The following is a 71,532-nucleotide window of genomic DNA, read 5'->3' as shown; positions in this document are numbered from 1 at the left end:
TCTCTTTGCGAAGTCCCAAATGAGAAGGTATCTGAGATCTCTTTGCTAAGGAAGACATTTCTCAAAACTACTTAATGAGGACACTGAGGCAGCCTAAATCCAGGTAGTCCTGCTCTTTCCAGATCAAACCAGCTCGTATCAAAGATGTCTTTCACTGCCGCAGAAGAGATGCCCTGGTTGTACATGCAGTGTACACTTTAGAGACGGCACAACTGTTGGAGGAACAGTGACTTACTGCAGCAGCAAAGCTGCATAATACAGAGTGTCTCCAATTTATTATATTTATGGAGCAACTTTACTTTTAATAAGGTTTTCTTCTAATTTATGGAACTCTCTCATCACATCAGCAGTTGTCTGCTTGGCTAAATGTTCAAAAATACTAATAAAGGGAAAATTCCAGATGCTAATTTTCTTTCATATTTATCGTGTATGCACCCACAGTATAATACATGAGTGTAGATGCCTTGCTCTTAATGTCTTCATATGATTTATGACTATCAATCTAGATGCCATGCAGCCTTTCTCGGTGCACTAGGCAGCCATGACAAAGTTGTTTAAAACCATCTGTTATCTAAAGCAGCCTTTTTTGTAAAAGCCTTTCTCAGACTTTCCCTCAGAAAGCTTATAGGTCAGTTGTACTAAAACTCCTGAAAACTAAAACTGGAGGAAAATAAGCTACTTTCTGAAAACCCAAGTTGGAAGCTAACAATCCTTCGAGTTCACAGGGGCTACTAGAAAGCAATGCGTGTCTTTGGGTCCCTCTCGTGGTCTGGCAGCAACAAGCTGCCATCATCAACATACACACTTGCATGATCCCAAACACACCAACATGCGGGGAGACACGTATGTTCCCAGAGACAGAGCCAGATCCGGCACAGACAAAGGAAGGACGAAGATGCTGGTAATCTGCATGAGAGCTGATCCAAGCCCATTTCTCATTATTAATACAACTATTAAAATTCCAGGGAAATAGTACATAGAGCCAAATAGCATTACTCCATTTTTGTGTTGAAACCTACTTTATTCCACAGTATTTCATAAAGATAATGAAACTACTGCAGATTACAATCCAGTGTGCAAGTGTGCAGCCAGTTTTCACATAACTTCTAGATACATATCCAAGACTGTATATTCAGGATTTCATATATTCAAAATTTGTATGTTGTATATTTGTATATTCAAGATTTTGAAGACACGCTTCTTCTTAAATAGCCTTTGGAATTCGTACAAAGCAAAGTTTGTTTGGGGCAATGTAAATTTAGTTTTGGAGGGAGTCTTGTTAATGATTGAAATACGGTAAATAACCTTATCCACTCTTTCTGACCTCCAGCCTGTTTACAAGCTAACAACCTCAGAAACAACCTCAGACAAGTAGGCAGTAGCTTGACATTGCAAATTTGAGGAAGACAAGAGGAAAATGAAGGAGTGAGAAAATATCCTTAAAAATGGGTGGCCCTGGCCAAAGCAACAACTCCTTCTGGTACCTGCCTCCATCCAAGCACCAAGAGCTGACACAAGAAAGGTGTGCACCAGCAGATCCTATGGGCAAGGTGTTTCAGAGGAGCCTGAGCAGTGTTGTCTCCTCCCTGCAGCTGCTGCCATTACTACTACAGATCCTCAGCCGGCATGAAATGGGCAAAGAGATATGAAGCAACAGCTGCGCAAAGAGACCAGTGTAACATCTGAAGCCATATAGAACAGCAATGTGTGGGTTTGGAGGAGTGTGTGCTAATGAGGGAGGCTCACCCCAGACAAAAAGGCTGCTTGTTGCAGCCCTGCCTTCACCATCACCCAGTTGCCCACACTGGCTGCGACCACACTCACCTTTGCTAACTAAAGAGGAGTGTGACAACTTCACGTGCTTCCTACTGCTTGAGTGCCTGTCATCACAGGACCTCAGAGATCTCTTACCTCTCCCACACATAACTCTGTGCACCTTTGGCCATGTTCCTTAAAAAATTTTCCCAAAATGTAACTCGTCCCTCCTTCCCCTGCCAACAGCTCCCTGAAACTGCCTGGAGCTCCTCTGAGCCCCCTTCTCCTGCCTCCAACTGATCCCTCCCAATTTCCTTCCCCTACCTGCATCCTTCTCCCCAGCACCAGCTCTACCCCTACCACAAAACCACACTTTTCTGCCCCAAAGAGCTATCTTGCTTTCACCCACAGGGAAGCAAAATTCAGTTTTGCCTATGCTACAGAGAGACCTTAAACTACTCTGAGTTTATTTATAATGTTCGCTCACCATTACTTGCCACAAATGACCTGTTAAAGGCAGAACTGGTTTGCTCCAAAGGGCAAATGTACTAGTACATTTATCAAACAAACCAGCAGTGTTGTGTGTAATCTCTGATTTTTGCAACCAAACTGCCTACAGACTTTCTTGGAAACTGTAAATAACAATATATATCAATATGTCCAGGCAAAACCTCATGGTTTCTTTCCAAATAATCTTCTAATCCACATATCTAATGACCCAACATCAGAAAGACAATCTTAAAGCTTTTGGCTTAAGACTGTCCGCTTTCTTAGTGTCCCCATTTCAGAAATATTTACGTCTTCCTACATTCCTCATATACTCAAGGGGCTTTTTAAACTTGCCTGAATACAAATAACTTGATGCATGTGAAAAGATACTACAAAATGTTTCTAACACTGGATGTTCTGTGAGGTACATTTTGATAGGAATACAAAAAACACAGTAGAATTTGTTTGTCTTTTATGAATAATTGTTGTCCTGTTTCCTTTAGGAGGAAGGCAGACCTTTTCCACACAGAGATAATGTGCCTCCACTGTTTGGAAAACCACCCCATAATGATGCTAACAATTCCTTGAATGCCAGCACTGTGTAGTTAAAGCTGACAGGAGCTAAACCCACATTTCCTCATGTCAGCTGCCCTCTTAAGAATACATAGACTTGCAAGGTAAAACTAGTCCAAAAAATTTACCTTATTCAGGAGTTCTCTTTATTCCTTTTTGTTACTTCCAGAGCTGCTCTTTGACTTCCTCAGCTATGTCCTCTCTTCCAGCCTGAAATCTTTTCTGGGGAGATTTTGGGGACTTTGGATATATACATTAGATTTTCAGGCATCCAACAGCCTCGGCAGAGAGGCAGTGCTTGTTCCAAATGAACACCTGAAAATCCTCCACATGCCCCTCAGGCACAAACATGGCATCCAGCATCCGGCCTCCAACACACTTGCCCCAGAAAGCCTGTCCTTCCCTGCTTATCCAGAGCAGCCAGAGACGGGAGCTACAGCTACAGGGGCACAGAGGACATGCTTCTCCCACCACAGGGGCCAGTGGCACAGGACAAAGCGCAGGTCCTCCCGTGAGCCCGTGGGGACCACTTCCAGAACAGCTCTGTTCACTGATACTGTTCAGAGCTGAATAATTTTCTGGGTCTTGTCCTGCTGTGTAACTGTAGATTTTTAGTGCTCCAAAAGTGGTGTTTGGAGGAAAACAATGGGAAACTCTCCCCAAAAGGAACAATATTACAAAGCCTTATTCTTCTTCATCTGCCCGTAGCTTCTTACTTACAACAACCTATAGTACCAAAGCACAGCCATAACGAGTTTACTTTAAAACATAAGCAAACATTTTCAATTTAAATACCTAAAGATAACAAGCGGGTCTTACATAGCCAGCCTGATTTTTAGAGATACTAAGCACCACCGCTGAAGGCAGGAGAAACTGAAGTGGAGGAAGATCAGTACTTCTGACTACACAGAGTGTACAACTTTGAATTTTTAGCCCCGTTGTTATAGGCAGTCATCTTGAGAAAATCTTGCTGTAAGAGGAACTTTGGTCCATGCTGTTTCCTGAATTTTAGTTATTTTCTATCTTTAAGCTCAATAGAACTACATCAGTTCAAATGAACTGAGTATGTGACCCCCTCTTATTTACACATTCACATATGCACACATATATGTACTTCTACCTGCATGTATGTAGGCTGTATTTAATGAAAGTATTTATTATTTTTACAAAGTAATACTTCTTATAAACAGTAAATTAGGGAAGTCAATACTATATATATACTTTTTACAACAAGAAATGAGCAACTTGTCATGTTCTGTACCTGTAATTTATTATAATGTTCAAAAAATCCGTTAACCTGGGAACTAAAAAACATGTGGGTGTTGTAAAACTATCCACTAATAAAAGACTTACAACATTTTTAGCTAGCTGAGGAACTGGGAATTATGTTGATGGAAGGGATTATTGCTTAATATTTTCCGTAACATCAGCAATCTTGTCAAAATCCCCTGGTTGCTCTGAGAGTAGAAGACATCTGTTTTATGGGGTGAGCACATATCCTGGAATGTCTGCCATGAGACGTTGTCACAACCAGGCTTCATTACCGCTTCACACATTAAGCCTGGTTTACACTTCACAGTGCCATGGAAAAATCACACATTCTGCTTATGCCAGCAAAAGCCTTGTTGTAGACACAGTCCTACAGATTAGAAAGTCCCCTTGCCAGTATCACTTAGTTCCTGGGGGGAATGACTGCAGGCTGTACCAGCACGTCAACCACTTTGCTGTTTACATTGCGCCACAGGTTTGCCATGTAAGCTTCTGCTAGGAGGATTTGCATGCATAGCTGTCTCTCACCTTATAGCTTTTGGGTTGTGATCAGTGGCACAAAGTCCTGTTGGAGGCCAGTTCCTAGTGGTGTGCCCCAAGGGTTGATATTAGGGCCACTACTGTTCAACATTGTCACGAATGACCTATACACTGGTACATGCTCAACAAGTCTGCAGACAGTACAAAACTGGGAGGAGAGGCTGATACGCCAGAGGGTCCTGCACAGGCTGGAGAAATTGGCCCAGAAGAACCTCATGAAGTTCAACAAATGGCAGTGCAAAGTCCTACCCCTGGGGAGAAACAACTCCAGGCACAAGTACATGTTGGGTGCTGAACCGGCTGACAGGCAGCTCTGCAGAGAAGGGCCTGGGGGTCTGGCACACACCAAACTGACCATGAGCCAACAACGTGCTCTTTCACCAAAGAAGGTCAAGAGCTTCCTGGGAAGAACATTGCCAGCAGGTCGAGGGAGGTGATCCTTCCCCTCTACTCAGCACTGATGAGGTATACCTTTAGTGCTAGGCCCAGTTCTGAGCTCCCCAAAACAAAAAAGAAGCGGGCATACTGGAGCAAGTCCAATGAAGGGCCACAAAGATGATGAAGGGAATGCAGGCAGCATCTTTCATAGAAAGAAGAGGGTGAGAGAGCTGTGACTGTTCAGCTGGAGAAGGCTCAAGGAGATCTTCTCAGTGTGTAAAAATACCTGATGGGAGAATGTAGACAAGACAGAGCCAGGCTCCTTTCAGTGGTGCCCACTGACAGGACAAGTGACAGTGAGCACAAATTAAAACATATTAAATTACATCTGATCAAAATAAAACACTTTTTTACTGTGGAGGTGGTCAAGGTCTGGCACAGTTTGCCCAGAGAGGAGGCAGCATCTCCGTCCTTTGAGACACTCAAAACCCAACCAGACTTGGTCCTAGGTACCTTGCTTGAGAGATGTGGGTAGACTAGGTGATCCCAAGAGGTCCCTTCCAACCTCAGACAATCTGTGATTCTGTGACAGTGGTACTGACAAACCTTCCGGAACTGGAATGAAGTTTACAGATCCACATCCCTGGACAGACATCTCTTCTAGCTCCACCTATGCCACCAGAAGGTGTCACCCTTTCCATTTACGAAATTTTTCCTCAGGCCCTTTATTTCTCAAGTTATCAATTTTATAACAGGTATAGGCATGTTGTAAATCTGAGGCAACTGAATCCATTCACAAGAAAAGATCAGATACAGTGGTCATTTAGAGCTTTTCAAGATATGGTGATGGTTAGCTAAACATATTTCACTTGCCTCTCTTTTACAGCCTCTGTGCTTCAGGGCAAAGACAGTATTCAGGTGAAAGTATGTTAGAATAGGAAAGTCTCACAGAGTGGGAACTTATTCTAAAATATTGTCGTATATGCTGTTGACACAGAGAATGTGTGCTTGGATGTGGCACAGGGAGGCACAGGCATGCTAGCTTCAATCTAGTGAGCCTGGGGAATGGTAGAAGCCCCAGCCTGGGAGGGCAGGCAAAGCACAAGTTGTATCGAAACTGTGGCAGAAGACTCTGCTTGCCAGACCAGGCTGAAGCCTGTGCTGCCATTTCCCACTCCCTGTTGTCCTTACTCAGACTAGCTAAATTTTTAATCACATTTTATTATCACACCTTTATTTCGCTGCATAAGCATGTCTTTAACCCTTACTTTCATGGGCAGGTTGAGCTGTAGTTTTTCAGCAATTCTTTTGAATCTGCTGCCATCTAGTGAGCAGAAATGAAGCTGAAATGTATGGGGTTTGCGGCCAGCGGTGGTTTTTTAGCTTCTATGAAATGTCCGGCTCTCCCTCCATGTCAAGGTGCAGCTATGGTAGGGTTTGCATGCATTTCCCCAGTAGGCTCCCAGATATAAAGACATAATTGACATAAGGCCTCCTTTGCCTTATACAGTATACCTTCTCTGGCTACTTCTAAATCACTTCATTTTTAACACCTGGAGATTTTCATTAGATCGCTCTCCACTAATAAATCCATATTTGAACATCTCAACCAAAAAGTTGAGAAGATCCAGGATTTTGACTGGGTGTACTGGATTTAGCTGGGATAGAGTTAATTTACTTCACAGTAGCTTGTATGGGACTATGTTTCGGATTTGTGCTGAAAACAGTGTTGATAATAGAGGGATGCTTTATTTACTGCTGAGCAGGGCTTACACAGAGTCAAGGCCTTTTCTGCTTCTCACCCCACCCCACCAGCCAGTAGGCTGGAAGTGCACAAGAAGTTGGGAGGGGACACAGCCAGGACAGCTGACCCCAACTGACCAAAGGGATATTCCAGACCATACGACGTCATGCTCAGCAATAAAACTAGGGGGAAGGCTGGGGGAGGGCACTGCTCGGGTACTGACTGGGCATCTGTCACTTGGTGGTGAGCAATTGTTTTCATTTCCATTACTTGTCTTTTCTTGGGTTTTATTTTTCTCTGGTTTTTTTTCCCTCTTTTTCTTACTCTTCTTCTTCTTCTTCTATTTCTTCTTCTCCTTCTTCTATTTCTTCTTCTCCTTCTTCCACTTATTCTTCTCCTTCTTCCTATTATTATTATTTATTTCTAATTATTAAACTGTTTTTGTCTCAACCCATGAGTTTTCTTACTTCTACCCTTCTGATTCTCTCCCCCATCCTACCGTGGGGGGAATGAGTGAGCAGCCGTGTGGTGCTTAGTTGCCAGTGGCGGTTAAACCACAACAGTCCTTTTCGGAGCCCAGCATGGGACTTGAAGGGTTTGAGATAATAATAGGTTTGACCAGAGCGTATTAGAAGGGATTTATATGTGTTAACAGTTGCAGGTCATGATATTGATTCATCTGTTCTTGATGCTAGTTTATCTGATCTGTGCAATGCTCTTTTTTTTGCTGTGCATGTTGAAGGTTGGCATTGGCTTTTGCAGTTTGCTGTGGTCTGTAGTGCTTAGTGATGTTTTGCCTGGAGATTTATTATTAAAACACTAGCCTTGGGCTTAATCTGGTATTTGAGCTCTGTGTTGAAGCCATTATTGTACTTCAGGTACCGTCCCATAAAGATAATTAACACTTACCCTTCTTCCTCTGAGAGGTTTATTGTGGAGGAAATACAGAATGGCACCTTCACCACCTTCTTTGTTGTTTTCTACCTCATTACAAAAGCTTTTCAGTATCTTGAACATCCTTAGGTAGTTAAAATTCTTCTATTGGTAGTTCTTAGGAATACTGTTTCGGCTTTTTCTAAGGTTAACAAGCTATTTAGAAATATGACCCAGGCCCTGTGGCAGCGTGGTCATGGGTGGCAAGGCATGTGGGACAATATGGGCAGGTATTCAGAAAACTTTCTCACCTCCAGTGGTCTGGAACTTCACTCCCAAACAAGCGCATGATCCTGATGAAGTGGCAGAATGTTTAAAAAAAAAATGCCCTGGCTATCCCAAAGTGGCACAACTTACTGCACTCTGCTGGGGCCTGGCCAGCACCTACCAAACACTGCTCCATATTATGCAGTACCCTCAAGGAGATGAAAGGGTCCCTGGATCTGAAAACATACCAACAGACACTATGGCTAAACCAGAGACTATATCAGTCACCCCTCTAATTAGAAAGAAACAATGGAAGTGGAAGTCAGCTCGTTTACTAAGCTTCTCTTAAGAGGGAGCGGGAGAACAAATCAGAACAGACAGCCCATTCTGCAGCAAAGCAGTCAGAAGAACAGGAGGATGAAGAAATGGAGATCATAAATGAGACAGAAACCACTTGATCCCTATCCCTCAGTGAGCTGCGAGATATGCAAAAAGATTTTAGCTGTCAACAAAGCAAGAAAATTCTCAGTTTGTTACTCCGATGCTGGAATATTGGAACCAATAGTCAGGAATTAGAGGATGGGATTAGAGGATCCCCCAGCAGCTGGCATCCCTTGCTAAGGATAAGGCCATTGACAAAGGGATTAGAAAAAGGGCAGGAGTCCTCAGTCTTTGGCAGCGACTCCTGTCAAGTGTGAAGGACAAGTATCCCTTCAAGGAAGAACTTGCAAATTCCCAAAGTAAATGGATGACCACTGAAGGAGGTATCCAATATCTGAGGGAATTAGCCATGGTGGAGGTGATCTATAACAACCTGAACAATGACCAAGCATCCAAAGACCCAGATGAAATTCAGTGCATGAAGTCCGTGTGGGGAAATTTTATACAAAGTGCATTGATGTCATACTCCAGCACCCTGGCAATAATGAGCTGGACAGACACGGAGGCACCAGCTACGGATGGATTGGCCAGAGAACTCCCAGAATACAAAGATAATCTTAGTTCTTCCCTACAGGCCTGTGTGTTGGCTGTGAAGGAACTGACCCAAAATTTACCTCAGCAATTTGAGAAGTATAGGTCTTCCTCACCCACTCCAAACAATGTCTCAGCTATTAAGAGTCAGCCTTTTTCTGTTCAAGGGAGAGGGTATCAGTGGCACACACCATGTGCAACCCTGTGGTTCTTCCTGCATGACCAGGGGGAAGACATGAGGAAGTGGGATGGTGAACCTGCCTGGAGACTAGAAGTTCATGTACAGGAACTGCAAAGAAAAACAACAACCAAAAGGCATCCATCCAGGAAGATTACTGCTCTGGTGTCTGTTGGGCAGAGTAGAAGGGCTGATCATACTTTTGACCCTGATGAACGGACTTCTGTTTTGCAGTTACAAAAATCAAGTAATGAAGACTCTGACCAGGAACAGAGGTGCCCTGCCTTCTGCCAGGCAGAGGAAAGGGACAACCAGGTTTACTGGACTGTGAGGGTTCGATGGCCTGACACATCAGCGCCATGCGGGTATAAAGCTCTAGTGGGCACCAGTGCACAGTGTACTCTAACACCATCAGATTACAAAGGGGCAGAATCCATCTGTATTTATGGAGTGATGGGAGGATCCCAAGAACTGTCTGTGTGGGAAGCTGAGGTAAACCAAACTGGCCATGAGTGGCAAAAGCATCCTATTGTGACTGGTCCAGAGCCTCCATGTATCCCTGGCATGGACTACCTCAGGAAAGAGTACTTCAGGGACCCAAAAGGGTACTGGTGAGCTTTTGGTATAGCTGCCATGAGTACAGAGACAATTAAATAGCTGTCTGGCTTTCCTGGTCTTTCAGAGGATCCGTCTGTGGTGGGTTAAAGAACAGCAGGTGCCAATTGCTACCATGACAGTACACTGGCAACAATATCACAGCAATCAAAACTCCCTGGTTTCCATCCATAAGCTGATACAGCAACTGGAGAGCCAAGGAGTGATCAGCGAGGCTCATTCACCCTTTAACAGTCCCATACGGCCAGTGCAAGTCTAATGGAGAGTTGAGGCTAACAGTGAACTAACACGGCCTGGACAAAGTCACACTATTGCTGAGTGCTGCAGTACCAGCCATGCTAGAAGTCCAATGTGAATTGGAGCCAAAGGCCACCAAATGTTATGCAACCACTGATATCACTAATGCATTTTTCTTGATCCCTTTGGCAGCAGATTTCCGGCCACAGTTTGCTTTCATGTGGAGGGGTATCCAGCACACCTGGAATCGACTGCCCCAGGGGTGGAAACACAGTCCTACCATTTGTCATGGATTGATACAGACTGCACTGGAACAGGGTGAAGCTCCTGAACACCTGCAGTGTACTGATGACATCATTGTGTGGGGCAACACAGCAGAGGAAGTGTTTCAGAAGTGGAGAAGAATAATCCAGATTCTTTTGAAGCTAGTTTTGCCATAAAGCAAAGTAAGGTCAAAGGACCTGCGCAGGAGATCTAGTTTTTATGAATAAAATGGCAAGATGGGCATCGTCATCTCCCAATGGATGTGATCAATAAAATAACAGCTATGTCTCCACCAACTAACAAAAAAGAAACAGCAGCTTTCTTAGGTGTCATGGGTTTTTGGAGAATGCATATTCCAGGTTATAGTCTGATCATAAACCCTCTCTATCAAGTGACCTGGAAGAACGACTTTGGAGAGCTAGGCAGCAGCAAGCCCTTGAACAAATTAAACGGGAGATAGTTCATGCAGTAGCACTTGGGCCAGCCTGGACAGGACAAGATCTGAAAAATATGCTTTACACTGCAGCCAGGGATAATGGCCCCACATGGAGCCTCTGGGAGAAAGCACCTGGAGACATTTGAGGTCAACCTCTAAGGTTTTGGAGCCAGGGATATAGAGGATCTAAAGCCCACTACAGTCCAAATGAAAAAGAAATATTAGCAACATATGAAGGAATTCGAGCTGCTTCAGAAGTAGTTGGTACTGAAGCACAGCTCCTTTTGGCACCTTGACTGCCTGTGCTGGGCTGGATGTTCAAAGGGAGGGTCCCCTGTACACATCATGCAACTGACACTCCATGGAGTAAGTAGGTTGCACTGATAATGCAACAAGCTTGAAAGGGAAACCCCGACTACCCAGGAATTCTGGAAGTGATCATGGACTCAGCAGAAGGCCAAAGCTTCGGAGTGTCACCAGAGGAAATGACTTGTGCTGAAGAGGCCCCTCTGTATAATAAAGTACCAGAAAATGAAAAGCAATATGCCCTGTTTACAGACGGATCTTGTCATACTGTGGGAAAACATCAAAGGTGGAAGGCTGATGTGTGGAGTCCTATATGACAAGTTGCAGAAACTGCTGAAGGAAAAGGTAAATCAAGTCAGTCTGCAGAAGTGAAAGCCATCCCGCTTGCTTTAGATATTGCTGCACAATAAAAATGGCCAGTACTTTATCTCTATACTGACTCACGGATGGTGGCAAATGCCCTGTGGGGGTGGTTACAGCAATGGAAGAAGACCAACGGGCAGAGCAGAGGTAAACCCATCTGGGCTGCTGAATTGTGGAACGATATTGCTGCTCAGGCAGAGAACCTGGTTGTAAAAGTACATTATGTAGATGCTTCCATATGCAAGAATTGTGCCACTGAAGAACATCGAAACAATGAGCAGGTGGACCAGGCTGCTAGAATTGAAGTGGCTCAGGTGGATCTGGACTGGGAACATAAGGGTGAGCATTTTAGAGCTCGGTGGGCCCACGACACATTAGGACATCTAGGAAGGGATGCAACATACAAATGGGCTCATGATCAAGGGCAGGACTTGACCATTGATGCCATTGCACAGGTTATCCATGAATGTAAAGCATGCACCACAATCAATCAAGCCAAGCGGCTAAAGCCTTTTTGATATGGAGGACGGTGGCTGAAATATCAATATGGGGATTGATTATATCACACTACCATAAACCCACTATGGCAAGAACCTTGTTCTTACAGTGGTGGAAGTGACTACTGGATGGTTGGAAACATACACTGTGACCCATGCCACTGCCCAGAATACTATCTTGGGCCTTGAAAAGCAAGTTTTAGTGTGACATGGCATTCTTGAAAGAAGGGAATCAGACAACAGGATTCATTTCCGAAGCAACCTCATAAACACCTGGGCCAAGAAGCATGGCGTTGACTAGGTGTATCACATCCCCTATCATGCACCAGCCTCTGAGAAAGTTGAATGATACTGTGGCGGAAAGAGGCTTAACTGCAAGGTTCAAGAAAATTATTTCACTTCACTCACAGATTTAACTGCAAGGTTCAAGCAAACGACTTGAACTTCACTTACAGACTTAACTGCAAGGTTCAAGCAAATGATTTATTTGAACTTCACTTACAGACATTGCAGGTTTTACAGATACAATGGAGGAATGCAGTATTGCAATTTTAAAAGCAAGAGTAGTACACTATTACAAACACAAGTGGTTCGCAGCCAATCACAAGCACACACGTGTTTACAAACTTAAAGCATAAACAATACTCACTTACCCCTCCAGGTAAGGGCTCTCAATCCCAGGGAAGCTACCTTGACTGGTGTCCTGATCGAGGTGGGGAAGGGTCTTCTTCACAAGTCAGCTGTATAGCTGGAGAAGTGACTGCCTGATTTCCAACCTGATTCTTAGGGTTTTAATCCCCTGACTGGCAGAATGATGTGTATGACTATGCCTGCATGGATTATGATATATGCCTGAGTGGGTTGTGTATATCTGAGTGGATTATGATATATGCCTGAGTGGATTACGTATATATGATATATGCATGAGTGGGTTATATATATCTGAGTGGAGTTTCCCCTTATCTTTCTTTCTTTCACTGGTCTGTGACTGTTCGAGTACACAAGGCTGTCGTTTGCAACTGAAGCTAAAACCCTCCAGCTTTTCTTTACCTTGCTTCTTCAGGCAACTGAATAGTGGTTGGATTGAGACTCACAGCATACTATTTGTTAAGGGATTTCAAGGCTCAATTCAGGTTTTGGTTCTCTGAATGGCACAGCCATGGCCCTGTTTAGTTTAGGGCTTATCAGACAACCCAGGGCTAAGCTATCTACACAGCTCCCCATGAATCCTGTCTGCAGAGAAACAGGGCCTCAAGGCAATCCAAGGCTGGGTCGCCTTTGTAACCCTCCATGAGTCGCCTGTGTGCACTAGACATGGTGAAACTTGTTTGTGAACTATGAGCCGGACAATCCATAGAGACACAATGGACTGCTAAAAACTACGCTGAGACCAATGGGGGCTGGAACATTCGAGCACAGATACACATTTAGCAGAAGCCATTTGGCTAGTTAGCACTAGAGGATCTGCCAGCTGACTTGGCCCTGCCCAAGCAAAACCCCAGTGCACTGTGCAAGGAGATAAGATCCCTGTAGTACATGTAAGCAACTGGCTGAGAAAAACAGTCTGGGTCACTGCTTCTTCAGGAAAGGGTAAACCTATTTGTGGGATTGCTTTCGTTCAAGGACCTGGGTGCCATTGATGGGTAATGCAAAAGTATGTGGAAATCCAATGTGTACCTCAAGGTGATTTAATCCTGGGTGAAAATAATCCATGATTTGAATTGTATGATGGCAGTGTTACATGATGCTGTATGTCACCACTGCTATGGCTACCATATATCAAAGGTGTTATAGCAGGAACCTCTCGCTGCTAGTCAAAGTAGAGGCAAGAGGAGGAATTCGTTGCAATGTTAAAACTTATAGCCTAGTCCAAAGGGACCGGGGTGGAGAATGCAATGGATATGCCTTTAAATAGTTGTAAACCATGATTTGAGTTGCATGTTACAAGAAGTACTACAGCAGAAACCACCTGAACCAACAAAGGACAAACCTCACAGGAAGCAGTGCAAGCGCAGCAGTGACCCAACTTGAGCTGGTTTTAATGTCCAGTAACTCCATGCAACACACCACCTCTCCTGTCCTGAGTGAATACCGTAACAGATGAAGCCCAAAGTCATAGACCAAATGAACCCAGTGAACATTTTATGGATATTTATGGACATTTCACAGACATTTTATGGGGAAAGGAGTGGTTAATGAGGATGTATTGCGATAGGGTGGGACCTGAACATGATGTAAATGGTATGGAATAAGGGGTGGAGAATTTACTGGGTTTGGCTGGGATAGAGTTGAATTTCTTCACAGTAGCTTGTATGGGGCTACGTTTTGGATTTGCGCTGAAAACAGTGTTGCTAATAGAGGGATGTTTTAGTTACCACTGAGCAGGGCTTACACAGAGTCAAGGCCTTTCCTGCTTCTCACCCCATTCCACCAGCCAGTAGGCTGGAAGTGCACAAGAAGTTGGGAGGGGACAGGACACTGGGCTAAGTTCTTTTCAGATGTAAATGAGTCAGCTCCATTGTCTTCAGGAAAATCTCACTGTAAAATATCTGGCAAACAGGTTTTCTGACTTACCTGCAAGCGATGCAATCTTCCACTGAGGTAGACAAGCAGCAACATTTCCAATACTTCATAGTAGCCTTCCAAGCTGGACAGTGTCGCAACAGTGAGATGCTGAGGTGACAAAGACAGCAGGTATGGGGTGAGGCTCCAAGAGATGGCTGAGTCACAGTAAAAACAGGTGCTCCACCTCTGCTTCCCACCATTCCTATGCCTGGGCAATCCCATCCCTATTAGCACCAGTATGGCAGGTTTCTGATCCCCAATTGGCCCAGTTTATCTCACAAAACCACAGAAAACCTCAATCTTTTGTTTTTTTCTCGGTGGGCAAGCTTTCTGAAAGGAAAATGGTATCTGTTGCACAATACACAAAAAAACTATTTAAAAGATGTACCAAATACCTGTTTGAGCTAAGTAGATGTAGTTATGGAGAAACTGGAAATGTAATGACTTGCTTTAAGCTGGAGCAAAAAGTCTGTGGCAGACTCAAGATCAGCGCTCAAGAAATTGCAGAGATTACATCTCTGCAAAAATAAAGTATGATTCTGTGATGCCCAATACTGTGATTTGTCCTTTACGTTCAGTCTTATTATTTATATGTATCTGGCTCATCTTACTCCATTTAGTGAATTGTACTCTTTTAACATTTTTCAATTTCTCTCTCCTGGTTTCTTTTAGGCCAGGTAAATTTAACAAGATCTGCTAATTCTCTTTTCCATTTCAGTGTATTTCTATTCAGTATGCCAAGTTTACTTTTTCTCACAAAAGCTGACTAACTGTATCTTCATGCTACCTATTTAGAAAAAAATCTCAGCTAGTCAAAGTTTGGGTCTTCCGAGCATCATGTGTGTTTAGGACGTATGGCCCTTTTAGCTCACTTCCTCTCGTATTTGTCTGATCATAGAAAATGCTAGTATTTGAGTATACAATTATCCATCTAATTGAAATCTAAAACAGAATCCGTGAGTTTCATAAAAACAACAGGAGTTTTAACTTCATAAAAATGACAGGAACTTGAGACAGCCTTGCATGAGTGCACTAGAGGGGACCTTCCGTAAGACCAAACATTGTTTGACCCACCACAATTAGTATGACATGAAACATAGTGAGCCTGCAGCCACTCAAACAATTTTATGGAAGAAGAAGGCAAGACAGGGCTTAGGAACATTTCTGTGTTTGGCATTCCAGCCAGATCCGCTCACAGGAAGGTTTTGGTAAGTTAAGCTATCCTGCCATGCCAGGCCCTCTCCAGAGAGCATCTTGCCAGGAGACTTTTCTTAGCCTCCTGTGTTGATGCAAAGCACTAGGCTATAAAGCTATAATGTCTTGTCTTTGGAAGGTACCATAAGTAATTTTGGGAAGTCTCTACTATTGACCTCCCTTCAAAGTCTATGTATTTGTACACATTTTGCTAAGGAAGTCTGGATTGGAACGCGAGGGTGAATTCTTATGAGGACCGTCTCATGAGGCGAATTAAGAGCACCTCTTTTCCATAAATTTGGATGCAAAAGAGCACTAGGAAGAGACCCTCCTAAACTGGGCAGTGATTAGGTAGTGAAGAGGGCATGCAGAAAGAGGAGGGGTTGTCTGAAAAGCGGATTCGCTTCCCAGTGTGCAACCACCCAATAATCACACACTAGGGAGAGACATTATTTATTTCATATTTGCTCAAAGATGGGTGCTAGGTGGTAATTCCACAAAGCTAGGACACCACGCCAAAGAAAAACAATGTATTTATTCTGCTACAGGATTAGTAAAAACCCACCTAAATTCACATTCATTGGTTAGTAGTCACCATCTCATCTACCATTGGCTAGTTATATTTAAATTAGCCTCGCTTGCTATGTAGATTAGCATGCATGCTCCTTGCGGGGGTGGGGCAAGACCCTCCAGCCTGGAATTGAGTCGGTGGCCGCGATCTCCCCCTGCCACCTCTCCCTTTCCCCCAGTTCACGCTTCTTTGTCAATCATCCAGCCTTTGGCACCTTCTGGGGCAGGATGTTTCTTTCTATCAGTCACTTCCTACATTTCTTAGGTCCAATTATCCTTGACCTTTCTTTCTCTCTGATGGACCTCGAGTATTCTTGCCAAGTGGGCAAGGCACACGAAGCATCCTCAAAACCTCAAGGCCTAATTGTTCCAGGGTGTCCTTACTCTACGAATGCCAAGCGTGTGCCTTTCTGCCTCCAGCCTTACTTGTTAATTTGATATATACAAAATAGACCTTGCACAAAACAGTCAGACTGTTCTAAAACTCAGAGTTATTCTTCAACAGAGGCAGCTGTAAGAGGAAGGGGCTGATCAAGTGCAAGCAATATTCACAAAATAAACCGAACTCGGTGAGAAGGGTAATTTAGCGATAAAGGAAGTAGAACTTTTTTCTTCCACAGGAGACCAGGTGTACGTCCACTTCCCCACCCGCCCTGCGTCTTCCCACTTCCTGTGCTTCATGCTTCTCTTTCAGGAGCAATCCGCTCCGAACCGTAGCGACTTCGACTGGGGCGGCCGGTCGGATGAGACGCACGGACCCTGCGGGGTTGGGTTCGGTACCCAGCGGCGTGGCGACGTCTCCAGCTCTCCCGCGGACAAGCCAACGACGTTACCCTCAGGGACCATCCCGCGGTAGTCGCTCGCGTCCTGCTGGTTTGGCGATCGCTGACGCCAGCGCGGTCGGCTTACCGTTGCCTTTCCAGGGAGACGACCGCCGAGCGCGCGTAGGCCTCTCCCCTGGAGGCGGGCTCCTCGGAACACCCGCGGCCGCCTCCTCCCCGCCGCCGCCGGGAAGAGCCTCCCGCGCCCGCTCGCGGGCCTCGCGTCGGCGGGGCTGGCCGCGGCCTACCGCCCTCGCCACCGGCAGCCGGCACTCGGCGGGCGGGGCGCCGGGGGCGAAGGGAGGCCCGCGGCCCGCCGCTGGCGGCCCCTCCCGCCCGCCGCCGACGCGCCGACACAAATCCCGCCCTCGCGCCTTTCCCCGGTGCCGCGGCGGGAGGCGGGGCCGGGCTGCCGGAAGACCCGCGCGGATGGGCCGCGCGGAGAGACCGGTGGCTTTTCCGCCGCGGCACAATGGCGGGGCGGCCGTAGCAGGGCGGGCCGTCGGCGGCCGGTGAGTGCTCGTCTCTCGGCGGGTGGTGGCCGGGCGAGGTCTTCCCCGGCAGCGGGCGGCGTCCACCGGCGACCGCTCCGCACCACCCCGGGCCTGGGCCGCCGCCGGCCCCTCCGCCGTCCGGCTGAGGCGGCGGGGCAGGGGCGAGCGGGGCGGGACGGGGCGGGGGGGGCCGCCGCGCCACAAGTCCGCCGCCCCCGCCGCCTGGCTGGCCCCCCGCCTCCGCCAGGCCGTTCCCCGGCCCTTCGGTCGTTCGGGGAGCGGGGGGGGTGGGTTGTGGCCCGGTGGGAGGACTGGAAGGAGGGGTCTGGGAGCTGCCGCGTGGGAGCAAGGGAGCCCCGGCCCGCCCGGCGCGCTTCCTGCCTGGCGGTGACGGACGGAGGTCGGTACCGTCACACCGCCGCCTGGGTCCCGTTGGCAACTTGGCCAGGGCTGCCTGCTGTTTCTGGCCCCGCGGGGAACCGGGTCGTCCCCCCGGCCGCGCTTGCCGCTGACCATGCGGGGCAGCCTACCCAACCACCCCCCCCCCCGCCCCGCCAGGCCGGCACCTCGCGTCGCGGTTGGGAGCCAGAGGCGAGTGTAAACTTGGACTCTCCGCTCCCTTCCAGTGCGGGGAGTATGGCGTCATCCGGCCTGGCGGCCGGGCGTGGGCGTTGCTTCTGGGGATGACTCTAAAACAAGCTGGTTTTAGGTCGCTCTGAAATTCCGGTTTGACAGCAGTTTCTTTCCGAAAATAGGGAGCGAGTTCGCTTTTTGCGTTTGAAACTTTTCTTTAAGCTCTTAGCTGGAATACCTGCGTCTCCACAGTCATGCATAACTGGCTATGAATTCAGGTCTTCGGGACAGGAATCCCACTTGTTTTGTCACTCACGTAAGAGCAAAAAAACCCTCTTTTGCTCTAAGAGGGGGATAAACACTAAAGGCCTCAAGCCTATAGAAAGCAGACACTTGGGGCCTGCAGGACTTAAAAAAGCATTTAAGAAAATCAGGAACCCTACTCCCATATTAAAGGCAACAGAAGGGCCTTTCTACCCTTTTCCTGCTGTTTAAGTGCTTCTTGTAACTGCCCTACAGCCTTTCCTGCATCCATGTCTTTTGAAAGAGAAAACCTTTTTTATCTGGTTGTATGTGGCTATATTTAAATCGTACAATATTCAGTGTCGATGTGACTGCTGGTGCTTATGTGTCTTTAGCCAGTCTCTTCCAGGTAATTCCCCCTTTCACAGCCCACACGGGTTTATGCTAACATTGGACTTACAGCTCCCTGGAAGTCGCTTACAGTAAGAACATGGACATGACCAGGTGCGCAGCGGGGAAGAGCAAATCGGTAGCCCAGATGTTTTAGAGAATACTAAAATAATATGAAATATGAGTGCTTAATACCGAGTAACGTGAGACCTCAGAATGCCAGTATAGGTAAAATGTGCAGAGTGGACTGGGAGTGCAGCATTGTTTCTTAATCATTGTGTCATATTTGCCTGACGGATAGATTGCTACTGAACTTCTACATCTCTTTCTCCTCTGATCACAGTTTTCATTCCTAACACAGTGAACGGTGCCGACTGTGGGGAAAGGGGAATACTCAGATGATATAGAATGGCTTTGGGGCCATCCTTGTTCCTGCCTTCTACGTACTCTACATGCTACGAAGTTCCTTCAGTCATTCTTTCAAAGCTTTCCTGTACTGAGCTGAGACTCTGATGTAGACTCTTAAAAGTAGTCCTAAAGGCATCTAGACCTTAATGCTCAAAAAAACCATAGGCTGTCTCTGCAATTTGTGAACCACTCATAGGTGTTAGACATTTTAAGAGAAGAAACCTAGCTGAGTTTTGAACTGCCTTTTGTTTGGTTGGAGCAAATTTTGCTTTCCACCAAGACTTGCTTGCCTTGATGTTATTACAGAGCCAGGACTTTGACTGTTGAGGTTTTAATAACAAATAATAACCAGTGTTTATTGCTTGATTAATTTTAAAATACAACTTTAACTTTCTAATTTCTAGGTGGGAATCACTAAATTGAACAGCAATAACCATGGGAGATGCTGCAAAACCTTGCTTTGCCAAACAAAATAAGGAACAGGAAATTTTACATCAGGAAGAATTAAAAGGAAGTCCCTTACAGAAAGACTACCGAGTCATGGATGAATATGGAAATGGCCATAGCAATAAAATAGATACCAGCCTGCAAAAGAAAAGGGGAACACCAGGTCATTACAGAAGCAGTCCCAGACGAGGGCCACGTAGTGTTTTCAGTAGCCCAAATTCACTTAAAAACACAACTTACAGTCAAGGGTCAAAGTTAAATGATACCCAAAGAGACCAGATGAAGAAGTGGGTATCTGATGACCACCATGGTACTTCTGACAGCTGGAGAGAGTACAGATCTGTTGCGTGGATTCCTGTGCATAGCAGGGCAAGAAAGGACTCTTTTCATGAAGTTGAAGGTGCTGGAAACAGAAATGTAAGACGACAACTTCAGGAAGACTTAGAAGACGTGGCAGACATGCAGAAAGGAAACTCTGGTAATCAGCACGTTTGTTGCTTTTTACATAGCTATCCAGTAAAGTAGCCCTCTGTGTGTTTTGCTGACAAGTAAAATTTCAAGAATCACTGTTAAAGCAAAAAAATCATCTTTGTTCTGTCATATATTGCAAACTGTTGACTGTACTATACTGTAGCACCTTAAACAAATTGTTACAGCGAATGATACAGAACTTGTTTTATAAATTCTGTTGTCTTTAAGTTAGTGTAGAAGTGGTAGGAGTAAGTAGACTGTGACATCTGTGTAATGTCCCTGTTTGCAGTTTTCCAGGTACAATTTGATTGAATCTGTCAAGGCTAATAAGGGATGTTTCAGTTAAATTGATACAGGGTAGGATTTTGGAGCTACTGGTGAGGTCTGTAACAACATGTCTTAAAGAAGATTGAAAACAATGCCTTGTAGGTGTAGTGAGAACTTAATACTAGCAACAGTAATACAGCAATAACACAGAACTTGCTCTCCATGCATATTCAACTTCTCTATGGGCAGTTGGCACTAATAATGAGAGTACAAACCGTAAGTGTTGAAATCCAAGGAAGAACAGGCTAAGGGCGGGTAAAGTGATCAATATCGTAAGGTCTTCATTGAATGCAAGTACTAGAAGGAAGTGTAAGTAGATCAAAGCAGAAAGAGGAGGCTTTAAAGAAGAGAATATAATTAGATAAAATAAGAAAGACTGAGGCACAAATGAGGTGCTGCTAATATGGAACGACTGCCTGTTAACAAGAGATCTGTCTTCTTTTAAGACTGGGGGCCAAAGTCAATATTGATCTGCCCCCCTGCTGTGAAGGAAAGCTGTTGCTGGTTGGTACTGGGAAGTCAAGGAACTGAATGTCCTTTCCCTTGATATCAGCTGCCACTAAAAGGGTAAACTGTGAGCAGGTGCCCAGTGTCTCTCATTGTTAGAAGTAAATTGCACACTTAAACTCAACCTCAGATGAGGAGAGAGCAGAGTAGAATGCTTTTGCAAGTTTGTTCTCGAATTTGCTGGGTCTAATGAACTTTTTTCTGTGAAACTTCAGGAACTCACTGAAGTAGATTTTTGGAACCACCGGCAATCATACCTGAGAACTTATTCAGAAGTGAGCTACTGGCATATAGGAAAGGGCAAGCGTCTCTTAAAAGTGGAATTAAAAAAATGGTATGCAACTTTAATCTTGGGAATCTGTTCTGGAACAAATAATGTAATCTGCTATAAGTATGTGAAAGGTAACAGAGAGATGAGTAGCAGCAAACATGGATTTGTCAAGAAAAAAGTATGCCAAGTCCTCCTAATTTATTTCTTTAAAATAGTGATCAGTCCCCTGTGGACATGAAAGAAGCAGTAGGTAGATACTGCTAGTACTAGTGCTGTAGTACTTTAGACACTCTTATGTGACAGCTCTGTAAGTAAACTAGAGGAAAATTCTCTAGATGAAATTAATACAAGAGACTTGCAGAGCTAATTACATAACTATACTCAGAAAATACTTACCAAAGATTTTGTCAAAATGATAGGAAGCATTGAGCAAGCATCTGCAAGGATTCTGTTCTGTTCAATATTTATTACACTATTCTGATGATGAATGAAGACAGCATGCTTATTAACTATGTGCTTTTAAATTTGAATATTGTCATGGTTTAACCCCAGCCAGCAACTAAGCACCACACAGCTGCTCACTCATTCCCCCCCACTCAGTGAGATGGGGGAGAAAATCGAGAAAACTCATGGGTTGAGATAAGAATGGTTTAATAGAACAGAAAAGAAGCTAATAATGATAATAACACTAATAAAATGACAGCAGTAATAATAAAAGAATTGTAATATACAAATGATGCACAGTGCAATTGCTTGATGCCCAGTTAATCCCTGAGTGGTGATTCCATCTGCCCCCACTCCCCCCAGTTTATATACTAGATGTGATGTCACATGGTATGGAATACCCCATTGGCCAGTTTGGGTCTGGCTGTGTCCTGTGCCAACTTCTTGTTCCCCTCCAGCTTTCTTGCTGGCTGGGCATGAGAAGCTGAAAAAACCTTGACGTCAGTCTAAACACTACTTAGCAGCAACTGAAAACATCATACTAGGAAGACAATTAACTCTATCCCAGCTGAAACCAGGACAAATATGCTGTGGAGCTGGTAGGAACTGAATGCAGAAAAGCAGGAAGGTCAATTAAAATAATTGCACAATTGGAGAAACGTGCCACATATAGGATGAAATAGAAAAGACATGCAAATGCCATTGTTTCAGTAAGAATGTCAACTCTACAAATAAAGGAGAAAAAGTTACTATAAAGTAGTATTTTTTTCAGAGAAGGATCTGAAATCGTAGTGAATCAGAAGATGATATTGAGTAGTCAGTGTCATGGTGTTGTGAGGCATGAAAACAGACTCACAGCCTGAAGTACTCCTTTTTCTCTAAGTCTGGTAAACTCAGTTGCAGTGCTCTGTCCAGCCTTGGCACCCTATTTGAGTAAGTAAAATGGAAACAGTCCAAAGAAGAGCAAGAAGAGTGCCAGGGTACATAAAAATAGAAACTACACAAACTGTAAACCATCTCAAATCTTTCTGCGAAAGGATAGGGAGGCATGATAATAGTCTTTAGCTGTCTAGAAAGGTATTAAAAAGCTGATGTAGTAATCTGGCTCGCATCTTTCCAATAGATGGGACACAAAGCAATGGGCCTAAAATTGAGCAAGAAGGGTTCAGATGAGGAATAAAGGGGAAGTTTCTAATGGTAAAGCTGGGGAAGTACTGGAGAGATTGTCTGCGCAGCTCATGGAGTATGTACCTGAAGGCCTTTAAAAACAGGTTAGGTGAGCATTGCTCAGGATTGACAAAGTTCACCTCTTGAGGTCCCTTCAGAAGCTTTAATTCTATGTCAAGAAGCAAACAATTACTAAAAGTGTTTCTTTTAGCATTTCCTTTTACTTGAAATCCTTTATGTAGTTGTCCCTTTCCTCTATCTTTATCCCTTTTTACTGTAGCTTATAAGGAAGGAGTTTACCAAATCTCTCGGGCACTGATTTTTCTGTGGAAGCTTTCATTTTATCTTGCCTTTAGTACTTTATTTAGTCTTTAACCTATAATTAGATTATCACTACTGTAACTACCAAATATTAGAAGTATTCATTTACTTTGTAATTTTTTTTTAAGTTACTTAGCGGTTACAGAAATAATTGGTAAGTAGGTAGTTGTCACATGCTTTCCTGCAAAGACATTACTTTAATACCCATTTTTCTCCAGGTTCTGTCTACACTGATCAGTAAAAATGTAGTCAAACAACTGTGGCAGGTCTTAGGAGTTTGAGCAGGAGAGTCAGTATGGGAAATGGAAGGGATGTGTAAAGTTCAGAGACTCAGACTTTTGTTTCTGCTCCTTGGAGCTTCCTTTGGAGTACTGTCCCAGCAATATATTAAGTCTAAGTTCTGTTTGTTCCAGCATAAACTTGTGCTGCTGCTGAGAGAAATATTACCATTCTTGTCCTGGTCCTGTTTACAACACTAGCACATGCGTGCTGCTTGGTGAACTGAATCAAACAACTGGTTGAAAAGACAGTCAGGTTGTTTCCCTTTTGCCAATTACTAGAGACAAAAATTGTGATCACAGGAAAGAAACTCTGTAAGTGTATTTGGTAGAGCATTTGTGTTTTATCTTTTTTTTAATTATTACAAATGAGAACATGCTGTGATAAGGGTTTTGGAGTCTAAGGAAGTTGCATAAACTTTCTCGGAAGCAGGGAACTTTACAAATCCCATGCATCTGGACATCCTATATAGCTGTTCAAGTGAAAGGTAAGATGTGATCTAAAGTCATGTGTGAAAATCTGGCCTGTGTATATTCATTCCTGAGATTATTTTTACAGATATTCTTTGGACCAGTAGCAATTCCTGATTCAAAATGATGACAAAGTTTGCTCAAAAGTAGAAGTGGTATTTACATTAATTTGTTCCAGAACTTTTGCTGTAAAGATAACAAGCTTTCTAAGCACGTTTATTCTGCCAGTTTTATAGCTTTATTAAGCAATGTGTGCAAATACTTAGCAAGTTCATTATTTATTGACTTACGTAGCCAATAGGGGTTATTTTCTTTCCACTTGTCTATTTAATAATGTGCAGGCAATATTGATCCATATGCTGGTTTAATTGAAAGGCGAGTGACATTAACAGGCTGTTATTACTGGTGATAATAAATTATAGTATGTTAGCTAAGCCATGGCAGTGCTATATCATGGTGCTGTTAGCTCTTCCAAATCATTCAGATTGGCCTACACTCACTAATTCTGTGACATTTGTAGTGGTCTATGGGTCAGTTCACTTTCTAGCTTGTTCGTCTACCTAAACCTGACCAGGCACCCTGAAATCTTTGGATATGTTCTACCTTTTCATTATAAAGACATACAGGTATGTCTCAACTAGGCAGTGAAATCTGTTGCATTTAGTTGGGGGTTTTTTTGCCAGCTTTAACAAAACTAAATAAGGTTGGTGACTTCAGTGGGACCAATTTGTGGTTTTTAGTAGTTCGGAGCAAAGGTACTATAGGTTATGACATAAATATACACACTTGCTGTTACGAGACTTGCACAGAACAGATTATGAAACCATGCAGTGTGGATGATTCGTATCTTCTCTGACTCACGAATAGTAGAATGATCATTAAAGAAAAAAAAAAACAAACAAAATGCTGTGTGGTGCTCTGAAGTTATTTGACGTATTTTCTCTTGTAACTCTTTATAAGAAATGAAGAAGCTTAGGAAGCCACGAAGATCAAGAAGAACTAGAAAAGATGAGTATGATCAAGATGAAGTGGATGGTCCAGTCATAGATGAATCTGTGCTGTCGGCAAAAGAACTTCTAGGGTTGCAGCAAGCTGAAGAACGATTGAAGCGAGACTGCATTTATAGACTGAAGAAGGTGCCACTGTCTTTACTAACCTTTCCTATTTTTTGTCTGTAAATACAATATAGAGGATGCACTTTGAGCAATTTCTCTGACTGTAGCTAGAAAGTCTATAGAATTGATGTAACATACAAAATGGGTGCTGTTAATGAATTGTCAAGAGAAGGCAGGTTGTCCTTTGTTTTTTTACTATAATAAATCTTGGTTTGGCAGCAATTTAAGCACAGAAAATGGTAGCTCCTTTAGGTCATGCATTAACATCAGATCACTAGACGCTGGGGCAGTGGACTAGAAAAGTTTTATTGTATGTTTGTTCAGTTAATATATTCTTCCATGGGCATTGGGTATTTTGCACTGTAAAAGACAAGGTGTTGGGCTTTATTGACCCAGTACCACCATTCTTCTAGCATTATACTTGATATGCAAACTTTCAGACTGTAAAAATGGAGTTAGGGAAGCTGAAGTGAGTGTTTGTGGATTTCAGAGTTACAGTCATTCAACTTACCAAGGGTATTGAATGAAATGAAGGTAGTATATTTCTGTATTTTAGGATTTTTTACTATCTTTATTTTAGCAACCTCGAAGCTACCCATCGGCTAAATATACCTGCAAATTGTGTGATGTTTTGATTGAGTCAGTGGCTTTTGCTCATAAGCATATTAAAGAGAAAAGACACAAGAAGAGCCTAAAGGTGAGTTAAGGACAAGAAAAAGCATAAAATGCAGATTTATGAAACTGTCTTCACCCTACTAATGACAAGGAAACTGCACTGCTTCTAAAATGATTCTGCATTTATTTTTCACCGTGTTTGAATCTTCTTAAAAACTATTACTTAGTGATACTGGTAAAAAGAGTAAACTTGGGACCTGCACTTTGCTTCTGCCCTCAGCTTTGGAATTTAATTTGTACTTTTTTCATGCCTATTATTAAAAGAAGTCCTCATTTAAAGTATAACTCAGTAATATTTTGTTATTGGTGATTGAAGTGTAACAAAAAAGATGTACCAACTGACTCTTCTGTTTTGCTATTCTAGAATTCTTGTAGACTAGTTATGTGTATTCTTCTTGTTGAATATTTCATTGGCATATTTCAACAATAAAGAATTTTGATCAAAGTCCAGAGCAATGAGGAGCAGCAATAGCAAATATAGTTGGTATGACAGAATTATGAATTATAACCTATATGTCAGGGTGAAGATTTCAATTCAGAAATACTGTAAAAATTAAGAACTTATGGAGTATTACAGATTTGTTTGTATGTAAAGGAAATAAGTTTGTTTTGAACATAAAAATAACTTGTAGCATAACCTCAATTTTACTGTTGATTTTTTTTTTAAATTAAATATCTTCTGGTCCTACTTTCTCAGCTTGACGTTGACAAAAATACTTGTCTTCTGCAGGTTTTAATTCTTTTAACTCCTACCCTTTCCCACTTCATAGGAGATGAAAGAATTGGCAACTTTTTTTAATGTTCCAAATATATTTATGTATACCTCTGCACATTACTGAAGTCTCCTGGAATATCTAATTCTTTACACCTGTCACAGTTTCTCTCTTGATGGTCTTGCTTCCAATTACCTCCATTATCTGGAAAACCTGTGGTAGTGTTATTTGGGATGAGTTGCAGGCATTCATTTTATTGCATTAAGCAACTCAAGAAAATCATTAAAACATCAGTCTTACTATCTTTAAAGGAAAAGCAAGAAGAACAGCTGCTGACTGCTCTGCCGCCTCCAACACCTTCCCAGATACAAGCTATTGGTGTTGCTATTGAAAATGTAGTGCAGGAGTTTGGCTTAAATAATGAAGATCTAGAAGAAAGGCTGAACATTAAAGCAGTGATGGAAAACTTACTGCGTCAAAAATTGCCAGGTATTATTTGCAATTTGTTTTAAATGCTAGATATGCCAACTTAAAAAAAAAAAAAACAAAACAGAAGACCAAAACCAGAACCAAATACCAGCAGCTTGTGAAGTGAAAACTTAATTAAAAGCCTTGGCTAGCTAAATTTTAAATTCTAAAACAGTATATTTAGTTACTAGTCTGTTGAATGACATGATGTGGCAATATAACCCTGTATCAGAATTAAATTTCGAGGGTGCTCATGACCCAAACAGACCTGTAGTAAAAAGTGAAGATGAACAGGACATGGTGGGCATTTGACCTTCATGCTAATAAGCCTTTACTTAGCAACAGCATGGAAGGCAGGATTTACTAACAGGGTTCTGTGCTATTGGAAGACCCTTCTTCATTTCCTGTGGTTATCAAAACTATATGTAGGTTTAAGATCTACTGACAATGGTGTGAAGTAGCTACAGACTTAGAATGAGGTGTAGAGTAAATGCAGTATAATTCTTTTTGTTGCAGAGTGCTCATTAAGATTGTATGGCTCCTCCTACAGCAGATTTGGTTTCAAAACTTCAGACATAAACATAGATATCCAGTTTCCTGCCAATGTAAGTAGGATCATTTTATTATGTCGAAGTGGTTTTGAATGTTGCACCTTAATGCAGATTATAGTTTAAATATAACTTATAGTGTGGTAGTAGCACTTATGAAAATGCATTGGGTAAAACAGCTATCACATTAAAATGGTCTTAAAATAACATTCCTGCTTCATACACCAGTAATGGTCATTCAGTATAATGCAGGTTTGTGTTTTATCAAGTGTTCCTTCTGAAAACACTTAAAACATCTGTACTCCTAGCAGTCCTACAAGACAGATAATTATTTATCCTCTCTTACAGCTGGATTAAATGCTACTTCCATGATCTTGTTTCCATACTGACATGCACATCAGAGTTTTTGATTGCTAGGTTATTTTTTGAGCCATGAAACCATCTTATGTCATCTATATGTGAAGTAATTTAAAGTCTTGATTTGTCATGCTAGTTGTTTCTAAATGTCTTTATGCTTGAACATTGGAAAGAAATTAAGGACTCTGAAAAGCTTTTGATTCCATAGGTATAGCTCCTGTAGTTGATTTGGCAGTCCCATACTTAAAATGTACTATTTTTTCTAGGAAGCAAAGATGGAAATGCTGTAGGGAAAAAGAATTATCCAAATTCATAAAGTGCATATAATTTTAAAAAGCTATGATTCCAGTCATTGGCGTGAGGTAGATCCGCTATGTCAGAAGGCAGTCATACTTAAGCACACAGAAATAGTATTTCTGTTGGTGGGTTTTTTCCACAACCAAGTCTTTGATAGAGGTAAAATTAGCTTTACTTAGAATTACTCATTTCCTTATTTTCTTCAAAATAAGCAGAGTTGGTGTTGCTTTTGTTACAATTTAGCCATAGCCAAGGACTAAGAGAAGTTTTTTTCTCAGTTGCTTTTATTTTGTTTCTTTCTTGCTGCCCCCTGGAAGAAAAAGAGAAGTGGCCTAGGGGTGATGTTTTAAAGTTTTTTTGAGTTGTGGGACATTACCTTTTTGACAGCTATGAAAACAGCTTTATTACTTATATTGACAGATGACTCAACCAGATGTTCTCTTACTTGTGCAAGAAAGTCTCCAGAACAGTGGTAAGAAAAAGTTGCTGCCTTCTCAATTCCTTTAAACTATTACTGCTTACTCTTGTTGAATTCCACCTCTGTTGAACAGGTAAACCACATGCTACTCTTTTTGTTGGGGTTTTTTTGTGGGGTTTTTTTTTTTTTAGAAAGATGAGACTGAAAAATACTGCAGGAAATAATACATTGACAGAACTAACTTTGGTTTGGTGTTCAGTTTTATGACTATTGAAGTCCCATTATTTGTGTTGATATGAGAAATTCCTAGTGGGTGGTTTTCGTCTACATTATAAGTGAAGATTTCATTAAACTTAAGGTAGACTGTGCTGCCTTTCTTTCCCCAGCCTGCTGTTCTAGCCGTGTGTAGTACAGAAAGTAACCTTAGCTCTTCTAGTATGGGATCAGAAGCTTGGTAACATACTTTCAGATTGTGGTCTCTTGTCCTATAATCATGTGCGCATGCCTGTTAGTGCAGTGAGGCCACGTACAAATGACTGTATACAGACACATGGGGTTTTTGAGGTAATGAATACAACTCTGTGCCATACAGGCAAGTAAAGTTTAAGATCTTAACAAATGCACTTACTCAAACTGATTCAGGCATATTCAGGCAAAAAAATGAAAAGATGGGAAAAAACCTGTCTTTTTTTAAATGCAGATTGCAAAAAGTAGCTTTACTGCTTTCTTGCCTTGCTTTATGCCCACAGTTGGGAAATCAGACCATCTGGTTCCAAACATGTATAATAAACATACATATATTTAATGACCTAGATTTTTCTCATTACACCCCCCCATTGTATGTGCATCTTCTTGTCTGGTCAAATGACCGTTATAGTCTTTGAGAATGGGGTTTTTGTTCAACCAGACTAGAGGAATGAAGACCCAGATCCCATAAGAAGTTAGGATCTCTAATGTCTTTTAAAAGCAAGCAGTATTTGCATTAACATCTTGGGCAAAGCCTTTTTCCATGAGTCAGATGATACAGGGACAGAGCATTAGGCGTTTGAGGTACCCCAGTGACAAAAGCAAGATATTTTTTCAAGGAAGTCAGGTGTCCAAATGGCTAGGTGACATCAAGAAAACCTTGTCGTTTCAGAATTTTTGAGTTGGGTATCTAAAATTGTTTCATAGTTTCCTTTCTACCTGGCCCAGTGAAACAGTGAGGGATCAAAAAATAAGCCCGGTTTGGATCAGTAAACTCCACTTGGAGAAAGGACTGCAGTGACATCTGTACTTTTTTAGTGTTAAGATAAAAACGTAGCCGAATTGTATTTGGAAACCTATATTAAGAATAAGAGGAAAAAAATAAAAAATCAAGCATAGTAAGAAGAAATTACATCATGTCCGTAAGCCTGGTCTATACTTACACCAAGCATGTCTAGATTGCCAGGGAAAATAAACTTTGGTATTTTCTTTCTGTCTAGTACTGACATAACACTCTGTTTTTTTCATCTTTCACACTAACATTGTTTTACAGATATCATTGGTCTGTCTGTATGCCTGGATTACTGAAGCCAGCACTTATCCAAAATATACCTATTTAATTTTACCTACTGTGTATATGAATTTTGTAAAGTTCCTTTTTTCCTGGCTATTTTCTTAACAGTGCTTATCACAGAGTGTAGACCATAATCTTCCCATCACATGTAAAAAGCTTGCTTTAAAAGTGTGACAGGATTAATCTATCAGATGTACTGATGTATGTCTCAAAATAGTAATTTTACTAAGAAGTTGAAGTTCTAGCTGTACTCCTAGTTGCATCCAGTTCAACAAATTTTTTGTCAACACAATGCTTAACGTGGCTTCTTCTTTTTCTTTCTCCCACCTAGAATCTTTTACAGAAGTTGATGCAGATTTCCATGCTAGAATACCTGTGGTGGTGTGCAGAGAAAAGCAAAGGTCTTGGTTGTCACTTTGTGTGTTCTAATAGTATATAGCAATGTAAATTATATGTACCAACATCTGAAAAATGACGTTTCTGTACTAAATTATTACAGTTCCATGGATTTTGAAACACAAACTAACACTCATGGGCAAGTCATTCCTAGCCTAGAATAAGAGGGTAAGGGTTGTTCTATCCTCAGCTGTGTATTTCACAAACCCTTCAACCATTATGGCTTCCAGCATGTACCCTTACCCTTCCATTTGGAATAACTGCTTAAGCAGAAAGTTTCCTTCCTTATAGGTAATGTAGATACCACATTAAATTATGGATTTCTGTAAGGGCAAGATCAGCTTGCTTATCTTCACTAGTATTTTGAGAACAAGTGAAAGACATTTTATTTTGCCCATTTAATGGATATCACTTAAGATTTATTAAACATTCTATAAACAGCTACTGATACAGAAATACTACTGGTTATTTGCTGCTACCTTGATCTTTCAGTGTTTGAAAATATTTCTTATGCTATGGAAACAGTATAGAACTGTTTTCTAATGGGTGTGGTATGGGAAGATGTTTTTGATTTATGAAGGAAATTAGTACTGTAACTTTTTTTTAGTTCAGTGAATTAATGTCATTAGAAACAAATAATTAAATTTGAATTGTATTTGAAAACATTTTTACAGACAATCATAATATATATATTTTCAACCTAACCATAAATCAAATTGGTTTTCCATGCTTCTCTTAATATAGACATGGTGTCTTTATGAGGCTGTTAAGTCTTTCCTTACAGCCTTCTACACTGTTTTGTGAGATGTTATCTGACCTATGGCTGTTCTTACAAAACTTCCACGATCTTTTACTTTGTTTCTTTTTGGGTTTTAGTGGCCTTATTTGCAAAGTGAGTGCAGGGAATGAGAATGCTTGTCTGACAACAAACCATTTGGCTACACTTGGAAAACTGGAACCTACTCTAGTACCTTTAGTGATTGCCTTCAGGTACTGGGCAAAGGTAAGAGTCATTTGTAGTGTCCTGTCTGTGAATAAATACTGAATGAACATTGATATTATGCTGGTAAGACTGTAGGCGTGGTTTTTAGAGAACAGTTGTTGAAACAGTCTTTAGAAAAAGTGTGGGGAAAAAGGATATTTAAATTTTTTATAAATTGTAAATGTTATAAATTATATAACTATCATTTTTGCATTATAATGTTCCACTAAATTTCAAAAGTGGAATTTTAAGTTTCAGCCAGTGGCGTGCAGACTGTAAGTATCCTGCTGTTACCAAACAAGTCAGAGGATCAAGTGGATTTACCAGTTTCCCATAAACTTAACCCATCATGAAAAAAAAATTGAAAGGAAAAAGCTGCTTGTTTCCCCATGTAGATGAAAACTTTATTGTGAATTAAAATAACTTGTTCCAAAACTTTGTGTGCCTGCAATTAAAATATGATTTAAGATGATTGAAAAACTTTTGACTTGTACTATATCTATGTAAAATGAGTCATCATTTTTGCAAATGTGCCGTATGCTGTCTGTTTTGCCAGTCTGCATCCTATGGCTCTTACACTGAAAATATTATGGTAATAACATGACTCCAGTAAATATGCAGGCCTTGAGAACAAAATCCATCTCATAAGAGCTCAAAGATGTCTTTTTCACAGTATTTTTCACAGTATCACTTGAAACCTTAATGACTGCACAATTTATTTTTACAGTTGTGCTGTGTTGATCGTCCTGAAGAGGGAGGCTTGTCACCTTATGTGTTTGCTTTAATGGTTATTTTCTTTCTACAACAGAGGAAAGAGCCTTTTCTACCTGTCTATTTGGGATCATGGGTATGTATATTAGTACAGTGAATAGTAAGAATGAGAGGATCAGTCACCTGTGGTGGTGTGTAACCTGTCAGCTCCTTGCTATTCTGAGCAAGTCATAATCCAGCTACTTCTGCAGATATTCAGAAAGAATGTGAATTCAGCCAGACTACACCTGACCTTTATATTCTTGGCTGTAAGGATGCAATTCACAATCGTAGTCATTGACTTAAGTGCTCTGTTGCCCCTTTTGTGAGTCAGGAGAGCTGGGCATTGAATAATGCATTTCATAGCAATCTACTTCCTCATTTCTTCAGCCTTTCTTCCAGACTTTTGAGAACTCTGAATTCACATAGCTACATCCCAAAACAATGTCTGGGATTTTGACATCTAATTCTTCAAAACATAGACCACAGCTGGGGAGCATGCTTGTGTGATATCTGCCTGACAGATCAGACTAGGGGTTTAGAGCATGTATTTCTTGGGTTTAGAAGCTGAAGTGCGTCTTAATGTCAGAAGTTGTATTATGGACACAAATCCAGAATCCAGTTCTCCAGAACACCATCCAGGTGTTATATTCATGGCACCCGCTTTTGTTCTTACAGTCACCTGTTATATTTAGTGTGCATGTTCCAGTTTCCATTACATGGACCTTGCAGTTAACAATTTCCTTCAGTACATGACTGACTTATTCCCAAAGCGTCTCCACTCTTTGCACTGAATGAGAGAAACATGCTATAGTATATGGTCATATAATTAAAAAAAACTTATTTGTGGTTGTGTAATGTGCAAAGACAAGGTTCTATAACATATGGGTACCCTTCCAAAAGCACTGAACTCTGGAGAGCTTTTTGTAGAGAAGTATAGGGAGAAAACAGAAGCAGATTGGGGCATATTCTAGGCCTGGAACAGCTATTTTTAAACTTTGTTCTGTTTTAATTTGGCTTACTACCATGGGGAGGGTAAGATTTAAAGTTCACATGATGTTTGGCAATATGTTTCTTTTTTCTGCTTCCTTTAGATTGGAGGATTCTCATTAAACAAACTAACTAATTTTCATCTCAAAGAAGTCGAGAGCAATGCTGTGATTTGGGAGCATAACCCCACTGATGATTCTGATCTGCCACAAGAAACTTCCCCTAGAAGGGGCAAGGTCTGAATTACTTAATTTACTTCTGTAGCAGTCTAGCAGTCATTGCTGTTTTCGAAAAAAGAACTGTCTTCTATTTTTGTTTTGTGTATATGTTGCAAAACAACAAGCTGTGCTAAGAGATTGGATTACTGCTTGATACAAGGCTTGCTATGCTTACTTCTTGGTGATAAGAGGCTAGCGGGAAACTAGTTGTTATTTCAAACTCTTTGCTAAGACCCTGGGTTTTAATCTGTTGGGGGAGAATATAGTTTATAGAGTAGAAGCAATTTTATCTCAGAATTAGTTTAAGCATATGAAAAATATTTCCTCTTAGCTTTGAACTGTTCTTATAAATTATTTTATAACAACTTTGCAAGGAACTGTATCACTATATGATTGCATGTTATGACAGTTAACAATACAGTTTAGGCTTTGCTAAAAAAAGGCTATATAATCCTTTCTGTCCAATTAGATTAGATGTGGTATCTTCTTGGAAATTTATAAATTATGGCATAAACACTTAAATGAGAAATTGTTTTAGTCATTGATGCTGCTATTTACCATTACTGCAGTCTTTCATTTTGAAGTTTTATAATTTAAGTTTATACTATCTCTTCCATTTTTTTAATTGCAGTTTTTATTGGAATTGCAGGAGTATAGAAGCAACTATAAGTTTTGTAATATTACATTACAGATGAAATTCAAGGAAGTGTAACAGCTAAACACCTGTGCATTAAATATTATTTAAGCTTTTCTTCCCTAATTGACAGGTTCCATTAGTATTTGAATCAGGACAGCAGTGTTCAGTACATGCTGGTCAGCTCTGGGTAGAACTGCTTCGTTTCTATGCCTTGGAGTTCAATATGGCTGATTTAGTAATTAGCATACGACTCAAAGAAGCAGTGTCTCGTGAATCAAAGGACTGGCCTAAAAAGCGCATTGCTGTGGAAGGTATTTATATCAACAGACTTTAAAGAACTGTTAACTTTAATTTTCTAGGGTACTGTCTTGGCTATTGACATTGTGTGTCATAACTTAGAATTTTTCAATATTGTACTATGATTCCCGACATTATAGTAGAATATGTTTTGAAAAAAAATTAATTCAAGTAATATTTCTCTTGGGTATTTTTTCCAACATTACCAAAAGTAATTAAGTGGACTTAAAAATTGTCTTCAGCACAATTCATAGATCTTGCGTCCCTACACAATGTTTTAGAGTAACTAACAGTTTTATATTCAAATTTTGTAAGGATGTACTTTTTTTAAAAAAGAGTTAACTCCTGCACTTCTGGCTCACTTCTTTCTACTAGACCCATATTCAGTCAAAAGGAATGTGGCAAGAACTCTGAACAGTCAGCTAGTGTATGAGTATATTCTTCACTGCCTGAGAGCAACTTACAAGTATTTTGCCTTACCTCACAAAAGAAGTGCAAAATTGAGCAGAAAAACCTCTCCAAATGCCACTGAGGAGAAATCTGAAATGCTGGACCATGGAAAAGATGCTATAAAGCATGAAAATTCTGAGTTGCAAAACTTGGATGGTAGAACAAACACAGCAGTAATGGAAGATTGCAGAATGGAGACTACAGGTATGCCCCAGGCACATAGAATTGATCCTTCAAAACTGTGTGATGGCTCAGAAAGCTTCACAGAAGAAGTGGCTGATGATATAAGTCATTTGGGAATTGCGCATGAAGATTCAGACTGTATAATTGAGGAATTTATTTCTGGAGATAATGAGGATTTTAAACCAAGTTGTGAAGAGACAGAGAGTGGAAATGAAGAGGAAGAGGAGGAAGAGGAAGAACATGAACAACAAAAAAGAAGATGGAATAATATCTTGACTGCTGAGCAGGGAATAGATGAAGACAGTGATAGTGGTGATCTCCCTGTTACAGTGAATGAGCATGATATAGAGACATGTAGTACTTCAGACTTAGAAGGTTTTCAAAATGCTGTACTTACAGAGAGTGATGAGTTTGGCTTAGAGTGCAGTGGTATAATGGGTGGCAAGATTGACATTGATGAGGAGAGCACTGAAGGTACTGATGAACTGGATGAATCCCCCAAAAAATTCTTATGTTCAGCACAGAGTCAAAAATCCCAAATGATTAACTCAGATGATGAGGAGGAAGAGGAGGAAGAACCAAGTCTTCTAAACCAGAGAGTGTGTCGTGTTATTGTAAGAGCGAGAGATGAACTAGATAACACATACACTGGATCTGGAGATGATGATGCACTGTCAGAGGAAGAAGAACATTTTTCTATCCCCAATAAGTATGAGAATGAACATTTCGAAGAAAATGTGGATGGACATCTGAGGATCAATTTGAGTCAAGAGGATCTTACTGAGAAGGGAAGCCTTTTTGAAGAGAACACAGCAATAGAACAGTGTTCAGAATCTGAACTTTTTTATGAATTCAGTAAACCAGCTTTTACAAAGGGCAAGGTAAGCAAGCTGTATCAGAACATAAACGTATTCGTTATGTTCTATTATCAGGTATACGGAAGTGTTGCTCAAATTCATTGAAGTATTATAGTTTTTAAAACCATTCTTGCTTTCTGTTCATGCAGTCTCCTACAGTGGTATGTAGCTTGTGCAAACGAGAAGGTCATTTAAAGAGGGATTGTCCAGAAGACTTCAAGAAAATTGAGCTTGACCCACTGCCAGCACTGACACCCAAATTTTCAGTTATTCTAGATCAAGTTTGTGTCCAATGTTACCGTAAGTTTTTTCCTTTGAATATTGTTGTTTGGTAGAAAAAGAATTGCAAAAATAATAAAATAACCACAGGCTAATGGTGTTATAAAGGAGGCCAGTTTATTTGCTACACTGCATCCAACTCTTTTTAGGTAACAATTCTAAAATTTGTAAGGGCTTTAACAGGACTGCTGAGTAGTTTGTATCTAGGAATACAAAATGTTTATGTTTATCTTTCACACACTGGGTGCCTGATTACAGATTATAGGGTGGGGTTTTTGACAGATGCTTTTACATTTCTATCTACTTTGAATTTCATTACTTTTCCTTAACTCGTGGTTTTGTTAAACAAAGGCTTCAGTGTTCTAGAAAAAATGGAGTCAAAATACTGTTTTGTAACACTTCTCCACTTTTGTTCTTTTCAGAGTGACCCAACTTTCCTCCTTTCTCTCTCGCCATTTCTGACCAGACAAAATGCATTATTTGTCTAATTAATGTTTTTCTTTGAACAGGTATTTCTCTTCTACTTCATCCTTGCTTTCTTTCCTTCACATGTGAATCTTCTGTCCTCTGCTTTTTCTGTGCCCCCCTCCCCCCTATAAACTCCTTACTTTTTTCAATTGACTCTTTGCTGTTGAATCTTCCTACGGATCAGTTTGCCTTAATCGTTGTCATTTTTTTTAAAGATGATTTTGCTCCAAATGTTGTAGAGGACCAGGCTCGGGAACATATAAGACAAAACTTGGAAAACTTCATTAGACAGGATTTCCCAGGTAATTAGGCAGTTCTAGTTTTATGTTTATACTTTGGTATGTTCATATTTGAGTGTTTTCCAAGAAAACATATCCTATCAGCCTAATAAACACTTCAGTTTTGAACATTTAACCTGTATTGTTCAGCATTGCTGCACTTCTTTACATTAATTTCTGGTTTAAGTCTTTTAAGGCTTTGGTTTAAGTCTTTTTCGACTTACATATACAACACATTAGTAGGAAGGAATATTGGCAAGTTAAGGAGAAAATGATCAAAGCAGTAGTGGAACAGTTTTGTAATCATTATTTTAGCCTTATTCATTAGTCAGACTTCTTGTTGTATCTGCTTTTACAAACAACAAGCTTTTTTGTAGTCCCTCCTACTGAAACTTACTGGTTTTTGTAATATTTTAAAATACAGGCAGAACATCTGACCTATCTGCAGACTCTAGCTATTTAAATTTTTTTGTTTGTTTCTGGAGTTCTTACCTGTAACACCTGGACTTCGAATCATAGTCTTTTAAAATTAGCAAAAGATTTTTTGGCTGCAGCCTGGTATGTGGACAAATATGTCTCTTATCCTGAAAATCTCTGTAGAGAGCAGTCTTAGCATTTTTTTAATCAGATTTCAGCTTGGACCTGCATGCTGATTTAATTATTGGAAAAAGTAACTTGTTTCTGGATCTGTTAGACTGCTCATTTGAACCAATGACAGTAGAGATTCTTTCCTCATCAGCAAATTGATAATAAGTTTTGATGTACCATAGAGAGATAGTAATGTTTTCATGCCTGTATTAAAAGACATGCTGGTTTGAAGCTATATACAATTTGAGATTCTGTGTCTATATGTGGTTATAACCCACTGCGTCTCTTACAGGAACCAAGCTGAATTTGTTTGGCTCCTCAAAAAATGGCTTTGGCTTCAAACAAAGTGACCTTGATATCTGTATGACGATGGATGGGCTGGAAACTGCTGAGGTAGTTTGAAAACTTTTTTAAATAAATGCAAAATTCTATGGTTATATTGTTTATATAGTGTAACAAATTTATAAAATAATAGAAGCTTTTCAGATTAGAAGAAAACACAAATAGGTGCCACAAAGGCAGATTATTTTAGGGAGTCTAGGCATAAGTTTAAGAACTACTCTCAGTAGTCAGTTTTCTTCTGAATTCTGCACTGCTGTTACTTCTCGTGTTACCTGTGCAGATAAATAACATGCTTTGTAGCATGAACAACTAGGAATGGGAGACAGTGGAAAAGGACATTGATCTCCTTTCATGCCTAATATAAAATTTTTAAAAGCCCATGCTAAGATACTATCTAGTGTTGATTTACAACAATTATTCACATAATTCTGTAAAATATGAAACTCGGTTTTATACTGTTTTTAAGCTTAATGGCAAGTAATAAAAGGTTTGCCTAAAATACTTGTAGCAGATACAACGTTCAACTTCTTTTTCTTAATGTCTTAGGGACTTGATTGCATCAGAATCATTGAAGATTTAGCAAAAGTTCTCAAGAAAGAGTCAGGTAACTTTCTTGAAAATTAAAATAAGTGGTTCCATTTATGTGACTTCAGTTGCTGTAGTGAGAACGGTAAAACTGTATCTAAGAGCTTAATGTTAGTAATAGTGAGGTTATGTTGTGAACATTTGGACTTATTCTTGTTTGCATATGTAAGTCTATGAGGTTATAATGTTACAGGACCTCATCTGAATTGGACTCATGGTGTATTTATAACCTACACGCATATGAACAAACCTTAAGTTAAAGCTTGAGGCTTCAAGTCAGTAGTTAGGTTGTATTTGTATGTTCAGTGCCTAGTAAGTTAATAGTAAAAGGTAGGCTGACACAAGTGTCCAATGGAATTCTGTTTTTCCTATTTATAGTGCTTGTTTTGGTGTATCTCACATGAATTTAATATAAATGGAGTGAACTATCAATGATCTCTTCGGCTTAGTTTTCTTTAACATTTAGACTGATCTTTGTTTTATGGGGGCTAAATGTATATTTGTATATATTATACTTGGCAGATTCATCATGTTTGACAAATGTCTAATATCAATATTAAAATATAACTGAAATACAATTTTGATATCAACAAAGATTTTATTTTGTAGCCTAGCCTTTTTACTACAGTTTGGAGTTATTTAGAGCATTTGATACTGTTACAACTGTATTGCAGTCATTCAGTAATTAAACATTTCATCCTAGGTTTAAGAAATGTCTTGCCTATAACAACTGCTAAAGTCCCAATTGTCAAATTTTTCCATGTCAGAAGTGGTCTTGAAGTAGACATCAGTTTATATAATACTCTGGTAAGGTGATCTCCTTTTTTTTTTTTTTTTTAACAGAAAAATATGGGTCTGCTTCTTGAGATTGAAGTGATTGTTTTCGTGAGGTTCAATAATCAACTGTTGCCAATTACCTATTGCAGTTTTAGATTTCCGAACCTTTTTTTTTTATTATTTGACTATGACTGAAGTAAGTCGCATAGTTGCAACTTTAGAGTTGTCACTTCCCTGAGAAAATATATTAGTTCTTCAGTAGTAGTAAGAAATAGTGGTTTAGGTATTTAAGTCTTTCTGTAAATGAGAAAGATTCAGCTTTCCTACTTTCCACTTTCTGTCATGGCTCTTGCTTAGCCTTGAGACCTGGAATAGTGATTTTGAACCCAGCTTGCCTGAACTGGAAGATGTGTTAGAATTTACAAAAAAACACAAGTTCTTGGCCAAATACTTCCAAAACAAATTTTGGGGTTGTTTTCATTGTCTCTGAACTTCAAAAGCCAGTTCCTTGAAACATCAAAGGAAATTAAGTTTTAGAGTCAAGTATTAAACTTTCTAAAGTTTTTATGAGCAAAAAGGGAGTCTTGAGGAAGATACCTCAACCACTAAGTAAGTCTGAAAGTTTTCTTCTTGCAGTTATGCATTCATATGGGTCAGCTGATAGCTCTTGAATTTCTGGGCTGAAATCTCTTAGTTCAAGAACTTACCTTCTATGAAGTATTTTGAAAACGCAGTAGTAGATTAATGCTTCCCTTTCTGAAGTACTGTTCTGTGAATGCTGCTCTGTACCACTTCTGTGCAGATTAAGGATGTTGATCAGCTTTTTAACAGAGCAGGTGATAACCTCATTATTGAATGCTTCCTTTGTCAATATATATTCTACTATGCAGGGCTTCACATCTGCATTTCTTGAGCACACAACTTAAGAGGTTTTGGTTTTCATGTTTTCAGCTTATTCCCCCATTTATTCAGAGCTCCTGTATTTTCTATATGACTTTCCTATTTTTATAGGCCTTGCATAACACAAGACTTCTGTCAGCATATGCAGCCATTGATCCTAGAGTAAAATATCTGTGTTACACAATGAAAGTCTTTACAAAGGTAAGTGCATTTCAGATATTCTAGAAGCTCAAGTGCTCCAGCAAGAGATGATAACCATAAAAGATACAAATCATGTTTCTTTTTCTAGATATGTGACATTGGAGATGCATCTCGAGGTAGCCTTTCTTCTTATGCATATACTCTTATGGTGCTTTATTTTCTTCAACAGCGAAATCCACCTGTCATCCCTGTTCTTCAAGAGGTACAGTATATCAAGAAAGAAATGGGTACCGGTACACAGTATTGACCAGTAGAATGTCACTGCTGAATGTGAAGGGCTTTTCTAATTATTTTGATATTATGTTTTCAGATCTACAAAGAACCAAAAAAGCCTGAAATTTTAGTTGATGGCTGGAACGTTTATTTCTTTGATAAGATAGAGGAGTTGGTGAGTAAATCAGGTTAATTTGAAATGGTGTTACCTGTAGCTTTGCAAATGAGAAAGAATTCCTTTTAAGAAACATTGTCCGCAAATATGGTGGTCGAATATAGAAATGGAAGTAGAGTAGCTATTGCTTTGAAAATCCCAATCCCATGCTGTAAAGCTTTTAGAATATGGTTGGTTGTAATTCATCCGTGGAAAAAACATAATTGCAAAATCTGAAAAAATAGATTAAAAGATTATTTTAAGGTGTTAATGATGATTAATTGCTCTGCGTGTCACATTACTGGGTGGACATAACTCCTACAAATACCCACTGCATATCTAGTCATAACTGGTTAATCCTGATGAGTTATTTTTTGTTAAATAGGCACATAAAGTGAATTAATAAATTCTTTTTTATAACAGACAAAACCTAATGTTACAAGTTTTATTAATTCTCCACTTCTGTTGTTAATATTTTTAAAAATACACCATTTTAAAATAAATATTGGTTATTAATACTAATTATGAAAGTCAGGGAAGTATTCTGGTGTAACTCAATTGTGTTTCTTTATAAAATAAGACTTACATTGGTTAAGAAAATTATTCTGCTTAATGTAATTACTGGAAGTAAAAATATTTCTGTCATTTTCAGTCAGTTGTTTGGCCAGACTGTGGCAAAAACACTGAATCTATTGGGCAACTGTGGCTGGGACTTCTCCGTTTTTACACAGAAGAATTTGATTTTAAAGAGCATGTCATCTGCATTAGGAGAAAAAATCTGCTTACAACTTTCAAGAAGCAGTGGACCTCCAAATACATTGTAATTGAAGGTAAAAATCACGTGAAGTACATGAATATGTGGAATTTCCTTAATGTCCACATGAAAAATTTGGTCTTTCCACAAGGCTTATTTTTCTATTACTAGATTATAAGTTGTTATTTGCTCATATTTTGAAATCATTGCAAAATTCCCATTGAGTTCCAGTAGTGCTAAAAATTATTTTTAGGTTTGGGTTTTTTTTAATCTCTACTGAAAAGAAGCTGCAAAGCAGACTTCATACTTTTCATGATTACAATAACTGACAGAAGAAAAGATTTAACCAAATCCTTTGGAAAAGAAATTAGCTGTAATGCAACTGAGGTTTTCTCACAAACACTAAGTTTAGCTGAGTCTATATTTACATGACTGATTTAACCCTGTGTATGATTATACTGTTAAGTAATACCATGGTCTCTGTGAAGAAAATGCAGCGACACATTTTGGAAATGTTCCCTAAACCACTTTCTGGCCCATATGACTTTCATGGAAAGAATTTCTACTTTCTTAGCCGCACATTCAATTATTCTTTTACAATACTTCAGTCAGTTCAGAGCTGAAGAGCTGTGGTCCTTTGTCCAAGGAGTTAATTTCTTTTCAATAAATTTGCAAACAGTTCAATTTCAGTATATTAATTCTGTATCAGGAATAGCTGCCTTGGGTTGTTCATTTGTATGTGTACATTGCTGATCTTGCCCTGGAGTTGAGTAATGCCTGTAATGCTTTTTGTACAGACCCCTTTGATTTGAACCATAATCTTGGAGCTGGATTGTCAAGAAAAAGTAAGTATCCTGTTAACAAATTTGGGTACAAAGTGAAGATCTTGTCTTGGATCTTATTTTACTGGCTTGTTCGATGTTTGGTTGATGATTTCTCTTCTTTCTTTCCCAGTGACAAATTTTATAATGAAGGCTTTTATCAATGGCAGAAGGGTATTTGGTACCCCTATAAAAATATTTCCTAAAGAATATCCATCAAAAATGGTAAGTTGCTTCTAAAAGCAGTATGTGCATGTTCTTGGGTGCGTAGCTTACCACTTGCAGGAGTATGGTTACACTCTCTTGAAGCTCTTCTCTCTTAAATTTCAACGGTACTCGAAAAATCTTTATGGGTGTTATTACTGAGTACTGGTTTTGTGTTGTTTGCATTTAAAATGTGTTGGCATGCAGAATACTAATCAAGTCAGAGCTTCATTGTACAGGCTTACGTATTTTAATCCATATCAAACCCAGCTTACCGTTTCTTAAAACTTGCAGTTTTAAAAAAGAGCTTGCAGACCTGGTGGTCAGCAGGCTGTCTAAGAACAGGCCAGTGGCCGGTTAACCTCATCAGGTCTTTCAGGAGTTCAGCTACACACACCAGGTTTATTCTTCTCTGTAGCTCTTACTGCCGTTTAACACTTGCTTATCTGTCTTGTTTCCCAAGTATATGGATTTTCATTTTGAATGCACGATTTCTTCTTCAGGAGTACTTTTTTGATCCAGAGGTACTAACAGAAGGAGAATTGGCACCAAATGATAGATGCTGCAGAACTTGTGGTAAAATTGGCCATTTCATGAAAGATTGTCCCATGAGAAGAAAGTGAGTATAGTTTTGGCATCTGTGTGGAAGTTTTCCTTAGGTTTGTTTAGAAGAAAGGTTAGGATAGTAGTGTTAAAGCAAAACTTGTACATGCTGCAGATTATTTCATTTACTGTTGAAATGAAAATGTATCAATACCAGTTTTGGCAGTGGTGGATAGTGTTGGGTTTTAAATTTTTGGTCTGTGTGAGTCACTACTTAACTTTTGCCAGCATAATCTGTCGAGTTTTTTAACAGAATCTTTTCACAGAAGGCTGCAAAACTACTTAACTTTAAGGTAGTAATGCTGACTCTGGACTTCATTATATAGAAGAGCAGCAGTCAAAGAGAGTCTAAATGCAGAGCTGAATAGCTGTGTGCTGTGAGAAGCCCTCATGAAAGCATTTTACATATTCTCATTTAATAGCTTCTACTTCTAGAATCCTGCTGCTTCCCAGCAAGACACATTTTTGTTATGTTCACAGAATCACGCAATTCATGTCAAAAAGCAAGACAAGAATGTCACGGCATTCTTTTTCTTAAGGACACACACGTGAGAACAATGTCCCATTTTACATGCGAGACAAGGTTTCCTGATCCTAAGTAACCAGATGTCCAAAATTCAGCAACTGTCGTCTTGTAACAAATGAATGCTAAACTGATCTTCCTGCTCTTTATATAATGAACCATCTAAACTTAAAGCTGATCCATTGATTTTTTTTTTTTCCTAGTTAAGACAAAGCTCTTTAAAGACTTCATGTCTATAAAATAGTGAAAATCAGCAAATAAACTTCAAGGGGACAAAATCTTGAAAGCCTTCGTGCTCACTTGTAAGGTGAATGGAGTCTGTCTATGTTAAAAGCTGTAAATAAAAATGACCTGCACTTTTATGTCAGTAGCTAAAAAGCTGCTTACATCAGATTGGATGAAGTAGCCTTTCTGCTACACAATAGAGAATTGTGAACGTATATTGTTCAGACTGTTAATCTGGGAATTTATTCAACTTCAGCAAATGCAAGTACAGTAGCTGATGGTAGTTTAAAATAAAGAATGCTGAAGGTGTTGTGAAAATATACTCAGTCTAAACTGCTGTCTCAGTTGCAATGGATTTTTAATTTTGCATTCTGGAGTGAAACCCCAGTTCACTACACATACACAGCTGTGTTCTATACAACATTAGAGCGAAAGTCAGTAGGATTTGGCATCTAAGAACAGAAATGCCTTATGGGGTAAGACCACTGATACATTTGAGTCCTTTGTCCAGCCATTGCAATAGGAGATACTGTCTATGGAGGGCACACTAGTTGGCTGTTTTCTGTAATCTCTTCTCATGCATTCCCCCAGCATCTGCAGTTACTGTGTAAGAGATGTTAGAGCACACACCTGCCCTGCTTTGGCAGTACTTATTTGTGGACTGGAGTTCTTTATGATTTTGTCCTTTTTGTTTGGTTGGTTTTTTTCTTAACCTGATTCTTCTGTTTTCCTTAACAGTCTTCTGTGGCAACCAGTTCCATAAGTATGCTAACTGATGTGTAAAGTAGTACTTTCTTTCATCTCTTTAAAGCCAATCTCATTTTAGTTTCATAAGGATTCCATAGATGTAGCCATGTGGGATTTAGTTAACAATACCGCCTTGATGAGCTTGTAAGCCATGATTGTGTTCACCCTCTAGCTTCTCTCCAGCTTGCAGAGTCTTGGCCTTTTTCATATCTCTTCCTTAAGTTAAGCACTTGCACTCTTAATCATTTTAGCTGCCTTTCTCTGTACCTTCTCTAACTCTACTACTTCCTTCTTAAAATATTGAGACCAGACCAACATTCAGTACTCAGATGTAGGTACATGGTTTTATGTAGCAAAAAAATGATGTCTTCTGTCCTGTTCTTAGTGTTTTATCCATCCTATTATTACACTCTCCGATAAAGAGTCCCTCCCATCTTTCCTGTAAGCCCCCTTTAAGTACTGGAGGGCTGCTATAAGGTCTCCCTGGAGCCTTCTCTCCTCCAAACTAAACAACCCCAACTCTCTCAGCCTTTCCTCATAGGAGAGGTGTTCCAGCCCTCTGACCATTTTTGTGGCTCTCCTCTGGACCCAGCAGGTCCATGTCTTTCTTGTCCTGAGGGCTCCAGAACTGAACATAGTACTCCAGGTGGGGTCTCATGAGAGTGGAGTAGGTGGGCAGAATCGGCTCCCTTCTTTTGATGCAGGCCAGGATATGGTTGGCTTTCTGGGCTGGGAGCACACATTGCTGGCTCATACTCAGTTTTTCATCCACCAGTACCCCCAAGTCCTTCTCCACAGGGCTGCTCTTAATCCACTCATTGGCCAGCCTCTATCCATGATTGAGATTTGTCCCAGCCTGGTTGCAGGACCTTGCACTTGGCCTTGTTGAACTTCATGGGGTTCATAAAGTTCACAGAGGCCCACCTCCCTAGCCTGTCAAGGTCCCTCTGGATGGCATCCCTTCCTTTTAGAGTATCAGCCACACTGCTCAGCTTGGTGTCATCTGCAGACTTGCTGAAGGTGCACTCAATCCCATGTCCCCAGCAAAGATGTTAAATAATACTGGTCCCAGTATGGACCCCTGAGGGACACCACTCATCACTGGTCTCTACATGGAAATCAAGCTGTTGACTGCAAGTCTCTGAGTGTGACCATCCAGCCAATTCCTTATCGACTGAGTGGTCCACCTGTCAAATCCATGTCTCTCCATTTTAGAGACAAGGATGTTGTGCGGGACAGTATCAAATGCTTTGCGCAAGTCCAGGTCAATGATGTCACTCGCTCTTCTCTTATCCACCAAAGCTGTAATCCCATCACTGAAGGCCACCAAATTTGTCAGGCATGTTTTGTGCTTAGTGAAGCCATATTGGCTTTCACCAATCACCTCTGTTTTCCATGTGCCTTAGCACAGTTTCCGGGAGGATCTGCTCCATGATCTTGCCAGGCAGAGGTGAGACTGACCAGCCTGTAGTTCCCCCAGTCTTCCTATTTTCCTTTTTTGAAAAAAAAAGGAAGCTTACCTTGAAGCTCATCTTCCATTCTTTTGCCTGTTCATTGTTTTGCAAGGTATTTTCAAGTTGCTTGCCATTAGCACTGCATCTGACTGACCGAAGGAGCCTAGTTACCATCTTCAGACTTGAAGGTTTCACTGATGTTTCCTGCTCTAGGTCATGTATAGAGAAGTTAAATAAAACCAGTCCAGCAGGGGTAGCTGTTTCCCCACTGCTAGATCTTTAAGTCACGTAGAATGTTAGAAGCTTCTCCCAGTAGAAGATAATTTTAGAGATACTGTGAGTATACACAGTTCCAGAAAGGAGTGAGTTCTGATTGAATTGTACAAGTAGAAAAAAACCCAGAACTAATAGCCCTATTTTTTATACTTTGTTAGCATTTTGCTCGGTGTTTCTTTTCTTCCACTGTCTTTGCAACTCTAGCACACAGATTTTCTGTTGTTTTTATATTTTTTGAGATATAATTATTAGAATTTAGGGCTGTATTGTAATCTAATTGTGAAGTTAAATTATTAAACATGTTGCATCCTACTGTTTGGTAGGAGAGTCAAAGGGACAGGTACATCAATTCACTTTATTTAACCCACTGAAGAAATACATGAAATATATCTATTGTCTGTAGACAGCACTTGGTTTTGGTTTGGGTTTTTTTACTTTATGTATGTAAGGCCTATGAACTCTGCAGCATATTTTGCTCCTGCAGACTAAGACGGCATCGTGATTACGAAGATATCAAAAACCAGAGGTACACAGAAAGCAAGGAGAAAAGAAGCAAAGAGGAGAAAGAAACTCAGACTAAAACAACAGAAAAGGAGAGCTCAATCAAGGAGGGAAAGTTGTATCTATGTACACCTCAGAAGAGGAAACTAGCAAGGGTAGTTGTGGAAACTGGAAGAGAAAAGACTCCCAGGCAATCAGCAGAGAAGTGGAAGCGCCTGGAAGACAGGGACATAAGAGAGAAACGTTGTTTTATCTGTGGAAGAGAAGGTCATATTAAAAAGGAATGCCCACAGTATAAAGGAGCTACAGGTATGAAACTGATCAAGCTGAGTAGTTTTAAACAGGGCTTATGTTTTTTGGTGTTTTTAACAAGGTTGATTAATGGGTAAGGTTTTTGCATTGAATGGCATCATGTAAATGCTATCTTTTTTTTTTTTTTTTTAAATGTAGTCACATTTAGTCAATTTTCCCTTCATCCTCACCTACCTTTCAGAACTTTGCTGTATCCCAAGAGATTTGACATGGTTTCTCTGAGCAGGTAGTAGAAAGGGTATGAGTTGAATGTTGAAATTGCTTCCGTTGTCCTCACTATATAAGAGTTTGCTAACATCTCAGATTACAGCTTCTCTTTTCACTACATTATAATTGCAACAAAAGCTAGCGTTATAGCTCTTCACTTCATCTAAACCAGAATTGTTCCAGAAGACCCTGAAGTCATTATGAAAGTGTGCAGATTGCTCAGATAGAATATTGTGAACTAAGTACAATAAAGAATGTTCCTGCCAACTCAGCAGATGGAGGGGTACTGCAGTCTGTCTTATTTATCATGGAGTCAGCTTGCGATTTTGACTTTTAAAAAATAAAATAAAATAAAATTACAAAAATGCCCCCAAATCCAGATCCTGACTGACAGACCTGAACGAAATAATTAAACACTTGCTTAGCAGTATTTAAGTCATCCTTCAGAGAAGACGGCTCTCTCATAATCTGTGTTGTAAAGGAAAATCACTCTAAGATAAAAACTAAGACTCCTTAAGACAGTGAATGGTACTTTTAGTTATCTTCCAAAGGAATTCAGTATTATTGTTTCCCTGTAGGTAAACCTGGGAGCATTTAAATTCATGCTAGAAAAATTTGCTGTACAGATTACTCATGACTTGTCCTCTTAAAGTGACAAATAGGAATCCTTCGTATAAAAATAACTTCAAACCAGCTCTTCTCTACTAGCAAAAAATGTTCTGTCGTTCATCTTAATCAGATGTAATTGGTGGAAGGGGGCATAAGACTATGCTAAGCAGGTGCTGGAATTGGGAGGAAAATGGTGCAAATATATTCAGAATTTGAAAGGTATTGGGAAGTGTTCTTAGTTTAATAGACCACTAGAAGTGTTGGGTGGAAAGAAAAGATGTTTAAAAATCGAAGCCACATTATGTTCAGCTTCTGACCTTTTGAAGGTGTATGTCAAGTCTAAATTTGACTTTTGAGTTTCATCATTTTTGACCTTGTCTCATTGAGCTTTTCTTTCTACCATTCCATTTGTCATGATACTGAGTTTGCTAAGGTAAAGGGGAGTATGCCTGACTGTTTTGTCATCAGTGACATTGTTGTATTTTATAACATTTATCATATGAGAACTACACTGAGACTGTACAGTACATATATCTAAAATCATAAATTCTAGAGTAGGTGTTTTAATCTATTATCTGTAGTTTGGGCTTTTTTTGCTTGCTTAGTCCCTGAAATGTTCTCTCTAGTTGAATAGAGGACTATGAACAACTGGAGCTAAGAGATCAGACTTTGTTCTTTGCTGTGCTACATTTTGTAAGACTATGGACAATTCATTTACCACCATATCACCATTCATTCTTTGAAGTTCCATGTCTCCCTCTGATTCTGGAGGAGAATACAGAGCTTAATTTATTGTAGGTTCCTAACTTAGATGCTTAACTATAGATGTATTTCACCTCATTGTGCCAGTTTTCCACGTTACAAAATCAAGGAAAATAACAACGTCCTATCTTCTATGTACTATGAAGATAGATTGCAAATATTTTCGTATTTTTATATCTTATGATACCTGAAATGGAAACTAGTTTCAAATTAGCAAATCTTTGTTATATTATGATCTTTCCAGGTGTTTCAAGACCAGAAGTGTTGTGTGGATCCCCTTCTGTACCCAGCGCTGCCAAACATGCTGGTAGATTAAATCAGGTAAATACCAAGTGTCCCTTTTCTTTGATCTTTTTCTCTTTAAAAGTTCTAAAGTCCATATAAAGTAACTAAAAATAGCTTTACTTAAGCTTTCAGGGGGGGCCTTTTATTTTTATTTTTTTTTTTTTATTGTGGAATGACATAATCCAATTTTGTTGGTTCATCAGTGCATATATGTTGTTTATAGGGACTGCTTATACAGGAAGAAAAAAAGAAACAAAAAGGAAAAGTATTTTTGAGTCCCCAGTCAGGTTGGTATATATCTTCATTTCAATTCAGAAATTCTGTGTAAAAGCATATATTTTTAACTTGCTTTCTCCATCAGTCCTTATGGGAACTCTGCCTAATTTGCTGACCACAGCAGCAGTCTGGACAGGTTGCTAGATAATTTTGAAGTGAAGCCACTTCTTTTTTTTTTTTTTTTTTTTTTTTTATTACTGCAAAAGTGTGCGATTTTTCCAGTTCTGGAAGCAAAATTGGGCATGTCAGTTTTGTGCATTTTTTCTTTAACTCTGGTAGATTTATTTTGCAGAAGGGTATGGTGGGGTTGTATCAATCTCTCTTCTCTCCTGTGTCGGCATACATGGGTGGGGTTCTGTGTTTCTGCAGGAATGGCATGTGGAGTGCTTTCTTGTGAGGCTTTCTCAGAGTAATTGTCTATAATTCCACATTATCAGCTAACTTAGGAGAGACTATCAAAGCACATCCTTGGTCTGAGCTGCCAAAATGCAAGGAAGTTAAAATTACACTTACAGGTAGCAGTCAGATGATAATACAAAGGCCTTTATGTACTCTCTCTGGATCAGCAGATGTTTTCCTAGATGTATGGTTACAAATGCAGCTTCCTTACAGTAAATTTGCGTACTTATTAACACGTACAATGAAGATTTTAAAAGCAACAGCTCTTTTTTAATTACTTTGAGTTTCTGCTGCAACTCTGCAAAAGTTTTAGCAGCTTGGGTTTTTTCAATACAATATGTAAATCTCTTCTGAGGCACCTGAAGGGGGACCTAAATAGTCTTTACAAACTTTGGAAAACTAAACTGCAACTAAGTATCTCAAATTAAATTCTCAGTTTTGTTGGGAAGACACAGTATTTTCTGTTTTCACTGCAAGGCTTTTTCAAGTCTAAGTTTGGGGATTTTAAACACAAAATGATTTGTCATTAGGTGTTTAGTTGAAAAAAAATGCTAGTTTTCAATTTTGTATTTTAATATTTCCTACTGTCCTCCAGCAGGTAGTGATCTAAAGTTGATCTCTGTGTGCTTTCATTATAGTTTGACTTAACAGTAATCTTCTCCTGTCTGTTTCAGTTGGTTTATGTCTTGTCTTTGGGGTTTTTTTAAACCTTTTAAAGTGTGATGCTTTCTTCCTCCCAATCTTAGGCAGCCTTTCCAATAAATACATGACTCAGGGAAAAGCCTCACAGAAGAGGACCCAACAAGAATCATGAGGGATATTAAGCACTGTTGAATTGCAATACAGGCCCTTCATTCATTTAAAAAATTTTCTTTGGCTAAAGCATCTGGATTCACAGGACAGCAGCACAGACAACCTTCAAATTAAGTTTAATGAAATATGGGTGTTGTATTAGATTGCTAGTACAAGCAACTGTGGATTTCAATACAGACCCCTGCTTTTAAATAGATTGAGCATTTTAATAGAAAGCCATAATTTTTTTGTTTACTAGGTAAATCATATACAAAAGGGCAGGTACTAAAAATGGACCGTTTTCAAGGTTTTTTCGCTCCACCTGACTATTTTAAAATGCACTAAAGTTGTGTGCAAGCCAAATATGTTCTATTTTCTTCAAAAACTGATTTTTTGAAGGAGCAAATAATATTTATTAATGTTGATTGTTTACTGAATCCTTGTGTAAAAGTGTTTGAAATGTTTGTAGACTGCTACTTTTTTTTTTTCCTGTAGAGAACTGAAAACATAGACACCAGTAAACATACATAAAACAATCTCTGGTCAAGCAGTGCCATTGAGATTTCTTGGGTTTGTTTCTGTTCTGTGATTTTATGGGAGTTCATTTGCTGCTGTGCTTGTGTACAAGAAGAAAGAAAGACTAAGAAACAGGTCAGTCCTGTTTGATGCTGCTAAGAATCTTTTTCAAGGCCTTGGGGATACAGACAAAAATGCTTTAAAGAATAGAGGTATTATATTTGGCAACCGGGAAAAACACATGTTCATTTTCATAAAATGTGAAGGGGATCCTTGTACCAGCCAAGAATTTAATTAGTAGTATGAACTTGAGCTTTACTTGAAGTCCTTCCAGAGCTGGTAATGTACCGTCTTATCTTGTTCAGGAAAGAATTAGTTACATGGTAAAATTGAAACCACTGTTATTTATGACTTTGAAATAAATTAAAAAAAAAAAAAATCAGACTTAAGTTTCTGTATTTCTTCTTAGATTGTAGTTTTCAGTATTCCTGACTTAAATGTAGAATTAATGATAACTTATTAGAATTATCTGGTTTTAGAAATGTCATGTTTAATTTTTTTCCTTACCAATCTATTTTTATTAAAATTCAAAGCTAGATTTACCAAAGTGGTCTTAGGGAACTGGGATCCTAGCTCCTGTTTTGGTTTTCATCCATCTGTAGCCACCTATCTGTAAACTCTTAGATGTGCAACTTTCACAATTTCTTTTCTTTCCTCAACTTACTTTCAAGCAAAATATTAGCTAGCAACAAACAAAAAATAATTCCAATTTTGTTTTTTTGTCTTCTATAGCATATTTCATCATATGGAATTGTCAGTTTTTCCCTCAAAAATAAGTTCATTCTTGCAGTTTCTCATTTATATTCTCCCCCCGTTCCTCCCCTTCCCCCCCCTCCAAAAAAGGCTGACATGCCTTCTGTATGCCTTATTTAGCCCTCTATTTAGAGTCACTTTCAGTTTTGCTGATGGGAATGAAGTGTGTAAGCCTCTAAGAGACTATGGCATAATCTCAAAGATAGAAGCTGTTTAAAATGAACAAAAACAATTCAGATGTATGCATACTTGCCCTCTTCTGTTTGCGATACTTGGTACTTTAGCAGTGAAGTTTTCAACTGTGAAATTTCTAAACTCGCATCTGAATGAAAACTCATTCTGCAGATCAACCAGTCTCATCACTTTGAAGCTGCTGCTTCCTTATGCAACCACACATTCTAATATAGTTAGTAATCTCACAGCCTGACCTGGTTTCAACTGGGATAGAGTTAATTTTCTTCCTAGTAGCTGGTATAGTGCTGTGGTTTGGATTTAGGGTGAGAATAATGTTGGTAACGCACTGATGTTTTAGTTGTTGCTGAGCAGTGCTTACACTAAGTCAAGGACTTATCAGCTTGTCATGCTACCCAGCCAGTGAGGAGGCTGTAGGGATACAAGAAGTTGGGAGGAGACACAGCCAGGGAAGCTGACCCAAACTGGACAAAGGGATACTGAACAATAAAACTGGGGGCAGTTGGCAGGGGGAGAGCTGGGGCGGGGGGGGGGGGGGGGGTAGCGGCCTGCTGCTTGGGGACTGGCTGCATATTGGCATGCTGCAATTGCATTGTGCATCACTTGTTTTGTATATGCTTTTATCATTATTATTTTCCCTTCCTTTTCTGTCCTATTAAACTGTCTTTATCTCAACCCACAAGTTTTACCTTTTTTTCCAATTCTCTCCCCTGTCCCACTGCAGGGGGAGTGAGCGAGTGGCTGTGTGGTGTTTAGCTGCCTGCTGGGTTAAACCACAACATGGCCCTAAAATAAACCCCCTCAAACTTGAGTTATATATTGCAAGCATTAAACCAGTAACTAACAAATCCTTTGTTTGCTTAGAGAGTAGTTAAAGAGCACAGTCATAACTTACAGAATGATCTGTGACAGAATAAACACAGTTGAGGAGGCACACATATGTGCTTGATTTAAGTTGTTGTAAAATTTATGAAATGGATTGAAAATCAAAACTGGAGAAAAGTAAGTTCTTCATAATAATTCTTGATATCCAAGATCCTGCTTGCCTTACGGGAGTATATTCTCAAGGGAGTGACTTTCCACATACAAAGAAAAACTATGAAAGTGTGCACTGCATTAATAAAAAGTTTCTAGAAAAAGAACAGTATCAAAAGTAGTAGTAATAAACTAAAATAAGTTTACTACTAAATTCATACTAATAAAATGTAATAATAAATACTAATAAACTAATAGTTTAAAACACCTCTTCTGAACCACCTGTATACTTAGTCCCTCTGATGATATGGAGGGACACTGAGTTGGTAGCACTGTTTATTGTGTTGCTTGTTTTTTTGTTTTTTTTTTTTTTAAGTAAAGTGCTATTCTCATATTTCACAGGAACTTCACATACTTTTGATGTCCGTGTTTCCAAAGTTGGAAAATATCTTGTGCTATGAGTACTTAGTTATCAGTGCTGAAAAAAGGAGGAGGATGAAATTTTCTTTCAGGCATGCAGCACAGTTAACTGTCTGTCATTAAACAGGCAGTATAATCTCAGCTCTGTAACTACGGGATTACCATACATCCCTCTCCCCCAATTTAATTGTTCTGGTGAGATTTGTTTCATAGCTACATTTAAAACTGGTTTCTCATCCATTACAAATTCAATTTAAATGTATTTAATACACAATGATTTCTTTTATAAACCTCATTGCATTTTTGTAAGAACTGCAGAAGTCACATCAAAAATGATCTCTGCTAGTAACTTCTTGTGGGCCGGAAATAGCTGCTTAGAATGGGAGCTTGCTAGCAAAGAAGAATGTAGGGGTTTTTCCCTATACTGATGAAGTTGTCAATATTTCTTATTATTCACTTGAATTATTTGGATTTTAATACCGGTTTTGGCTTTTATCTTCCTTTGGTAATGTGCTGAAGATAAAAAACACCTTTCAAAAAGGCTGCTGTTCTAGCCCATGCTCAGTCTTTCATGCTGAGATTCACTCAGCGGACAGGTGACTGCAGAGTGACGATTGGGAGCATCCTGGGGAAGTACAGGGAGGTAAAGCTCTTCGTGCCTGCATGGAAGACTCCGAATGATGAAGAAGGTATTGGTTCCATTCATTTGCAAGCTTCCCCCCTCCAAGCAGGCATGTTACTGACTTCAGCTGCAGGCTGATGGTGCATTTAAGCCCTCCCACCCCTAAGTGAGTGTGTTTTCATCGAGGATGTGTGCCCAAGTTGCACAAATTGTGTGTCAAAGACGCGTTTTGCGTAGCTAAAGAAAATACAGCTTTTTTTCACACACTTGCTATCTTTGAGGTAGAAGTACTGTGCCTGATTAAAGAGCGGTGGCATAATCACGTATGTAAAAAAAAAAGGAAAAATGCCTGCGCGTTTACCGTCAAGCTCTTTGAAAGGGCTATGCCCGGGATCGGGTCCCCAAAGTAGATCTGGTGATGAGAAGCGGACGCCGTGCTTGAGCTTGGACTTTGTAAAGGCGGGTTTAAAGTGTTACCCAGCATCCTTAAGGATGCTGCCGGAGGGAATTAAAAGTGGGTGCTCGTTTCCCTTCTGGCGTAGCCATGGTTCAGTCAAAAGCACTGGGATTCGTCTTCCTGGGCCGAGGCTGCGGGGCTTTCTCTCTCTCGCAAGTGCCCAGAAGTCGCCGGCCTGCCACGAGCGCTCCGGGGAGGGCAGCGCGCTTCTCCCGGCTGCTTCCAGGCTCCGCCGCCGCCGCGAGGGGGGCCGGGGCCGGGGCCGGTGCGCCAGGCCGGCGGCGGGCACAGCGGGCTGGGCTCCCACCGCCGGCCGCCAGCCCGGAGGGAAGAAGGGCTGAGGCGGCGCGCCGCCCGTGAGGGATGGCGGCGGGCGCCGTCTCCGCGCTCCAGCTCCCGCGGCCGAGGGGCTTCTCCGGGCTGGGCCCCCTCCGCGCGTGGGCGTCGCCCGCGGCGCCGCCGCCGCTTCCCACGGAACGGCCTTACGCGAAGGTGTTTCGGGGCGCTCGTCTGCGCGGCCGCCGGCGAACACGCGCGCGCGCTGCCTGTACTTCGAGACGGGGGCGACGCCCCCCCGCGGGCCGCCGCGTTCCCTAGGCGGCTCTTCCGCCGCCGCCAAGCCGGGCAAGCCGGCGGCGCCCGAAGGGAAGGGCCTCCCGCTGCGGCTGCCCCGGCTAACCCCGCCGCTTATCTCTGCGACCAGCCCTCCTGAGCGGGACGCCCCGCCCGCGGCCAGGGGCGCGGCGCAGGGCCGGGGACGGGCCTCTCTCCCCCCGCGGGCCGCCACCGCCCGGCGGCGGCGCACGTCCCCCGGCTCGGGGCGGGCGAAGGGGGCGGAGCCGCCACCGCCCGCCGATCACGGCCCGCTGCCCAATAGGGGCGAGCGCTGGAAGGGCGCCGTGGCGTCACGGCGTGACGTCGGCGGCGCCCATGGCAGAGGGCAGAAGACGGGTCGGAGGGGGCGATGGCCTCGTCGGTGGTGAGGGCCACGGTGCGCGCCGTCAGCAAGCGGAAGATCCAGGCTACGCGCGCCGCCCTCACCCTGGTCAGTGCCGCGCCGCGGCGGGCGGGCGGGCAGCGCCCGGCCCCTGCCGGCCCCGCCGGCTGACGGGTGCGAGCACTGCGCCACGGGCCGGGCCCGGCCGCCGGGCCTCCCCCGGCCTCTGCCGCCCGCCCCGCGCCAGGGCGGCCGGTGCGCAGCCGCCCCCGGGCGGCCGGTGGCAGCGGGACGGGGACGGCGACGGGGACGGGGAGGGGCCGCGCCGCGTCGCTCTGCCTGTCTGCGTGGGCGGGCGAGGCGCCGCGGCCTGGGAGGGGGCTACGGGGAGGCTGAGGGGGGGGTCTCTTCCCCCTCCTGAGTTTACCGGGGGGCAGCTGCTGCGCCTTGCCCGTCCCGCGGCCCGTCCATCCCGCCCCCGCGCCCCTCTGCTCCCTCCGCAGGCACCCTTTGCAGAAGGCGGGAGCGCGGGGGGCAGGCGGCGGGAGGAGAGGGAGCACCGGTGCAGCCCCTTCGTGCGGGGAGTGGCGGGGCGGAGGCCTTTTTGCACAGTCACGCGGAGAGGCGTATTTATTTAAAAATAAATAAATAAAAACCGGCAAAAAATGGAAAGGCATTACCTACAGAAGCTGAGGAGCAGGCTGTTTCCAAGGAGGCTTTGTATCCTCTTGGTTGGGGAAGGGCGTTTGCTACTAGCGGCAGCGTTGCGGGGGCCGTACTGTTGAGAGGGATTACCGCAGAGGAAGGTACGGTCAGTTCCCTGCAGGAACAGGGGCAGACTAAGTGCGTATGGTTAAATCGTTTGTCAGAGCGGGTAATTCCTGTTCAGTACTGATTCTGTAACAAATGAAGATTAATAGCGGTGATTAGAAAAGGTTTTCTACTGTAAGTCCGCCTGTAGTTTGCTTTGTGTGTTTCAGTCTGCTCACATTAAGAACTTCACACTACTAACGCTTTTCCTTTGCTCAGTGTCTTAGAAACTTGTAAGCATGTAATGGAAGTTTCTATGTTTATGTTGTGTTCTCACATTTCTGCAACAACTAGTTCTGCATGAACAGTGAATTTATGTGCTGTAACACCACTAGTTCCCCTCTAGGTCAGTGGGAAGAGAAGTAGGCCATAAACACTTCTGTGCCTAGTTGACTTGTCTGTAAGGTGTATGTGACGAAAGTTTCACAGGAGCAGAACTACTTACTTGAATTGTGGGTGTGACCGGGGGGGGGGGGGGCAGGCAACTCCAAACACCGTAATATTAAGGACTGCAGTTCTTGAGTTATCTGTTTGCTGGCAGTCTGGGTGAGGAGGGGATTGAAGAGGTACTGTGTTCTGCATGGATTAGATTCAGCAATCCTCCTTTTAACAGCAGAGTGCATATCTTCAGATCAGACATCAGTTTCAAGCAGAACACAGGCTAGTTAATGCTGACAGGTGGCTGATGCCAAAGGTGGACTTTGCAGATAGGAGACAAACGTAAACTAAGAAAATTTGAGTGCGCAGAGTTGGAATAGAGTTTTTTTTTACGGTACAACTAAGTACATTGCACACTTCATATGTGTGCAAGCACTCACTGCAAATAAACAAACAAAAACCATTTCAAATTGATGCATATGTCTTTGTTTTTCAGACGCCATCAGCTGTTCAGAAGATAAAACAGCTTCTTAAGGATAAACCTGAGCATGTAAGTATAAACAGGGCCAACCTGTAGATTGTGCTAAGGTATTAGCACAGCTCATGATTGCAAAGCATTTCTGGCTACCTTAGAAGCTTTAAATAAACACTGAGGTGTTTACTGGAGATGTTGGCATCTTTTTTTTGGAGGGGAAATACATCAGCTTGTTTATATAACAAGCTTTGTTTCTTTATAAAATAAAATGCAGAAAATAACTGACTGTAATGACATCTCACTGTACAGTTACTTTTGAGATGGATAAAGTTGAAAAAATTTTAAACTTTCAAAATATTTTTGAGCTATATTTTAGTGAACCTTTTTAGTATGGCATAATGGTGACTTCTGGTAAGGAAAGAGATCTTCAGCTCTTGATATTAAGACATTATTAATTAAGTTCTTGTAGGAATTCTCATTGTGAACTATATAATAATAAAGTTAAGATTCATACCCATTGGAAAACATCTAATTCTTAGGAAATTTGCTAGACAATGTTTACTTTTAAGTAATCAGCATTTCTCCAAATAACTGATTGAGCTTGTCATCTTTTCTTCTTGGGGAAAAACACACAGAGTCTTGCTTTCTAATCGTTATAAAAACAAGCATTGGATTTTCTTCTTTACAGTGTGTTTTATTTCAGGAAGACTATTTCTCTTTTAACTTTCATACAAAGCCCATTGTTTCTTTTGCTTCCTGCACATCTGCAACTAACTAAACTCTTTGTTCTAATGTTTTAAACCATCCTAAGGAAGCCCTAAGCCTACAGATTAGCTGGTCAGTTATCCCCTTGCTATAAATGGTGTGTGTGTTTTCTAGCCCATTATTTGTAGCAGTTCCTGTAGGGAAAGGTATTCAGTTTGAAGAGATCAAATGCTGTTTCTGAGATCCCACTTGATGACAAGTGATACATTTTGATACATTTTTATTGTAACATCGATTATGGAGATAGACAATTAAATTTTTCCCCTTCAGTTATGAAGCATTGTTTTGTGGAAAGTGGTACAGATACTTTTTAAATATTATTGTGCACAGTTTTCTGTTTCTTTAAAACCTTTTCTCAGTTCTTTACTTACACAGCTGCTCTTTTTGTCAGACTTGTTGGATACTGTGAATGTTGCAAACATATTGACTAGGTTGGCTTTTAAGGTTGATTAAAACAGTGAGCAAAGAAACGTACTTGATTTAAGGAAGGGATTGCTTTTTTAATTGAGACTGGCAAGAGAGGTAATGAAGAAATCAAAGTATGTTTTTCAAAAAATTTAGTTTGAAGTAAGTTTTCTGGTGGCACCACTGCAAGAGTTCTGTGAAAATCTGTTACCTGCCTTTGTCTTCACCTCACATAATTATGTTACTGTCAATAATCTTAACGTAGTGCCTGAATTAGCATCTGAGTAAACTTTAATTTGAAGTCACAAAAATATCCATCTTTGGAATTTGACTGTCTTTATGAGACCAGGCACCTACAGGAGTGCTAACAGTTTAAAACTTTAACATACTTCAGGGATTGATCCACAGCAGCAAACATCTGATGTTTGCTTTTACCTTGGCAGTCAATTTTGTAAAAGGAAAAAAATGTTACTTCTTAATCCATTAAGGTAATTCACTTCTGCTTTGAGGCAGTGGAGAATAATAAATGTCAGCATTTTGTTGTTCCGCATACTTTTTGTCTTGCCATTCAGAGTTTTAAAAAGTCATGAATATGGTGTTGGGTTTGGTTTTTTGGGTTTGTTCTTTTTTAGGTAGGCGTTAAAGTAGGCGTTCGTACAAGAGGATGCAATGGACTTTCTTACACGTTAGAATATACGAAATCGAAAGGAGACTCTGATGAAGAAGTAGTTCAAGATGGTGAGTTTCTGATGCAGCAGAGCAAACTTCTGTGGTGGTGGGGAAGAATAACTTATTACAGGTTTGCCTAGGTCAAGGTTAGAACTTGCTTGAAGTAACAAGTTAGTTATAGCAAGAGGTCCTACTGTTCTGTTACGGGAATTGTTGTCACCTTACCTTCTGTTTTGAAGTAACCAGTTAGTTAAAATCTGCAGCTTTACAGTCTCTGCATCAGAGGCTACTCTACCAGCATAGTGTAGTCCATCATTCATGTCTTTGGAGGTGGCTAATAGCAGATATTTAGAGAGTAATACAGAACAATGCATATATAAAAGATTACTTTATCAGCATATGTAAACTAAGGCTTGGCAAAGTAAAGATTTTATTTGCAAGGGATTTTTCCGATTATCTTCTCTAACTAGTCCTATTCATCATTGATTCCTAATTTGTTTTTACCCTCTTTATGCTTTTGACTTTTGCACTGCTTTGTAACAACGGATTCTATGATTTTAGGATTATTTTAAAAATTGTTTTCATATGCTGGTATTTAAGCTTGCTGCTTGATAATTTCATAGAGCATCCCATGATAGGTCTATTGCTAAAGTTTCTGTCATGGTTTAACCCCAGCCAGCAGCTGAGCCCCACACAGTCTCTCGCACCGTGGGATGGGGGAATGAATCAGAACGGTAAAAGTGAGAAAACTCATGGGTTGAGATAAAGGCAGTTTAATAGGTAAAGCAAAAGACATGCACACAAGCAAAGCAAAACAAGAAATTCATTCACCACTTCCCATGGGCAGGCAGGTGTTCAGCCATCTCCAGGAAAGCAGGGCTCCATCATGGGTAACAGTTACTTGGGAAGACAAATCCCATCATTCTGAATGTCCCCCCCTTCCTTCTTCTTCCGCCAGCTTTAGAAGCTGAGCATGACATCATATGGTCTGGAAAATTCCTTTGGTCAGTTGGGGTCAGCTGTCCCGGCTGTGTCCCCTCCCAGCTTCTTGTGCACCCCCAGCCTACTCGCTGGTGGGGTGGTCTGAGAAGCAGAAAAGGCCCTGACTCTGTGTAAGCACTGCTCAGCAATAACTAAAACATCCCTGTGTTATCAACACTGTTTCTAGCACAAATCCGAAACATAACCCCATACTAGCTATTCTGGAGAAAATCAACTCTGTTCCAGTCAAAACCAGCACAATTCTATACTTTTTTTTCCAATTTTTATAAAAATTTCTGAGAGTCATCTTTTGTCAAATACGGATTTTTACAGAAGCATAATAGTGTTTGTTTTGGTTTCTGTTCCTTTTCTAAAAGTTCCTAAAATTCCTTTTGTGAGACTGGTTTGCATTTTTTGGGGGCATTACTGAACTCTGTTATATTATGTTCAGGAATATTACTTTTAATTTGGTGGCAAAGTAAGAGATTTAAATATAAGTGGGATATCACAATTATTTTCTTACAGAAGCTATGCTGCTAGGCGGAGCCCATCTTCCAGCTGTCTTCACAATACCTGTGACCAACTCATAGATTTTATTCTCTTAAACAGAGAATTAGTTGGAACTTGAGCAAATGATTAAATTGAACCAGAGTATGTAAGATAGGGACTGCCACCTAATTCTGCAAGTGCCTCTTGATTTAGAATTCAGCAGGCTTCTGGAGTTACCTCTTCTGTTTGACTTTGAGCTTTAGCTTTACATGGCTAAAAACACATTTTTCAGAAGGCGTTTCCTGGTTTGGATCTTAAGGAATGTAAAAGCAGTTTCCCTCAGTCAGGTCAGAGGCCTTACGTTCCAAAGCCAGGCAACGTTTCACGTGTGCCTGTGTGCTTTCTGGTTTGTTTTGGTTGCTTCTAGCCAGATTGCCAGTGAAAGCTCTGTCTTTTATGTAGCTCTGTGCTCACTGAGCTGGTGTCTTTGGATCCCAGCACAAATTTTCTGGCTTTTAGGTAGTAAGTCACTGCTTCAGGGATCAGGTCCATAAACTGCTTCGTGGGGTTTAGCCTTCACTGTCAGTTACTGTCCAAACTGACCCCAAAAATGCGTAGATTCAACTCGGTTGCCCACAGACTTGAGTAGTATTAGTAGTGTGTTTTATCTCAATGTCTACCATGATGAAACAGCTTTCCAGCAATCTCTCATATAACTTAATGAGGTTTTGTTGCTGTTTACTGATACAATTTTACATTTTTATTTTTATTATTTCCTAGTCTGGGCAGCTAAAGCTGTCCACTCGCAATTTTGTATCAGATTTGCAGTTCTAAAGTTCAGTAACTTTCCAGAGAGGTAGATGCTTTGTATACTTCGAAAAGGGAGCTCTTTCTAGTTATAAAATGAACTACTAATTCTTAATCCTTAAAGGTTGTGATATCTTTGGAAGTTCACACATTTGCCTTATTATAGGATTCAGTATTGCTAACCGTTAACGTAGACCTAATATTTTTGCAGAGCAAAAAATAATCATTTTGAGAGAGGAATATTCGGTTTTTCAAGGATTTGGGGCATCTTGTTGGATGCACAGACTTTAAGAATGGTAGGAAATGGGTTACTGACTGTAATGTGTGGGAATTAAGTATTGAAGCTGAGATTCGTTCCCAGGTTCTACAGTGTATTTCCCTGGGTATCATGTTTTTAAATCCCACCTCAAAAAATACATACATGCATGTGCACACACAGGTAACAGTTCTAGGCTGTTGCAAGGCTTTTATAGGTAGAGTATAAACAGTGGTAAAAGTGCCTCATGTTAGGCCAGGGAAACCAAGTTATACTGGTAGCCTTCATGTTTTGGTTCCATTTTTTTATCACTGGTCAAAGGAGAATTTCAAAGTGAATGATGATTTTGCTGTATGTAATTTTTTTTTCTTTGTTGTCTTCAAGGGGTTAGAGTGTTTATTGAGAAGAAGGCACAGCTGACACTTCTAGGAACTGAAATGGACTATGTAGAAGACAAGCTGTCCAGTGAATTTGTCTTCAATAATCCAAACATCAAAGGAACATGTGGCTGTGGAGAAAGCTTTAACATCTGAAACATCAGGACTACTTCTTTGACTTTGAACACCCCAAAACACTTACTATGATGGGTTTCAGAAGCAAATGCATTTTCTTCACATTTGTAGGCTGCATAAAGTGTGGGTACCGTGAAGAAAAATAAAGTTAAATCATTCTGAAAATTTAAATTGTGTGTTAAATTCCACCACTGATGTAGTTATGCTGTAATTTGTGATGAGTTGGGATCCAAAAGGTAAGAACAGTTAAGTGCTGTAGTAACATCTCTGTACCTTCACATGCTGAGGAAATAAAATCTCACTGCTCTTTTCCTTTGTCATTTTCTTTGTCCACTCTACTCGCTTCTCCATCCAAAACCCATTTGAAAGAACTGCCTGTGTGTTCTGCTTGACTTGGGGGGGAAACAATCAAAACCAAAACCCTCAACCATGTATCTGTGTTTGTTTCTAAAGATTTGTATGCACAGGCACACAGTCTTCAGCTTCAGAGTTCACTATGATTATGTAGATGCTTGCTTTGTTTTTGTAGTTTTCTGATGCTTTGATCTTTTTATGTGTGGATTTTCTGGTGGTTTATTTTCCTGTAAATCTGGGGAAGTCCAAAAGGAAGTTCATGTATTAATATAGTGGTAGGCTATGATAGCACTGCTTGCAGAAATACTTAAAAATGGGCTAACCTAGTTTTAATTCTGTTCCTTTCCTTGTTGAAGGCCTAGTATCTGCTGTACTTAGTCATTTTCAAGAACATGAAATAGATTGTGGCACTGGAGTACTAAAGCAAGATACACACAGGTCTTGTTTCTCACATTTCTGTTGTTTATCTTTCTTGACTTAAATTGTAAAGTTGGTAAAACTGCCTCCAGATTCTGATTCCCTGTGTTCACAGTATGTGCTACCTGTGAACCAAACACTATGAATGTTTTTTTTGAGAGAGAAATCTTACACTTATTACTTTTTTTTTTACTCATGTCTGCTACTACTTTTGTTACAGCTTGATCTCTGTAGTTGCTAGGGTTTTTCACCAAAATTTACAGTAACTTCTGTTTGACTCCCATCTTGGAGTTAACTTGGTAACAGAAGAAAAAACATTTATAATTTAAAAATCCATAGTATTTTGTAATTGTTTTAAATTAATCTAGACAGTAATTAAAATATTACATTTATAGGAGGCCATTTTTTCTTTCGAATTTACGCTTGCTTTCTCCTTATTAGAATTCTGTTTTTGTAAACCAGTGTTTTTCAAGCTTATAAAGTCTTCAACTCTTCTTTGCTGGTGCTTAGGCAGAAGTGTAAATGCCTCCCCAGGCCTTCCCAAAAAGTGATATGAGAGAACTACTGTTCCATTCTTTTATCTCCATGTTTCCCTGATTGTCCAAAGATGACATTGTGCAGCTAAGCTGCTCACTTCTGCAGGAGAGAGGATAATGTATCTGCCTGGGCAACTGATCAGAACAGCTGGTGAAAAGGGTTCAGATGAAAAGCAGGGGACAACAGGGACTGGGGTCTTGCAGTCAAGGACAAGAAGGTGCTGAGATGGGAGTGAACTGAGAGCATTAAGGCTGCGTGTTGAAAATCCAAAGGTCACATTGAATCTGGACAGTTGTACCCTCATGCCTGTCAACAACTTCGGATAGTAATGTGCTGAAGACGTAGGATTGCAGCTATGTTTTTATGCATCCCTCTACACCTCTTCCCAGGTGTAGAGGGAAGAAGAAAAATGAAAAAATAATTCTTGATCTGTTTTATGTAATGCATAGGAACAGAAGGTCAGACTTTCCACACCTGTAGTTTAGTATTAAATACCTGAATTCTGGCTGTATACTATATCACCTTTTGATGTAAAAACACCATTTCCTTCAACTGTCAACTGTTGTACACAGTCACTTTACTTCATATCGTAATTCAGGAATTAGTGGTAATACACTGTCTAGGTGCATTTTTAGTGCTGGAAGTCTTGCCAAACAAAAAAAAGCAGTTAATGTGATACAGCTGCGTTAGTATGTCTAAAACTCCAAGCTAAGGGCCTTTCTTCAGATTGCGTTTCTCTGCTTCTTGCTGGAGGGTAAGACTGTGAAGGTGGTAGCACTGGTGGTTGCTAAGAGTGCTAGTACTTGCTCATTTAACGTGTTTTGGGGTGGGGGAGTTTGGTTTGGGTTTGGGTTTTTTTAGACCTGTGGCACATACAGCAATCCTTTTTGTGTGTTTTGTGTATATACCTTGAGTGAAAGTTTGCACTTTTGTACTCCCACGAAATAATACTCTAAATTGTCACTTTACTAAGACACCTAACGCACAATGTGTTTAAACTTCTGTTAAAGTGCTATTTACGGTGGCGTAGCAACATGGTTTTGTTGAGTGGTCCATCATAATTTTGTGCAATACTGTATGTAGAAGTCTCAGTTATGATAATAAACACTGCCTGTTGGTAAACATGAAATATTCTTATCTTGAATGATTTTCTTTACAGTAATAAATAATCACTGGGGGGAGAGAATAGGTTTGTGTGCTGGGATTATAAAGCAGATAGAATATTACTGTTACCTGAGTTAATATTTCTCAGAAATACTAAACTTTTCCAAATATTAACAGCATTGGAAAAACATAGAAACATATGGCAAAAAAAAAATATTAATTAACTATGTACAGAAAGGTATTTACACATACTGGAAGGGTGGGCTGTTAATGCATAGATTTCTGTTAAACTTTGCGATATACTGTTCTCAGGGTAAAAATTCTAACAGGCAAGATGCTTATTTTGAAGCCTCCTACATGCCAAAAAGTCACTGTGGTGTGTTTTAATGCAGGATAATGATTTTGGTCAAAGTAACTGTTGGCATAAAAGGTTTTTAATTGGCTAGGCAGTTTAAGGGTGACAGTCAAAGGGCATTCCTGGCCATTCCACCTCAGTGCTGTCTAATGGCACTAATATGCCGTAGTGTACTACTTTTATGACACATTTTGGGTTTTCTCTTAGATACAGTCTTTCCACCTCTAGTGCCATTTTTCCTTTTCCTGTTATATGGGATTCTGAACGATAGGGGGCGAAGTAATAGATTTTGGAAAAACGCTAGAGATTGTTGGTTCAATTGCATATTCGTGATGTTGGAGTGAGAGAACCAAAGCCCTCATGCAGTCGGGAGCGTGGAAACACAACGGTTACCTTTCTGTTGGAGTTCTTACAGAACTTGTGAAAAACCACTTGCTTGCACCTGCAAGTCAGTATTCCTGATCCATCCCTTCTTAGAGCTCTCTCTGAATGGCTCAGGAAGAACAACTTGTTTAGGAAAACATTGAACAGTTCGATACGCAAGTCATGCTGACAACAGGTAATGGGACAAAAATCAATTTGAACTCCAATATTAAAAATCAGATGCAGGTAATGGGACTGAGAAATTTAGTCGGGGAAACATAGGTTGGTTTCTTTTTTTGTAGTTATATCCTGTCTGCCATGGGTTGCTTCTATAAGTTTTGTGGGGTTTACTGTAATTATTATTCTCCTCATTTATTTAAATCAGTGCCTTCACTAGTGGAAAAACTCTCCAACTGTACCACCGTTGTGCTTACACTGGCTGCCTGGCCATTTATTAGATTAATTTTTTGTAACGCTAAAATTTTGCAGTGTCTTCTGACAGAAGAATTCCATAGTTGTCTGATGAGGCCAAGTGTACACCTCTGTGTTCATCGCAAAAGAACCCTCGAAAAAGTACTTGAAAAATTACTTTCTATGGTGACCAGTACAGCTTTTTGTCTGTAAAGTCATCTGCCAGACAGTGAGTGGCTCAGGCTGTTTTGTTCTATACTGCCACTTTTAACAGCCACGAGATACGCTGCTTCAACGTGGTGAGCAAAAATGCAGGTACTTAGCACAATCCCACATGCATTTGGCTCTGAGCAGCGTTTCGGTAGCAATTTCTGTGTGCAATGTCTGGCATTTTTCTTAAAGAGAGACAGCGAGGGAAGATGAACCGCTGAATTTGGGCAAGGCCTTCGCCCCCGTCTTTTCCGTGGCCGTTTCTCAGGCTGTGCCTGCCGTCGCTGGCAGCAGCGCTCCGGCGGTGCGGTTCCTCCGGTGGAACCTAGGGGTGCCAGACCGTGTCTGCCTCGGGCAGGGTCCGAAGCCGCGGCCCCGCTTCTCTCCCTGGGCGGCTGCGGGTTCTAGTTCATGGGAGCGGGCACCTGCTGCCACGGGGTGGCAGCAAGTCTCCAGCCCATGTCCTTCAAAAGGCGAATCGAATCGCCCCCTTCCCGACCCTCCTGTTCAAAGTTTCCTGTTGCATTTCCTGAATACCGGAGTGCTTTGGCTTGTACTGTCGTTCAGCTCTGCTGTTTGTCCTTCTCGCATTCTGTTCCGTGCTTTTTACTTGTTCCTGAAGGATGGCAGAGGACTGCAGAAATGCAACACGTCAGTCACACCACTTCAGAGCTCCTGATGCGGAGAGGAGCAGAGCAGAGTTTTCTGACCAGCCTTGGCTGATGAAGCAATGTTTTTCTCACCATTTCGCCCCTTGCTAGTAGTGTGTTAATGTACCTCATTAATGTGGTGTCCGTCTCCAAATTACTGCAGATTTGTTTCTGACGGTTCGCTTTAACTTTAAGGGTAACAGAAGTTCCTTGCTAGGATGGTACAGTCCAGTGGGACAAAGAATCTCACAAAACAGCATAGTCTCCACTCACAACAGAAATACTCTCATCCCCAACACCTTACTTATCTGGGGTTTTTTGCTGATTGCATAATGATTTTATTGCATATGATTTTAATGAAAAATTCCTTCTGTAGCTTACTGAAGCTAAGCCCAGACAGCAGGAATAAGTTCCCCTTCCCAGCTAATGAAACGACACAGCCTCCAAAAATTTGAAATAACCTAAGTAGCAGAATTCAGTTCATACAGAGGATTTGCCGCCAGCCACTTCCTTTTTCAACCACATGTTTTAATCCTTAATTTGCTCATGGTGAGTCATTCACATAGACCTTTCATTCCTAATCACAGTAGTCCTTCTGATTAAATACTAAACAGTTGTATGGAGTCTGGCAAAACCATGTTTAAGTTAGATTACTTTGCTGTTAATTATATTATTTCCTTCCTTGTGCTTGTTTCACATAAGAAGCTTAAATGCAAGTAAGTATTCAAATAAGGAGAAAAGGCAAGGTGCTAATGCATGTAATGTTGTGGGATTTCATGAAGCTCATAGGTGGTAGAGAACAGGAACCAGTCCCTCCTGCCAGCCTCTGTTTTCACAAGAGGTTTGTAGCGTGCAGTCCTCCCGTTTGTAAATGAGAGCTAGCTGAAGCGTATAGTCAATGTTTATTTCTGCTGACTATCCAATGAATACTCCCCCAAATAAATAAATAGAAAATCCAATAGTTGGGTATAAAAAGTGGTAATGTAAAACCGCTGTTTGGAAACTTTGTTGAGAAGAAAAATCATATTGCTTCCCCTTGACACACACCTTCTGAATTTCTGCCTTTACTATTTGAGCTATGAACTGAGATTCAACCAAACAAACATTGGCAAATCTTACTGAAGTGGTTTTAGGAAGTTCCTGTGTACTTGTCCCCTCTGTTTGAGGCTGCCACTGCTATGGCATGTTTGTGAAACAAGTGCCTGAGCCTCAACTGTTGACAGAGAGTTTACATTAATGTGTTGCACTGTGAAGTTAGTTGCTCCAAGAAAGGAACCTGTTCAGTCTTGCTGAAATGTGGGAAAACCCCAGCAAAGTGATAAATAGTTATACAGTGAGTGCAGTTTACTTAAACTACCCTATTAAGAACTAGAGCTCATCTGCCCATGCCTTAGGGAGCCTGAAACACCTCCTGTGAGGATACTGCAAGTTGGCACCCACAATATTCTTTTCAGGAAGAACCTCTGGTTTCTACAAATAAATTAGAACATTAAAATCCTCTTGCAACCCTTAAACCCAAGGCTTGTTAAACATGTGACATGGAACTTTGCCATCCCCATTTGATAGGCATGGCCCACTGTGGAACTGTGAAACAGTTTAAAAAGACTCAGAAAAATTATTTTGAACTCCAGTTTGGATGCTTTCAAAGAAAACTATTCACATTAGATCTACACATTCACCATCCTACGTCTTACTGAAATTTGTGCTGTCAGTGCTGTACTTAAACTGGTTAAAACAGCCCTGCACTATAACTAGGCCCATATGTCACAATAAAGAGGCTTTTGCATGAGTGCACTTTTTAAAATGGAAGCCTTGGTTTATTATGAATTGGAAAAATATTTCCTGGAAAACAGCACTCTGGTGGGAACCCGCCAGCACTGAGTTTTGCATGGGGGATGCTTTGGTGCACTGTGAAGGCCGTGTCTTTGTTTCTGCTCTGCTTGATACCTCTGGCCCTGACAGCTCGAGAAGCTTCCCTCGTACTCACCCGCGGCCTAAAGCAAGTCTGCCACAGGCTGCGGTACTTTTAATTCAAGAAAGTGGCCTTTTGGGCAGGAGGTGAGAGAAGAGTGAAAACAGGCAGAAAAACAGGAATTTTTCACCCGAGGTAAAATATTTAGCCAAATACATATAAAACTATAAAGTACTGTATCTGTCATCATGCCAACCTGAGCTGCCATTTGCTGATGCTTGTTTTTGTGGCAACCTGAGCCCCAAGAGTTACCCGATGACTGACACCAGCCTTGCCCTCCAGTTATACCTGCTAAACCAGAGCTAGGGACTGCAGTCCCACAACGTGGGGCTTCCCCTCCCTTTTGGGTGCGAGAGAAGGACAAGCCTCCCCATTCCCTCCTTGCTGGGGAGCCAACCAGAGAAAACAAGTCGCAGGGAAGGTAAGGCCCTGCTCTGGCGGCCATCTTCCCCAACCCTGGCTGCCGCTGCCCCTCAGCGCCGTCTGGTGCTCCCAGAACACACTGTCCCGAGCAGCTATTGGCTAACTCAAGCTCTGTCCCCGCCCCATCCGCCAAGCACACCAATCGTGTTCTCTCTGGTCAGCTGCCCCACCCTCCTCAGCGAGGCTGCTGAGGGCGGGGAGATGGCGGTGGGCATTCCCTGTGGTGGCTCCTTCCCTGTCCCTGGGGCGAGGGGCAGCCGTTCTTCTGTGCAGCCCTTGTTGCCCTCCTTCCCTAATGAACTTCATCTCACGGGGAGCGTGGTGGTTTGTGTGCAGTGTGTGGCGGGGCCCACCAGGGGCAGGGCCCCCAGCGAGCGGGGTAGTAGGCCCAGGTTGTCACCAGGATCACAACCCGCAGGCGTCCGCCTGAGCAGGAGCCCCTTGGGGGGGTCTGCTCTGCTCCCGTCTGCCTTCCTGGGATGTGGAAGATGGATTCGGGGAAAGCATAGCAACAGCAGGAGGACTGTTAGGGAAACCATAAAGTGAGCTTAGAAGGCACCGGTGTGCCTTGGCAAAATGTAAGCAAAGGAGAGAAAATGCTGGTCTTCCAGGATGTGTAGGCAGCAAGCAAGCAGGGGATATGTCTATGGCAGGAAAAGGGAAACCAGGGGAAAAAAGAATCACGCTAAGTAAGGAAAATCTAGTATTTTAGGATGAGCTTTCTGCTGAAATCTCTTGGCCTGGGAATCATCTCAAAAGGAAAGTGAGACATCCTGCCGTCTTTGAGAAGATTTTAAACTCTGGTGGGAAAGTACTGTGATGCATAATACAGGTGAACCACAGTTAGCTCACCAGACACTGGGCAATAAGAGACTGACTCCCTCTCGGGCATTTGTATTTTTCCTCTTCACCTCTTCTCCTTTTAATCCTGTTTCTCTACCATTTTCATGTCTTTTAATTACTAATTAAAATGCTTTTCTTTTTTCAGCATGGTGAAGGCACAACGGATCAAAATGGGAAAGATATACTTCCAGAAGATATCAAGCAGAAGAAACAGTCATTCTCTCTTGATTTGAAAGTGAGTGTTATAACAGTGTAAAAGCAGTTTGTAGGTTTTCTGTGTCATCTACTTTCTTTTATGCTGATTTTTTTATGGACTGATTGACTAGGTAGCTCTACAGTACCAAGTTTTTATTTGTTCAATATAGTGGAACTGTCAGAGTACAAAGATATTCTAGGCTAAGAGTCACAAATACATTTATACTGAATTTTTGTGGTGAAAAAATAATTGATACCAGAATTTGTAACAGTTTAATATTTCAAGTTCTGTAGTTATGGCAACAGAAGTTCAGTTAGTATCATTTGCCCCTGTTATGAAAAAAAAAAGTGTTTGTCTTACCTTCATGGCATAAATCGAAAGATGATTTTGTTTCTCGGTGGTGCTCTATATATCAATAGACTTGGTCAGAAGATCAGTAAGAGGCAGGTATCTGATTCTGCTCTGTCCCTTAGGTTGTGTGGCCTTAAATGGTCATTTATCTTAATGAAAACAGCTCAGTTGCCTTCTTTCATAAACTTCGAGTTCTCTTTGAATAAACCAACAAGCCACTGCAATCCCAACAACAGGGGGAGTCTGTCTGGACTAGTTTCTAGACTAAGTAATGCTGCTTACATCTATACAGAAATGGTCAGTTTCTCATGAGTTTTCAGTAAAATAAAATTATTTTTAATGCATAACATTTGGATCTCGTACTTAATAGTATAGGATAGCAAACAAATAGCGTATCCTTCTTATGGTTTGGTTCATCACCTTTGCAACTTCCTAGTAAGAGATTGGCTGGCACTGGGTGCTGGAGGTAAGCTAAGCAGTACTATACACAATGTTACAGCTTCCTTAGGTTCACTTTCTCCCTCTTAATGATCTGTTTTATACATGTATCCTTACATGTTGTTCCAAACAGATTACATTTTTAAACTAGTTTTGGACAATTTTATTAATCAAGGCATGATGTGAAAAATTAAAGATTTTTTTTCATGGAGCAGTTGACATCTACAGTCTATTATAAACATTATAAAAGATAGGCATAATGTAACAAATGGATCCAAAGAGAATGTATTCTGTCATTATTGTGGTGTGCTGGGAACATGGGTCGTTGGTCTCTTATGTGATCATCTTGCTTTTATCTTCATACCTAGCCCATGATTACTTTTTATACTGTTTAGATTGTAAGATTTTTGTGGCAAGGATGATTTGTTTGTATTGCTTGAAGATCAATGGCTACAAAACCATGACTCCCACTGAAAATCCTAGTCTTTAAAAAATTTAAGTAATAATAATACTACTAATAAAAGAAAATTTTGTAGTCATCCATAGAATTTATTTTTACAGTCCTGTGCCATTAATATGAAAAAGTTCCTATATTATTTTCAGGTACTAGAATTGTTGTCACCCCTCACAAATATTAAAAATGAGCAGCAAAAGTATCCATCACTTCTGGAGCAAGCACACATCTCTCTCTTTTATACTATACAGTCAGCAGTAAGATCTAACAACTGGAATGGTGCACCACGTAACAAACACAGCTTTCTTTCTAATGAGTCTATTAGTAGCAGTTGTTCACAAATAGATGTTGAAGAGGAAAATGCTGAATCACCAAGAACAGGAAAGAGAATCTCAGACAGTTTCATATCTGAAGATGTCAAATAGCTGTATAAACCAAAGTAAAAAATATCTGTTGCCGAAGAGCACAGAAAAGCTGATGTTTGTGACCAACTGCAAAAACTTATACTCCCTTATGTGTTTTTGATCAAAAATTGCCTTCCTATGCCAGTTTCTTTCATCCAAGACAAATGTTTCAGTGGGGAGATATTATGCAAGATATGACATTTCAGCAAAAAGAAAAAGCTCCAGCCAACATTTGAGACTTCCTCCATTTCTACATGACACACTTCTGATGGTGAGCAGTCTGCACTGATAATTATGGATGCTTCAGAGTAGCACAATTGAGCTTAGCCAGGAACAACAGAACGAGTTAAAAGCAGAAAAATAATTGAGCCTGAATTTCAAGACACAGTTCCTGAATATAAGAACTCAGATATTATACTCTGCAATA

General features: G+C 40.8%; 2 protein-coding genes across 3 annotated transcripts; both read left to right on the top strand.

Annotated features, from left to right (window-relative positions):
* Window positions 1-16,855: 16,855 nt before the first annotated feature.
* TUT7 (terminal uridylyl transferase 7) lies at window positions 16,856-51,061 on the top strand. 2 transcript variants are annotated; one of them, XM_075020884.1, is made up of 29 exons: window positions 16,856-17,418; window positions 19,419-19,939; window positions 24,679-24,854; window positions 25,414-25,530; window positions 26,533-26,710; window positions 27,206-27,294; window positions 28,312-28,363; window positions 30,181-30,250; window positions 31,122-31,248; window positions 31,955-32,074; window positions 33,072-33,203; window positions 33,953-34,133; window positions 34,495-35,633; window positions 35,759-35,909; window positions 36,572-36,658; window positions 37,515-37,615; window positions 38,111-38,168; window positions 38,853-38,956; window positions 39,938-40,027; window positions 40,116-40,229; window positions 40,338-40,415; window positions 41,047-41,224; window positions 41,946-41,993; window positions 42,103-42,194; window positions 42,677-42,792; window positions 46,486-46,811; window positions 48,637-48,713; window positions 48,901-48,964; window positions 50,099-51,061. In XM_075020884.1, exons 2-29 carry the CDS (start codon window positions 19,450-19,452, stop codon window positions 50,164-50,166), a joined length of 4,623 nt encoding a protein of 1,540 aa, XP_074876985.1. In that variant the 5' UTR covers window positions 16,856-17,418; window positions 19,419-19,449; the 3' UTR covers window positions 50,167-51,061. The 2 variants fall into 2 exon arrangements, with proteins under 2 accessions (XP_074876985.1, XP_074876986.1); XM_075020885.1 differs by lacking the exon at window positions 16,856-17,418 and adding an exon at window positions 20,982-21,100 and having other exon boundaries at window positions 19,704-19,939.
* A 3,948-nt stretch (window positions 51,062-55,009) lies between these two features.
* ISCA1 (iron-sulfur cluster assembly 1) lies at window positions 55,010-61,943 on the top strand. The gene is made up of 4 exons (XM_075019418.1): window positions 55,010-55,184; window positions 56,761-56,814; window positions 58,542-58,647; window positions 61,496-61,943. The coding sequence occupies exons 1-4, from the start codon at window positions 55,104-55,106 to the stop codon at window positions 61,642-61,644; spliced, it is 390 nt and encodes a 129-aa protein (XP_074875519.1). The 5' UTR covers window positions 55,010-55,103; the 3' UTR covers window positions 61,645-61,943.
* The last annotated feature ends 9,589 nt before the right edge of the window (window positions 61,944-71,532 follow it).

The sequence above is a fragment of the Buteo buteo genome, chromosome Z (genome assembly GCF_964188355.1).
Source record: "Buteo buteo chromosome Z, bButBut1.hap1.1, whole genome shotgun sequence".
NCBI lineage: Eukaryota > Metazoa > Chordata > Aves > Accipitriformes > Accipitridae > Buteo > Buteo buteo.
The sequence above is the reverse complement of the archived record's forward strand: the minus strand, read 5'-3'. Positions and strand labels throughout refer to the sequence as shown.

Bases quoted from the DNA above. Each gene is read 5' to 3' on its own strand.
- TUT7 (XM_075020884.1), top strand. From the start codon at position 19,450: ATGGGAGATGCTGCAAAACCTTGCTTTGCCAAACAAAATAAGGAACAG. The intron at 26,711-27,205 runs GTATTATTTGCA...TTTTTGTTGCAG, and splicing joins ACTGCGTCAAAAATTGCCAG to AGTGCTCATTAAGATTGTAT. The intron at 32,075-33,071 runs GTATGTATATTA...TGCTTCCTTTAG, and splicing joins CTGTCTATTTGGGATCATGG to ATTGGAGGATTCTCATTAAA.
- ISCA1 (XM_075019418.1), top strand. From the start codon at position 55,104: ATGGCCTCGTCGGTGGTGAGGGCCACGGTGCGCGCCGTCAGCAAGCGG. The intron at 56,815-58,541 runs GTAAGTATAAAC...GTTCTTTTTTAG, and splicing joins TTAAGGATAAACCTGAGCAT to GTAGGCGTTAAAGTAGGCGT. The intron at 58,648-61,495 runs GTGAGTTTCTGA...GTTGTCTTCAAG, and splicing joins TGAAGAAGTAGTTCAAGATG to GGGTTAGAGTGTTTATTGAG.